The sequence below is a fragment of the Carya illinoinensis genome, chromosome 1 (genome assembly GCF_018687715.1).
Source record: "Carya illinoinensis cultivar Pawnee chromosome 1, C.illinoinensisPawnee_v1, whole genome shotgun sequence".
Lineage (NCBI taxonomy): Eukaryota > Viridiplantae > Streptophyta > Magnoliopsida > Fagales > Juglandaceae > Carya > Carya illinoinensis.
The window spans coordinates 48595782-48667003 of record NC_056752.1 but is presented as its reverse complement, the minus strand read 5'-3'; the positions used below and the strand labels follow the sequence as shown (position 1 = coordinate 48667003).

The 71222-nt window shown below is 33.0% G+C and overlaps 7 protein-coding genes, 1 long non-coding RNA gene and 1 pseudogene across 10 annotated transcripts; 1 reads left to right on the top strand and 8 right to left on the bottom strand.

Moving 5' to 3' along the window:
- Positions 1 to 5418: 5418 nt before the first annotated feature.
- LOC122279956 (GDSL esterase/lipase 1-like) lies at positions 5419 to 8100 on the bottom strand. Its single transcript, XM_043090875.1, has 5 exons — positions 7731 to 8100; positions 7425 to 7546; positions 6294 to 6518; positions 5932 to 6187; positions 5419 to 5837 (listed from the first exon to the last, which is right to left on the bottom strand). Exons 1-5 carry the CDS (start codon positions 7981 to 7983, stop codon positions 5599 to 5601), a joined length of 1095 nt encoding a protein of 364 aa, XP_042946809.1. The 5' UTR covers positions 7984 to 8100; the 3' UTR covers positions 5419 to 5598.
- Positions 8101 to 21399: 13299 nt separating this feature from the next.
- Positions 21400 to 23650, bottom strand: LOC122279910 (GDSL esterase/lipase 2-like). Its single transcript, XM_043090818.1, has 5 exons — positions 23264 to 23650; positions 23039 to 23160; positions 22226 to 22456; positions 21864 to 22110; positions 21400 to 21782 (listed from the first exon to the last, which is right to left on the bottom strand). The coding sequence occupies exons 1-5, from the start codon at positions 23544 to 23546 to the stop codon at positions 21544 to 21546; spliced, it is 1122 nt and encodes a 373-aa protein (XP_042946752.1). The 5' UTR covers positions 23547 to 23650; the 3' UTR covers positions 21400 to 21543.
- Positions 23651 to 25992: 2342 nt separating this feature from the next.
- LOC122279945 lies at positions 25993 to 27817 on the bottom strand (annotated as a pseudogene).
- A 5160-nt stretch (positions 27818 to 32977) lies between these two features.
- LOC122279903 (GDSL esterase/lipase 1-like) lies at positions 32978 to 35398 on the bottom strand. Its single transcript, XM_043090808.1, has 5 exons — positions 34894 to 35398; positions 34672 to 34793; positions 33861 to 34091; positions 33499 to 33745; positions 32978 to 33417 (listed from the first exon to the last, which is right to left on the bottom strand). The coding sequence occupies exons 1-5, from the start codon at positions 35177 to 35179 to the stop codon at positions 33179 to 33181; spliced, it is 1125 nt and encodes a 374-aa protein (XP_042946742.1). The 5' UTR covers positions 35180 to 35398; the 3' UTR covers positions 32978 to 33178.
- Positions 35399 to 37313: 1915 nt separating this feature from the next.
- LOC122279950 lies at positions 37314 to 39180 on the top strand. The gene is made up of 2 exons (XR_006229695.1): positions 37314 to 37453; positions 38855 to 39180. It is a non-coding gene; the product is annotated as an uncharacterized LOC122279950 (long non-coding RNA).
- On the bottom strand, positions 37382 to 40547 carry LOC122279878 (GDSL esterase/lipase 1-like). Of its 3 annotated transcripts, none has more exons than XM_043090775.1 (6): positions 40181 to 40547; positions 39959 to 40095; positions 39171 to 39398; positions 38779 to 39025; positions 37589 to 38661; positions 37382 to 37472 (listed from the first exon to the last, which is right to left on the bottom strand). In XM_043090775.1, exons 1-5 carry the CDS (start codon positions 40464 to 40466, stop codon positions 38414 to 38416), a joined length of 1146 nt encoding a protein of 381 aa, XP_042946709.1. In that variant the 5' UTR covers positions 40467 to 40547; the 3' UTR covers positions 37382 to 37472; positions 37589 to 38413. The 3 variants fall into 3 exon arrangements, with proteins under 3 accessions (XP_042946709.1, XP_042946700.1, XP_042946716.1); XM_043090766.1 differs by having other exon boundaries at positions 37382 to 37448; XM_043090782.1 differs by having other exon boundaries at positions 37382 to 37448; positions 39959 to 40080; positions 40181 to 40541.
- Positions 40548 to 48813: 8266 nt separating this feature from the next.
- Positions 48814 to 50812, bottom strand: LOC122279921 (GDSL esterase/lipase 2-like). Its single transcript, XM_043090829.1, has 5 exons — positions 50521 to 50812; positions 50295 to 50416; positions 49713 to 49943; positions 49347 to 49593; positions 48814 to 49228 (listed from the first exon to the last, which is right to left on the bottom strand). The coding sequence occupies exons 1-5, from the start codon at positions 50792 to 50794 to the stop codon at positions 48981 to 48983; spliced, it is 1122 nt and encodes a 373-aa protein (XP_042946763.1). The 5' UTR covers positions 50795 to 50812; the 3' UTR covers positions 48814 to 48980.
- Positions 50813 to 58731: 7919 nt separating this feature from the next.
- LOC122279895 (GDSL esterase/lipase 1-like) lies at positions 58732 to 61129 on the bottom strand. The gene is made up of 5 exons (XM_043090794.1): positions 60793 to 61129; positions 60571 to 60692; positions 59792 to 60019; positions 59431 to 59677; positions 58732 to 59313 (listed from the first exon to the last, which is right to left on the bottom strand). The coding sequence occupies exons 1-5, from the start codon at positions 61082 to 61084 to the stop codon at positions 59066 to 59068; spliced, it is 1137 nt and encodes a 378-aa protein (XP_042946728.1). The 5' UTR covers positions 61085 to 61129; the 3' UTR covers positions 58732 to 59065.
- Positions 61130 to 65144: 4015 nt separating this feature from the next.
- LOC122279929 (GDSL esterase/lipase 2-like) lies at positions 65145 to 67202 on the bottom strand. The gene is made up of 5 exons (XM_043090841.1): positions 66876 to 67202; positions 66650 to 66771; positions 66093 to 66323; positions 65725 to 65971; positions 65145 to 65602 (listed from the first exon to the last, which is right to left on the bottom strand). Exons 1-5 carry the CDS (start codon positions 67147 to 67149, stop codon positions 65355 to 65357), a joined length of 1122 nt encoding a protein of 373 aa, XP_042946775.1. The 5' UTR covers positions 67150 to 67202; the 3' UTR covers positions 65145 to 65354.
- Positions 67203 to 71222: the final 4020 nt, after the last annotated feature.

The following is a 71222-nucleotide window of genomic DNA, read 5'->3' as shown; positions in this document are numbered from 1 at the left end:
AAATGCATAATCAAATTCATAAGTAATTAAAGTATAACTTAGCGTACAACATAGCATAATTGACATAGCTTAAATTGAATCATGAACTGAACTTGACTTGACATGAACTTGATCTGAAACTTGACTTAGCATGAACTTGCTCTGAAACTTGAATTAACATGAAAAATACATACTCCACAGTTGTTGTGGCCCCATGTATTCTACACAAACTTGACTTAACATTAAAAATACATACTCCACAGTTGTTGTGGCCCCATGTATTCGACATAAACTTGACTTAATATGAAAAATACATACTCCACAGTTGTTGTGGCCCCATGTATTCTACGTGTAAATACATACTCCACAGTTGTTGTGGCCCCATTTATTCTACACAAACTTGACTTAACATGAAAAATACATACTCCACAGTTGTTGTGGCCCCATGTATTCTACGTGTAAATACATACTCCACAGTTGTTGTGGCCCCATGTATTCTACACAAACTTGACTTAACATGAAAAATACATACTCCACAGTTGTTGTGGCCCCATGTATTCTACGTGTAAATACATACTCCACAGTTGTTGTGGTCCCATGCATTCTACACAAACTTGACTTAACATGAAAAATACATACTCCACAGTTGTTGTGGCCCCATGTATTCTACGCATCACAATTGTAGTAAAATACATACTCCACAGTTGTTGTGGCCCCATGTATTCTACACAAATATAATGTACTCAAGATGAAACGTGACTTGAACATAACTTGAAATACATGACCAACTTGAGATAGAAACATTTCGTAACATGGCATAACATATAATAGACAACATATTTAACATGACATACTTGCAACAGTGAATATTACATGACTTGACATACATGTAATAGATGGCATACTTAGCATGACGTACTTGTAATGTACAGTAATACATAACAGAATATATTATGTAACAGATAAAAATTGATGACAGAATAAATTCTGTATAATAAACAATTACGTGATAACTTGGCGTGGCATGACATATATGATAACACACATACATACACTATAGTTCTTTTACTTAGCACACATACACAGTAGACTGCTAGTAAGTTAAAAGCTAACTTACCTCGATCTCCGCGTTTCTTATAAAACCTCAAGCGCGATCACGAGGAAAACAGCTTCGAAATGGGCATGCAAAAGAACTCCTAAAAGCTGTCCGAGAGAGAATGTTTGATATTCTTTTAAAGAAACGTGTAAATGAAGATAAGTTCGTGGGTGATGGCTGGAGATGCTTATGGAAGAGATAAGGGAGATGATAAGGCTGGAGTTGAGAGTTGAGTGTGGTTTTCTCCTACCCAAAATATCTATAAAATATTATCTCAAAATATTCTATCCAATAATATCTATAAAAATCAGCTCAATATATTTTCCAAATGTGGAGTAGACTTGGAAGAGTAAGGTGGCTAAAATCTTTCTACGTGTATTTTAAATCTCTATTCTTAAGATATTTTCCAAATGTGTATTTTGCTTAGGTGTCATGATCTCACACCTTGATTTCCTTCACAATTCCATCTAATGGTTTCTCTTTGTGCCAAGTATCTAATACTATTCATTATGTGTGGTTAAGATCTTGCCAAGTGTCCAAATAAAATATCGCTATCCTAATTTGGACATTTCACACTATGATTTTGAAAACACTGCGCTCAGTACATTTACCGAGGTTACTATTCACTCCAAAAATAAACGTAATAAACTTAGTACTGAAAAATTCTAAATATTTAATTAAGCCTAGTGGTGTAGACTATAATGTATTCTGACACTTTTAACTATCTCAAATAATTAAAATCGCATTTCTAGCACCATAGTGAGTGATAACACTAACTATGTTGACAGGCTAAAATTTATGCGATTAGTCGATTCGTGTAAACTTACAGAGTTTTCACGAGGTTCCTAAAGTCAATAGAAATTCCTTAATTGAATTTCTAGCGGGCTGTTACATGTAGAATGAGCGTAGTTTGGAGTGGAGAGTTTTCGGTTCTATTTCCAGGTAGCTGCGTTTGTATCTATCTTCTTGAGGAGATAAGGACAGGGCTATGTTGTTCATTTTGGCCATGACTGTAGGCTCAAGGGCGCAAGTTTTGGAACAAATTTCCTTAATTCCTCCAAATTTATATGCTCTCTGAAAAATTAGTAGCAGGAAATCATGTCGATTTAATTGTTTATACCGATATCACTATTTTCATAATCGATCGGACCAATTCTAAACAAATATACAGAATTGGCTAGAAATTTCATGACTTCTGCATAACCTAGCTGCAGCTTTAACTTATTCTCAAAATAGCTTACTAGCAACTTAATTAAGGGTTATCTGGAGAAACACAAGAAAGACAACGTACGAATGAAAATGAACTGCAGGGACGTGATAGATTGAGTGGGTGTATCGGAAATTTGGATGTATTAACAATTGTCATTGTTTTGGATCAATGCCTGATTTATTTTGCCCAACGAAACATGGGCCCACTTCAAAGTAGCCCAAACCAAATGAATATTGTTTAAAATTATTGACAATTTACTTTTATTTTAAATTCTCAAGAATATTAAATACCTAACAAATAACGGTTGACAATCACATCTTAGTAGAATAAAAATAAGATGTGATTGGTGTATAAAATTATTCATTTTTTTAATGATTTTGTGGATTTTTATTTGTAAATATTTAAAGGTATAAAAAAATATATTAAAACAAATAAAAAAACTAAAAAAAGCCAAAGTGAATTTCTTTTTTCAGACCACACCCTCAGATCTCGGTGCCGTGGGTATAGCACGCTTCATTTGCATATGTTACAATAACGCATCAATACATAAAAAAAAAAATACGTAGAAATGATTACAAATAAAATTTTTCATGCGTGAAAATGGAGCGGTGAAAGGGTTTGCAAATATCGCTACTCTTATGAAAAATACAGACATACGGCACAGGACCACCATGTGCTCTCGTCACTCACTACTCTAATACGAAGAGTTATTTGCACCACGTGATGGATGTATCATGTGAATATTTGATTTATTATTTTATCATTATTACGATTACTGTGTTTTTACGAGTTCGCTTAAGCAGGATTGCTTGCTAAATCCTTTTGTAATTCTCGATATAAATAATCTTCTCTTGAAGTCGGGGCAAGCAAAATGGTAGTGCTTGAGAATTCTGATGTAACGAAGTGCAAAGTTTCCCACAATTTTCTTCTTCCCTTCCATTACTATATTTTTGGAGAGAATTATGTGTCAATAAATGCAACTTGTCACAAAATTTAAATTGATGCAAAGAAGTACATTTAATTATTTGTATTTATTTTTTATCACTTTCTCTCGCGTATGCCTTGTATAGGTCATGTTTTCTCTTAATAAATGAGCTAAATATTTGAAATAGATATTTAATTATGAGGTAAAATGTAGAGTTATAATTCACACTTAAAAACCTCTATTACATGTTATGAAATTGTTGCCCAGATGACTAATACAAGAGGGGGGTGAATTGAGTTGTATTAAAAAAAATAACAATTATAAATCAAATATATAATATAAAATATAAACAAAATATGAAATAACAATAAATATAAAGAGTAAGGGTAAGAGAGAAACAAACTCAGTATGTTAACGAGGTTTGGCCCCACTGCCTACGTCCTCGCCTCAAGCTACCCCTTGAGAATTTCTAAATTCACTATTCAACTTCCTTCAGGTGGAGATAGAAACCTATTACACCTTTGAACAACACCGCTACAAAGGATCTGTGTAGAACACCCTCTACACTTGCAATCACCTTACACGTGGTGATTCAACTATTCCCCGTGTAGAATACTTTCTACACACACAAGGGTTATACACACCCTTTTTCTGATACAAAAACTGATAGTGGGTAGGTTATCAGAAAACATTCCTCAATGAGTGAAATAAGAACAATACAGCATAAACTATATCTCTCAAAATGAATAAGGATTAAAGCTTAATGCTTAGAAAAGAGAGAATGAAAGCTTTGAATGAATGTTGTATGCTCTTGGTGTTGTAAATGTGAAGCTCTCAAATGATCTATTTATAGGCATATGAGACTTCATATTCAAATTTAAAAAGATTCACATGTCAAAGACAACATCATTCACTTTTTCAAAAAATTCAAATAAAAGGTTCTTCTTTTTCAATTGTCAAAGACAACATCATTCACTTTTTCAAAAAAATTAAACCTAATCTTTTACTTTTGGCATATGACAAAATGAGCACACTTTCCTTTTCAAAAAATTCAAACCTAATCTTTTACTTTTTGTATATGACAAAATGAGCACACTTTACTTTTCAAATTTTTCAAACAAAATCATCTACCTTTTGTATAAGTCTAAAAAAGCATCAATCACTTTTGAAAATATTTAAATAAAACATGCACATGTGAAAGATGACAATCAATCATCTTTAATATTTTCAAAGTTCAACCCTTTAATCAAGGCATGCACATGCAAAAGATGACAATCAATCATCTTTCAAAATTTTCAAATTTAATTTTCAAAAATATTCATGCACATGTGGAAAAAGTATTTTAATGCTTTATGATAAAATATTAATTTTGAGCATTAATCCTAATTTTGAATTTTGAAGAGATTTACAACATTACTCTATAATTTTAATGTGAACTTGTTTCCTTCTTGTTCATGCTTGTTTTCTTGATGTGCTTGACTCCATTGTGTAGACAACTTGAGCTTGAGATTTCTTTATTCTTTGAATTCATTTGTTATCATCAAAATCAATGTGTAAATATATAATTACACAAAACTTGAAATCTTGGGTTCAACAGAAATTATCTAAAAATCTAAATTGATGAGAAAAATAAATTTAATCATTTATATTTAATTAAACATATATTTGCTACCAGTGACATAACTAAGATTAGCCACAAACTTATCAACCAAAATTTAGGGCTGTACAAAAACTAATGGAATTGGCAGCTGAAGGCTAGAATCGACAAAGAGCTAGTTGGTTGGTAGTAGGAAATTGATTAAATCGACGTCGGCCGATTCAGTTGCAATTTCAAACTACAACTAAAGAGGCCAATAATATATATATTTTAGATAAAATGATACCATTTAGAAAAAATATTAGAATGAAATTACACCATTTGATTTAATACGCCGGACGACGTTGTTTGGATTTAGGGTTTAATACCCCCTCCTATTTCTTCTCCCGATTCTCATTTATCTCTCTCTCTCTCTCTCTCTCTCTCTCTCTCATCACGACGCACCACCATTATCTCTCATCGTGATGACGCAACCTCTATTTTCTCAATACAATCTCTCATCGCACCACCGAATGGACACCAATGAACCAACCAAAATCATGCTAAAATTGAGCATGCTGGTTTTCTCCTCCTTAACCAGCCGGTTTTAAACATGTATAAAACAGGTTCGGTTTGCATCTGTTGGTTTTCACCCCTACTCAAATTCATAATCTGATGAAAGCATCAGTAAGGTTAAGGCAAAATACAGATCTTTTTTAAGTTTGGTTCACAGTGACAGGCCCTATGACTGCAACCTCCTTAAACATCATAAGAAAGGTAAGTATGACAACTGTTGACAATTTAGTACTTTCTCATGGATGCTCGAATAGCTGTTTCACATTGTACGGCCCTGTGAAACGTGGTCCTCCACTCCATATCAGCTCTGCTAACTGTCGGTTAGCTCTTTCAGTGGTATGGCCACCATCAAACCACACATACTCGCTAGGATTGCTGCATAATTCGTATGGTTCTGTTCCATTTCTTCCTCCTCCACAATTCTGTCCCCTGTACGCTCCACTGCCACAACACGCAGCCTTTCCATTCTTGAATCCTGAAAAACAATGGTAAGAGTTGCAAAAAAGATTAGGGTAAATGTAGCTCTATAGGCACAAGCATATAGATCAGGGATGGTGCTCAAAGCCTACCATATTTTGAAGGGTTTTGCACCCTGTCTCCAAGGGCACTGTAGTAATCAAATATTGAATATTTGAATCCCGGTAATTTGTTCTCTAGCTTTTTAAGAACATTGGCTAGAGCTCTGTTGTGCAGCCTCGCTAGAGCCAAGGGTTCTTCAGCACATTCACTACCAAGTTGGGGATCCCTAGCCTTCATGGCTGGTAGGCAACCCAAAGGCCCTGCATTCTGAAATGCGATTTTTCTTCCTCCTAAACCATATATTTCCTGCTCAAAGAAAATTTTTATAAATTAACATAGACCAAATTGTTAAATGATGTCTCCGCAGTAAAATACCAGCACAAATTTAATTTCTCAAAAGTGAACTTCTTACTTTGAGAACACTAGTCAGGTTGCCGATCACCATACCCACATATTGTCTTCGATACGGCTGAGTAGCATTTGGGTACTGTGTGTAAAAGCTAAAGTAATCGTTCCCTCCAATGCTAAACAAGTATACAGCTTTCATCAGCAACTTCTTGGCTTCTACATCACCCAGTTTTTGCCTCAATGACTTCACCACAGCCTTGAAATAGCTTAGCTGCATTGGGAGACTTATCTGAAATAAAGAAGGTCAATTAATCTGCTAAAAAGTAAAATCTCATTTCGCCCAAGTGCTTCATTATTGGATCAAAAGATAGTTGTTGGGAAAAAGTATAGCAAAAACGAAATCGATCACACACGATACACAAGATTTATATGGCTTGGCAACGTGCCCACGTCCACATATCTGCATAGGATTTTATTTCAAATGATAGTCCAATATACAGTGCGGCCGTACGGGAATAGTGGTTATATATATATAGGAAATTCTAATTAGCATTTGTACAAGGCTTTAATATAATATATGGTAAACCCCAATCAACTAGTCGGGTTGGTTCAAGAGCCTATCGGCCCAAACTTGTGCTTCATAGCTCAAGCCTCATTGAAAATTGTCCAAAACACCGCAAAGAATTCTTGTCGGGTCAGTCATCAAATTGGGCCGCACACAAACAGAATCAGTCTGTACACAAACAAGCCCAAAAATAATGACAAACTTCAAACAGAGCATTCGAGAGAGAAGTCCTCAACAAGCAGATGACAACAAGAAAGTTAAGATTTATCTAACTACAAAATAGAAAGAGGTATAGCAATTCAATTTGTATAATTTTTATCCATGAAATGTGTAGTCAACACTTATAAGTCGCAAAGCGTGAGAGTGAGTTTTCATTCAGAGGTGTGTTTAGCTTCTTATCAAACATTTAGAGTGCTTACCTTTACATTCATTTCATAGTTTTAATAAGTAGCAAAAAGTTTCAAGCATCTACGAAGCCAAAATTTCTTTCGAGGAAACATGCCATGAGAAAAAGATTTGCCTTTCAGTAATTTTTCATTTCGACCTTGACGCATTCCCCCCTTATTTCTAGGAGCACCATTCTAAGTCTTAATCCAAAAACAAGTCTTACTTTGGAAAATGAACACCTACCGTTCCAGGGTGGGTTTGAACGAGAACACCTCCTCCAGCTGAAGCAAAGTTGGCCCCATCCGTGAATCGATGTGTGATTGGTTGCAGGTACGGTGGAAGTATAGGCAACTTCGCGAACTGAGCTGCAGCCATTTCCCGTATTAGAGAGTTACAATCAAGGTCTATCACTTAAAGCCCTATCTAGGATTTTCAAACAAACAAACCAACTTATAGATTACGTTGAAATCCACACGCATGTCACAGATACGGTTTGAATCCCCTGCAATTAGAGCATTTGTGAGAGAGAGTGAGATACGTGGTCGTTACCAACGAAATCGGGAACTAGACGGCCATCGGAGAGTCTCCCAGTGGAATGGCCGAAATAGGTTTCCCCATATGGCCATGGAAGTGCTCCCCCTTCTACGCTATCATTGAGGTACTGGTTGTTGCCTGGATCAAAAAGGGAGTCTCCCAACACAAACAACGTCTTGTGCTCTCCCTGTGCTTTGGGCTGACCATTGCAGCTGACTGGGTGGAGAAGGCTCACTAAAACGCAGAAAAGGTGGCCCAGATCCGCCATGAGCCAATATTTCTTAGCTTTCACCTCGTCTCTTCTTGCGCTGGCGCCCTGCTTGGATTCCACTTCAAGGGAGATACTATTTCTGCAGTAGTCCCTATGCAACAGGGGTGGGGTAATGTCAGAGCACTCACATGGGTTTATCTATGGCTGTCAACCGGGCCGGATTTTATCCGGACCGGCCCGGAATTATACCGGTTCTGGTTTTTCACCCATGTCAAATCCGGGTTTGCATATAGATTTAAAAAAGTCGATTAATTCGATCAGAGTACTGAATTTTAAATCTGGATCTGAGTTTAAAATGCGATACGAACTCCTTCGCCTCCCTCCTCTAGTTTCCTCTCTCTCTCTCTCTCATCCTTTCAAGCGCTAGCGCTTTTGTCTTGTCCAGAACCCAAATTTGATCGCGCGGCTCACCGAACAGTAGAAGTGCTTTCGGATCCAAGGGATTAGAATGTATTTCCGTTTGGGTATGTTTTCTTTCTTCCCTATGTTGTGTTCTCTATTTGTTGATTTTGGGGGTTTTTTTATTGTTGCCCAGATGACTAACACAAGAGGGGGGGTGAATTGAGTTGTATTAAAAAAATTAACAATTATAAATCAAATATATAATATAAAATATAAACAAAATATGAAATAACAATAAATATAAGGAGTAAGGGTAAGAGAGAAGCAAACTCAGTATGTTAACGAGGTTCGGCCCCACTGCCTACGTCCTCGCCTCAAGCTACCCCTTGAGGATTCCCAAATTCACTATTCAACCTCCTTCAGGTGGAGATAGAAACCTATTACACCTTTGAACAACACCGCTACAAAGGATCCGTGTAGAACACCCTCTACACTTGCAATCACCTTACACGTGGTGATTCAACTATTCCCTGTGTAGAATACTTTCTACACACACAAGGGTTATACACACCCTTTTTCTGATACAAAAGCTGATAGTGGGTAGGTTATCAGAAAACACTCCTCAACGAGTGAAATAAAAACAATACAGCGCAAGCTATATCTCTCAAAATGAACAAGGATTAAGGCTCAATGTTTAGAGAAGAGAGAATGAAAGCTTTGAATGAATGTTGTATGCTCTTGGTGTTGTAAATGTGAAGCTCTCAAATGATCTATTTATAGGCATATGAGACTTCATATTCAAATTTAAAAAGATTCACATGTCAAAGACAACATCATTCACTTTTTCAAAAAATTCAAATAAAAGGTTCTTCTTTTTCAATTGTCAAAGACAACATCATTCACTTTTTCAAAGAATTCAAATAAAAGGTTCTTCTTTCTCAATTGTCAAAGACAACATCATTCACTTTTTCAAAGAATTCAAATAAAAGGTTCTTCTTTCTCAATTGTCAAAGACAACATCATTCACTTTTTCAAAAAAATCAAACCTAATCTTTTACTTTTGGCATATGACAAAATGAGCACACTTTCATTTTCAAAAAATTCAAACCTAATCTTTTACTTTTTGTATAAGTCTAAAAAAGCATCAATCACTTTTGAAAATATTCAAATAAAACATGCACATGTGAAAGATGACAATCAATCATCTTTAATATTTTCAAAGTTCAACCCTTTAATCAAGGCATGCACATGCAAAAGATGACAATCAATCATCTTTCAAAATTTTCAAATTTAATTTTCAAAAATATTCATGCACATGTGGAAAATGTATTTTAATGCTTTATGATAAAATATTAATTTTGAGCATTAATCCTAATTTCGAATTTTGAAGAGATTTACAACATTACTCTATAATTTTAATGTGAACTTGTTCCCTTCTTGCTCATGCTTGTTTCCTTGATGTGCTTGACTCCATTGTGTGGACAACTTGAGCTTGAGACTTCTTTATTCTTTGAATTCATTTGTTATCATCAAAATCCATGTGTAGATTTATAATCACATGAAACTTGAAATCTTGAGTTCAACAATCTCCCCCTTTTTGATGATGACAAATATTTGATAGAACTTGAAACCTATATTAATACTTAAGCTCCCCCTGAAAATATGCGTTAGTTTTTCAAGCAAAAGTATAAATATAATTCCAAGCATATATAACAAGTTTAGCAATTTAAACAATGTTAATGTTCTAGTCTAACACTTCTCCCCCTTTTGGCATCATTAAAAAGGATCCGCAACAAGAAAATGGACTGAAGAAAACGATGCGTTTAATAGTCACTGTAGATAGTTGAAAAATGGAGCCGTCCGTGACCCGACAAGTGCTGCAAAGCCTCGAGGCCTAACTCTATGAATTTAATACGGCTGAAGATTTAAACAATCGCCTAATGTTGTTGACAAACGGGATTGAAGGCTCCGAGTTTCTATAAAAAAATGATCATTTTCATCTATCGGATGCCAAAAAAATAATCACTTCTTGACCTGAGTTCTGTTTTTCCACAACGATAGAATGGCTGAGCAATTCTCTTCCACTAATGTTCCAGACTTGAATCAGGAACCCTTGACGCATCAATCATCAATCTTCTCTCCTGAGGCCGTCAATACCATGATAGGAGCAGTGAACCGTTTTTCTAGTAAGGCTGATTCTGAGATTATTGCAGAATCAAGAATGCTCAGTAATCAATATGCTGCCTCTGTTACGATCATGTCTCGAAGGTTAATGGCGAGGGTGAGTGAGATTGATCATCTTAACATGCAAATATCTGAGTTACGACAGAAGCTTGCTAATAAGGATAGTGAGAATAAAAGGCTAAAGCAAGAAAACCAAGAGTTGAAAAAATTTGCAGATTGGTATGCTCATGATCTGCAACCACGAATAGAAGAGCTGGAACGAGAAAGGGTTCAGATACAAGGTCAACATCGGCAGATAACAGCAGAGGTTCATCGTTTACTAGAAAAATAGGGACAATCTACTGTTAATCTCGCTGGCTTAGTAAGAAAACTTTTGACAATGTGTGTCCAGCATATCTTGTATTTCTTTTGACTAAATAAGATTTGAAGAGAAAATAGTTTGTCTTATTCTTTATGCTATCTCTATAAAATCAGTCCTGAAGTTCATCTAATCCGCATCAAGTTTTCATCTCATCTCTATAACTCATCTGCATTCCTTCAGCATTCTCGTTTTAAGCCTTCTATTCTTTTCTCAATGGCTCATTCTTCTAACATTTCTCTAGATCCATCCATGAGGCATTCTGCATCTCAACCTCCTGTTCTTTCTGCAGCTACCATTGGTGCCATGTTGCAGCAAGAAAATAATAATCTGACTAATAAGTCAGATTCTGATGCTATTTATGACTTGGTGAGTCTTGGGACTCGCTACTCTTCCTCTATTGTGGCTTTTTCTCAGCGGCTACAAGCCAAAAATCACGAAGTTGAAAAGCTCAAAGAACAAATTGTTGTACTTCAACAAATTGTTCAAGAGTCTCACACAAGGGAAGGAATCATTCGGCAGAAGAATAAACAGTTGAAATCTTTATTAGATTCTTCATTCCGCTTGCCGGTTCCCATGAATAAGAATGACATGATATTGTATGAAGAGAATGAGCGTCTCAAACATGAGGCTAAGAATCTCAAATTTATGTAAAAGTATTAAAAAAAATCTATCTCTATTTTTATTGACTCTGGTCTATCTTTTAAGAGATATTCATAGCATGCATCATACCTATTTCTCTTCTGATCATACATAATCTATCTTCTGGTAAAGGTTTTGTGAAAATATCTGCTAACTGATCGTGTGTGTTTGTGAACTCTAACATTATATCACCTTTTTGCACATGATCTCGAAGAAAATGATACCTTATTTCAATATGCTTAGTTCTAGAATGTTGTATTGGGTTCTTTGAAAGATTTATAGCACTTGTATTATCACATTTGATTGGAATGTGATTATACATGAGTTTAAAATCTTCAAGTTGTTGCTTCATGTAGAGAACTTGAGCACAACAACTACCCGCAGCAACATATTCTGCCTCAGCAGTAGATAGTGCAACAGAATTTTGTTTTTTACTAAACCAGGAAACTAATGCATGACCTAAGAAATGGCATGCTCCACTAGTGCTTTTTCGATCTATTTTACAGCCAGCATAATCTGCATCTGTGTAGCTGATTAAATCGAAAGATGTGTGCTTAGGGTACCATAACCCTAGGTTAATTGTACCACTAAGATATCTAAGAATGCGCTTAACTGCAATTAAATGTGATTCTTTTGGAAATGATTGAAAACGTGCACATAAGCACACACTAAACATAATATCTGGTCTACTGGCTGTTAAATATAATAAGCTACCAATCATACCTCGATATATCTTCGAGTCAACTGGCTTACCGGATTCATCTTTATCAAGTTTAGTTGATGGGCTCATTGGTGTTCCAATTTCCTTAGCATTTTCCATCCCAAACTTCTTCAGTAATTCCTTAATATATTTTGATTGATTGATGAATGTCCCACTTTTTGCTTGCTTAATTTGCAATCCGAGAAAGAATGTAAGTTCACCCATCATGCTCATCTCAAATTCTTCCTGCATAGTCTTAGCAAAAACTTGACACATATTTTCATTAGTAGCACCGAATATTATATCATCAACATAAATCTGAATCAAAAGAATATCATCATTTTCATATTTAATGAAAAGAGTTGTGTCGATTTTTCCTCTTGAAAAACCTTTTTCAATCAAGAAACCACTGAATCTCTCGTACCAAGCTCTAGGAGCTTGTTTAAGTCCATATAGTGCTTTTGTGAGTTTGAAAACATGATTTGGGGAAATATGATTTTCAAAACCTGGAGGTTGCTCAACATATACCTCTTCATTTATAAAACCATTTAAGAAAGCACTTTTAACATCCATTTGAAAAAGTTTGAAATCTTTATAACAAGCATATGCAAGTAGCATTCGAATAGCTTCTAATCTTGCGACAGGTGCATATGTCTCATCATAATCGATTCCTTCTTCTTGATTAAAACCTTGGGCTACAAGTCGAGCCTTATTTCTAGTAATGACTCCAGACTCATCTTTCTTGTTTCTAAAAACCCATTTTGTTCCAATAATAGTATAATTTTTGGGTCTAGGAACAAGTGTCCAAACATCATTTCTTTCAAATTGATTCAACTCTTCTTGCATAGCTAGAATCCAAGATTCATCAAGAAGTGCGTCATCAATATTTTTGGGTTCAATTTGAGATAGAAAAGCAGTATGATTACAAATATTTCTAAGAGATGATCGAGTACTTACACCTTGTGAAGGTTCTCCCAAAATTTGTTCCACTGGATGATCTTTCACAAATTTCCACTGTTTGGTTGCATCTTGTATTAAATTTTGATGATCTTTCCTGATGGCTCCATGTTGAACTTCCTCTATTGCTTTCTCTTTGTTGAGATTGAGACTTTCTGTGTTATTTATACCTTCTATTTCTTCATCAATAGATTTCTTGGAGAGTGGAGAATTAGATTCATCAAATACTACATGCATAGATTCTTGTACAGTTAAAGTCTTTTTGTTGAATACTCTATAAGCTTTACTATTAGTAGAATACCCGAGAAAAATACCTTCATCAGATTTTGCATCAAACTTGCCTAAATTATCTCTGTCATTCAAAATAAAACATTTGCATCCAAATACATGAAAGTAACCAATGTTGGGCTTTTTCTCATTCCAAAGCTCATAGGGGGTTTTATCTAATTTAGACCTTAACATAACTCTATTTATAACATAACATGCAGTACTTACCGCTTCGGCCCAAAAATAACTAGGCAAGTTGTTCTCATTGAGCATTGTTCTTGCCATCTCTTGAAGAGATCTATTTTTCCTCTCTACTACCCCATTTTGTTGAGGAGTTCGAGGAGCAGAAAAATTATGAATAAAACCGTTTTCATCACAAAATGTTTCAATATTTTTATTAACAAATTCTTTTCCCCTATCACTTCGGATACTTGAAATAGTATAGCCCTTTTCATTTTGAATTCTCTTGCATAACTTGGTAAAGGCATTATGTGCCTCATCTTTATGAGCAAGAAAGATGACCCAAGTATATCTAGAGAAATCATCAACAATAACAAATGCATAATATTTTCCTCCTAGACTTGCAACTCTATTTGGTCCAAAAAGATCCATGTGTATCAGTTGCAATGGTCTAGTAGTGGAAATATGTTTCTTAGTTTTAAAAGAAGTTTTTGTTTGTTTACCAAATTGACATGCATCACAAATTTTGTCTTTAAGAAAATATGTTTTTGGTAAACCTCTCACAAGATCATTTTTTGAAAGTTTGGAAATAAGTTCCATGTTGGCATGACCTAATCTTCTATGCCATAACCAACTAGTTTCATTTTGAGCTGACAAGCAAATAGCATCTTGTGAGGTAATTTCTTCAAAATCAATTGTATAAACATTATTGTTTCTAAAAGCAATAAAACAAATATTACAATCATGATCATTCAAAATAATGCATTTATCCATTTTAAAAGTAACTGTAAATCCTTTATCACATAATTGACTTATGCTCAAAAGATTATGTTTTAAACCTTCAACAAGTAGAACATCTTCAATTATGAGAGAAGATTCATTACCAATTTTACCTATTCCCACGATCTTCCCTTTCGAGTTGTCTCCAAATGTCACGTGTCCTTCTTCTTTAGATCTAAGATCAAAGAACTTAGTCTTGTCTCCCGTCATGTGTCTTGAACATCCACTATCTAAAAACCACTTATTTTTGCTTGTGGATGACTTCATGCATACCTATAAAAACAATTAAAATGATTTTTCTTGGTACCCAAGTTCTTTGGGTCCTTTATTTATTAGTATTAGAAGAAACAAGATTTTTAGGTACCCATATGGCCCTAATAGTCATTGTATGATTTCTTCTAATAGGACAAGTATGATAATTATGACCATTTCTATTACAAAAATTACAAATAGCATGTGACATATATGAAAAACTTGAATGATTATAATAATATCCTTTTTTGACAAAATTATTTTTATGAAAAGAATTTTGAATATTAGTCTTTGAGGTAGAATGATTATCAAAGAAATTTTTATAAGGTTTGTATTTTTGTTTTGGCATATATCCCAAACCTGCCTTGTCAAAAACACATCTTTGACTACCAAGAAGTTTTTCAAAATTTCTTTTTCCATTCGTAAAGTTTTCAACAATATTTTCTAAATCGGTTTTCTTCTTATTCAATTCAAGATTTTCATCTTTCAAAATGATACTTTCTTTTCTTAAAATTTCAATTTCGTTTGTTAAAGAAGAATTTTTCTTTTTCAAAGCAGTATACTTGATACCCAATTTTTCAAATTCCTCATAAATCTCTTCTAAAACATTTTGCAATTCTTCATATGAAGGATTTTCAATATTATCAAGATTTGTTACCTCAATGTCATCTTTAGCCATAAGACAAAAATTTGCTGATTCTTCATTGCTTGCTTCACTATCTGAGCTACTTGAATCATCATCCCATGTAGCTTTCATTGCTTTCTTGCCCTTGTTTCGATCTTTCTTTAGCAGAGGACAATCTGGCTTGATATGACCAGGTTTATTGCATTTATAACAAATTAAAGTGTCGTTTTTACCTGAATCTTTCTTGGAAAACTTTTTGAAAGATTTCCTCGGAGGAGTTCTATTTTTCTTCAAGAACCTCTGAATTCTTCTTGTTATCATCGCAACTTCTTCATCTTTATCGTCATTTTTCTCATCTTCATCACTTTCACTTTCATGAGGAACAGTTTTAAGTGCTAAACTCTTCTTTGGCTTTCCTTCTTCTTCTCCTCTTTTCAATGTGTACTCATGGGTGATAAGTGACCCGATGAGTTCATTGACTTCGAGCTTCTTGAGGTCTCTAGCTTCAAGAATCGCTGTAACTTTTGATTCCCAACGTTTTGGTAAAGAGTTGAGAATTTTTCTTACTATCTCTACCTTGGAATAAACTTTGCCAAGAGCTGTCAAGCTGTTTATGATGTTAGTAAAACGAGTGTGCATACTAGAAATAGATTCATCATCATTCATCTTAAACATTTCATATTCATGAGTAAGAATATAAATTTTTGATTCCTTGACTTGCGAAGTTCCTTCATAAGTTACTTCCAAGTTATCCCAAATTTCCTTTGCCGTAGCGCAATTCATTATTCTATTAAACTCATTTCCATTAAGAGCATTATATAATAAATTCATAGCAGTTAAATTTAAAGTATAAAGTCTATCGTCTTCACGATCAAACTCTTCTTCTTCCTTTTTGACCTTTACTCCACCAACCACTTTTGTTGGAATATAAGGTCCATTTACAATACATTTCCATATTTCTCTACCTTGAGCTTGAAGAAATATTCTCATTCTAACTTTCCAGAATGAGTAATTATCTCCACAAAAGAGTGGAGGCCGACTACTAGATTGACCTTCACCAAATGAAGCTGCAATGTTAGCCATAAGATCTTAACTCAAAAGATAGTTAATCTTATAATAGAGCTCTTAGCTCTGATACCAATTGTTGCCCAGATGACTAACACAAGAGGGGGGGTGAATTGAGTTGTATTAAAAAAATTAACAATTATAAATCAAATATATAATATAAAATATAAACAAAATATGAAATAACAATAAATATAAGGAGTAAGGGTAAGAGAGAAGCAAACTCAGTATGTTAACGAGGTTCGGCCCCACTGCCTACGTCCTCGCCTCAAGCTACCCCTTGAGGATTCCCAAATTCACTATTCAACCTCCTTCAGGTGGAGATAGAAACCTATTACACCTTTGAACAACACCGCTACAAAGGATCCGTGTAGAACACCCTCTACACTTGCAATCACCTTACACGTGGTGATTCAACTATTCCCTGTGTAGAATACTTTCTACACACACAAGGGTTATACACACCCTTTTTCTGATACAAAAGCTGATAGTGGGTAGGTTATCAGAAAACACTCCTCAACGAGTGAAATAAAAACAATACAGCGCAAGCTATATCTCTCAAAATGAACAAGGATTAAGGCTCAATGTTTAGAGAAGAGAGAATGAAAGCTTTGAATGAATGTTGTATGCTCTTGGTGTTGTAAATGTGAAGCTCTCAAATGATCTATTTATAGGCATATGAGACTTCATATTCAAATTTAAAAAGATTCACATGTCAAAGACAACATCATTCACTTTTTCAAAAAATTCAAATAAAAGGTTCTTCTTTTTCAATTGTCAAAGACAACATCATTCACTTTTTCAAAGAATTCAAATAAAAGGTTCTTCTTTCTCAATTGTCAAAGACAACATCATTCACTTTTTCAAAGAATTCAAATAAAAGGTTCTTCTTTCTCAATTGTCAAAGACAACATCATTCACTTTTTCAAAAAAATCAAACCTAATCTTTTACTTTTGGCATATGACAAAATGAGCACACTTTCATTTTCAAAAAATTCAAACCTAATCTTTTACTTTTTGTATAAGTCTAAAAAAGCATCAATCACTTTTGAAAATATTCAAATAAAACATGCACATGTGAAAGATGACAATCAATCATCTTTAATATTTTCAAAGTTCAACCCTTTAATCAAGGCATGCACATGCAAAAGATGATAATCAATCATCTTTCAAAATTTTCAAATTTAATTTTCAAAAATATTCATGCACATGTGGAAAATGTATTTTAATGCTTTATGATAAAATATTAATTTTGAGCATTAATCCTAATTTCGAATTTTGAAGAGATTTACAACATTACTCTATAATTTTAATGTGAACTTGTTCCCTTCTTGCTCATGCTTGTTTCCTTGATGTGCTTGACTCCATTGTGTAGACAACTTGAGTTTGAGACTTCTTTATTCTTTGAATTCATTTGTTATCATCAAAATCCATGTGTAGATTTATAATCACATGAAACTTGAAATCTTGAGTTCAACAATTTTTTATTTTTTTATTTTTATAAAATGTTTGAATGTTTGAGTATTTTTATGTAGATTTGTTTGAATGTTTGAGGAGTATTCTGTTAGCTGCAAAATGCTAGAGCGCCCGTGGGTAATGGGTTTAGATCTAAAGACTGAGTTTGTTGCTATGTACATAAAAGAGCCTAATAGAAACTGGAGACACATGGCTACCAAGTAAAACTCTAGAAACAATGAGAAATAGAGATCACGAAATTTCACAACAAACCCATGTGAAGAGAGCTAGGGTTTTTGTTAGTTGTACTAAATCCATCAAGAATAAGAGTAAACTTGATTCTCTATTGCATTTATGACTTCCTGTGCTAGTTAGCTTTTGTTTATTGCTAAATACAAGAATTTGAACAGAAGGCATATTAGGCATTCTCATCCTACCCTTTCAACTAAAATTTGAACAGAAGGCATATCAGGCATCCTCATCCTACCCTAGTGTTGTGGTCCAAGCATTGCAATATCAGAAGCATGATTTAATTTGGGCACTATAATTTTATATCCTAATTTATGTACAAGACAAATTATATAAGTTTGGATCATAGAGGGGGATGAATTATCTTTTTTTCTGTTTGTATTTTGTTAAAAATTCAAACTGAGGTGGCCATGTCTAATTGAAACTGATTGTTGTATGAGTCTCTTTCAGTTTCAGTATGATTCTCTAAAGAGAGAATCATGTTGCGCTTTAATGCTATGTGGAATTTGGTTTTACTTGGTCTGCTTGAGTATTTTGGTTATCTGTGAGTGTGAATATTTATTAATTTGTCAATTTTTGGTCTTTTTTGGGTTAGGATGTGTTGCTATGTGGAGTTTACGCACGAAGAGAGGTTGTTTATGGGAATATTGATCATGCGAGACAAGTCTTTGACATGGCCCTGGCATTAATTGAAGGGCTTCTAGTGGTATGGTCTCTGTGTTTGTGGCAGAAAGCAAATTCTAGTCTACTGTGCTACTACAAAAGCTGAATTGTTCTGCCAAAAAATGATTTTTCTTTTTTGGGTTAATAGAATAATTAGATTATTTTTCTGATCTTTGTAGCATACATTTATCAATAGCAAACTAAGTCTGGTTTTGGACAAGTTGTACTTGCCAGTCTTGCCTACTACTATAGAGGTTTGGGATACAGCAGGTCAAGAGAGATATCATAGCTTGGCTCCTATGTACTATAGAGGAGCTGCTGCTGCAATAATCGTGTATGATATTACAAACCAAGTAAGTGCATAATGAGAAATGAAATTTGATTGTAAAGAACATGTACCACCTCTGATTCTTTCTCTTTGCAATATTATACAATTTATTAAGTTAATGATGAGAGGATAGATTCAACTACACATGGGGAGTGGCCTAGGATTTTATACAATTACGACCAATTTATAGTTTTGGATTTTATTTTTATATCTGTGAATTCTTATAAAATCTTGGGAATAAAATCTCTTATTACTTATCAAAACAAATTCTTATAAAATATTTTTTATATTTGTGAAAAAGTCAGTTTGCCTTATTTTGATATTTCTCGATATAGATGTAGGTAGTGATGTACATTCCTAAAGTATGTATGCAATTATGTAAAAAAAATTCTATGATCTGCATTAGAAATGATTGAACAAAAAACTAAATTAAGGGGTAATAAGTCTGGAAAATAATGCTTTTCATTTCATATGAAAGTAGAATTGATATTCCCTTAGAAAGGAGTATTGAGAGAAAGGGAAGTCATTAGAACATTTTGCTTTGAAACTGGGCTGGTGCATGAGAAGATTAGGACTGTTCTTTCTGTTCAAGAGTAAGTTTGCCATTTACTTTCCTTTTCTCCTAGTGAAACTGATAATTTTGTTGAGTTTTTCTAAGTATTCAAAATTTTTGTTTTTTGCAGGCTCTCTTTCAATCATATCACTTGAAGTAGCTACTTGGTGATTAAATCATTGATAGAAGACCATGCTAATGATTTTGTAATTCATATCTTGTAATTTTGTATTTTGTAATGCAATGTGTAAATAACAAAATAATGTAATATATAGTTAGTTTGCATGCATTTTATTTTTTCATTTTTATATATTTTTATTATTTTGGAAAATGTTAGTATTATGCTTTTTAATGATTTAGAAAGGCTTTTCACATAATATAGGCTTTTATAAATATGATTCACATAAAAAAAATATGATTCAATACATTTTCTTAATTTTAAAAATAAATATAGGAGAATTATGCTTTGCAATATTTTTGAAAAAAAAAAAGCCTCAAAAATGGATTTTTTTTTTTTTTTTTTTAAATTCGGGTACAACCCGGTACCCGGATTTTTGGGTTTTTGAAACTTGGATTCACTCGAGTTTGGCCCGGATCCAAAACCGGGTATATTCGGGCCGAAATCCGGCCTGGATTTGAGACCCGAGTTCTGGGCCTGGTATACCCGGATTCCCGGTCCGGAACCCGAATGAACAGTCCTAGGTTTATCTATCCTATTCTTTAAAATACATCACTAAAACTTATTTTTTTTATTTTACATACTGACTTTTACAATATACTATATATTAGCTTATTTATTTTTTCTTCATATCATTTAAATGTTATATTATTTAATAATTTGTTTGGAAAAAAGTACTAAGAGAGAGAAACTATTGTGAGAAACAAAATACATGAAAAGAGAAAAAATAAATAATTTTTTTTTTTTTACATTTGTGTACAGTTCATGCTACATGTAGCTGAACACTGTACCAAAATGGCTACACGTGCCATATTAGCGGTTTTATCTCTTCGAAATCTTTCACATTTAGGCCATCCCGTCTCCTTCCCATTAGTGCGCGGCTGTCACGCATCATCACAAGAGCGCGGGAATGTAGATGATCATTGGCAGTATATCAATTTATCCGATGCTGTGTTTTCTACTATATTATTATTTTTCCTAATTGGTAATATCGAAGAATGGACTATGGATCTCTCCAAAAATTATCTCAAGACAACTAACAATAGTATACCTACCACTCTCATCGCTTTCAGCGTAGGTTCTACCGCCACCAGCAGTGGTTCCATTATTTGCAAATTTTTATGAATAACTTATTACTGTCTTTTAAGATGGCGTCTTCTTTGTAGGACATGGGTAAATATCAAGAAATTGGTTGTAAAAACTCAATTTTTTTTTTATTTTTTATTTTTTATATTTACTACTCTATTATAATTGTTCTGGAGTATTTGTTGGGAACCCCACTCTCTCTTCATATATCATTTTTTCTAATGAAGTTTACTTGCTTACTTAGAAAGAAAAAAAAAAATGTAGCGTTTTAACTGTTTAACCATACAAAGAAGTCAACATTTTTCTCGACTTATGCAAAATCCTGCGTATTTAATCAAACTTGCTCTTGTCAACGGAGAATGAGGCTGGCAGAGAACTAGGAATTAGAAATGGGCGAAGCAACTTCAAAAGAAAGAGGAAAATTCTCAGGGCTCATTCTAATGGCAGAGAATTAGGAATTTATCCAAAAACCCATTGGTCTGATGGCCCTTCTCTATTTGATGTGCCTTCCCTGATCTCTCTATCAGGAAATAGTAAGAAAATGAAACAGAGCAAGAACAATTCAATCTTATTACTTCAATTCAACTTCAAAAACTCTGAGAATATCTAGAAAGAAGAAATAGCAAACTCTTTTATTTGGTGAACGATGTGAGTTTGGCAAATTGAAAATGATGGCTAGAGAAAATCTTCATTTCATCTCTGCTCAACTAGTGCTTTTACATTGTAAGGCCATGTGACACTTTGGTTTCCACTCCACATCGACTTGGCTATTAGCAAGCTGGCCCTTTCAGTAGGATGGGCAGTGTCAAAGAACACATAGTCACTGGCTTTTTCACATAATTCATACACTCTGACGGATCTCATCCCTCCACAACTGTTAATTCCTCTGTATGGACCCGATCCACAGCATGCCGCCTCCCCTTCCTTGAAACCTTCACAAAATAAAATCAGAATTGGTAAATAATAAATTGCACCCTGCAGTACTATGGAATTGAATAGCCATCATGACATACCATATTTTATAGGGTTATTCATTGTTTCATTGACTATACTGTAAAAATCTGTAATTGAATATTTGAATCCTTTCAGCTGGCTCTCTAGCTCCTGGAGGACATGGGAAAGTGCTTTGTTGTGCAGTTTTGCCAGTGCTGTAATTTTCTCCACGCATTTACCTGCGTTTATTGCCTTTAAAAATGGTAAGCAACCGAATGGCGCCATGTTTACAAACGCAAATTTCCTTCCTCCTTCCTTGTGTATTCCCTATATAAGACATCATCAAAGTATGTTTGTGCCTGAGTTAACAACCGAAAAAGAGAGAGAATAATGTAAAACAATTTTTATTTCAAATATTGGGTAAGAATGTAAGTGTTATTACTTTGATCACAGTTGTCAAGTTGCCAATAACCATATCTACATACTCTTCTGGAGAGTAGGATTGAAACAAGCTTGAGTTTGCAGTATAAGGGGATACGTAATCGTTGCTTCCGACGCTGGTTATGTAAACAGCTCTCGACACCAATGTCTTGGCTTCTGCTTCACCTATTTCTTTCTTCAATAGCATCTTCATTCTCTTGAAATTACTGACTTGTGTGTGCAGGTCTATCACCTATTAATTAGAAGGGATGGGGAAAAGGGAAAAGGAAGAAGAACAAAACGCAAATAAATCTCAGTAATGTCATCGTATAAGGTTGTGTTTATGTCATAGGAACGCAATCTATTTCAAGAGAGGATAATCATACATCTTACAACTCTTTTACAACCTATTCTATAATTAATGACTACGAACTTGGCTACTTCATCATAAATAACTCAATTTTAGAAAATTACCTTTTATTTAGTTGTAAAAAGAGTTATAAGAGAGTAACAAGTTAATAACTTCCTTTCAGAAAATAAGATGGGATGATAAGAAGAGATAGCTTATATTTTGTGAGCTTATACATATCTAAGAATAAACAAAACAATAGCATACGAGGGCTATAACGATCTTTTGAAAGAGTTTGTAAATTGTAATGCAACAAAATTGAAAGAGAAAGAAAACATGAAAGATAACGAGACAAAAAAGAATTTTCTAGTGGTTCGATCGGTACGTACATGACTACTTGCCATCTATGCTAGAGTTAGTTGCATTTCAGTTGCATACCGAGAAGCCTAATATTGAAATTCAATGATCAGGTAGAAGCATATATACCGATCCTAGATGAGTTCCGACAAGAGCACCAGCTCCGGCAGATGCAAAGTTAGCCCCATCTGCATATCGCTTATAGCCAGGATGTAGATACGCCGGAATCGATGGCAACTTTGCAAACTCAGCTGCAACGTCAGTAAATGATTTCAAAACTTAGCCGACAGAAATAATATTCAGGCTCTAAAGAAAAGAAAACAATGACATGAAGAGCGGGCGTGCATATCTTACCTATGAAATCTGGAATTATACGGCCATCAGAAAATCTCCCAGTTGGGTAGTTAAAGAAGGTTTCCCCATAGGGATAAACATTGGCCCGGTACTGGTACGTGGTATTGATGTAGTTATTGTTTCCTGCATCAAAAAGAGAATCTCCGAAGATGAATAGGGCAACATGGTCATCCGGCAGGCATATGTGACTGTGGCCAAGGCTTGTGGTTGGTATAATGGTAAGGCTCGCACACATGAAAACCAAGAAACAGATACGAATCCTCGAACTCATCATCATGTTCATTAATATTTTGTTGATCACCTTGTGTTTTGTTAACCTGTTTAATTAGTCTCAGTTTTGATTTATTTATAGGGTGCTTTGTTTGGATGAAGGAGATGCATGGTCTGCCTTTGTTCTGTTGAACTTCAAGACGTTTCGTTTTTTTTTTAATCTCAAAAAAAAAAAAAGAGACGTTTCGGTTTTTAACATCTTTTTCAGACCTCGGACCGACGATTATTCAAACAATTGGACCAAATCAAGTATTATTATTATTATGGACCAAATCAATTGGACCGGGGTGAGGTAGGCAATTTTTCTTTCTTTCTAAATTATCAATTACTTGGGCAGCAATATGTTATTTTGATATTTATCTTATTTTGAATATTCCTGGCTGCTGAGCAGATGCTTGTTATTTTTTTGAAGTGTACTAATTCTCATCGTCTTTATATAAAATTATAAATTACTCGAAGTACCTTATCCCCATTCGATGCAGACTTAGCGTGACATTTCAACACCATCCCCTTCATGTGTGGACATGAAGATATTTATAATGGGAAAGAGATTGCATAAAAATAAATTTATAAAATGATCTGATGTATTAAATTATAAAATTATTTTTATCTTAAAGTAAATATAATGTATCATATGAAATCATATCAATTTATGAATTTATTTTTATAGAATTTTTTTATAACTATAATACTTCTCATTAATCCTTTCGAGTAATTCTACATATATACAACCGTGAAGTATATAAATATTCTGTAATCGTTTTGAAAAAAAGTGTAATCAATTATTAAAAAATTAATTTTTTTATGTAGATTCCATATTTTATTCAAGAGTAATAATACATACAGTCGTGGAATTGTAAACGCCGTGCAATTGCTTTGAAAAAAAGTGGAGTTCACGATTAAAAAGTTAATTTTTTTCATGTAGATCCCATATTAATTCATTTTTTTAAAGCGACTGCACGCCGTTTGCACAACCACGACTGTAAATATCATTTCTCTTTTATTCACTGTTTTTTAGAACGATTACGCAACTGTTACATAATTTACGATTATAAATATCTTTTCTTTTCTTTTCTCGTATATTTAACTCCCTCTATCGATTTTCTGTCAATTTCACTAACGGCAAGGTTATTTATTTTTATATTTTTAAATTAAATTATTTATGTAATATCGAAAGAAAGTTACTTTTATCCATTTATTTAAAAAAAAAAAAAAGAGAAAAAGGTCAAAGACATTTCAAGAATAGAAGGGAATCCACATTATCTTAAAAAGGCGGTTGAGATCATGGGATTCCAAATTTCGTTGTCAGTCAAATATATTGATCTATACCGTGAGAAGGGCAATAACGTCATACCATATTTTAAAAGAAAAGTCCGTAAGTTGAACAGACTTACGGAAAAGCCTGTCTTCTAACATCGGCAAAAAAAATATGTTCAATTGTCTCGAGGAAAAGTCTACATCCACAAAAGATTTCTCTTCTGTTAAGAAAGTATTTTTAAAAGAATATGTGATTTTTTTTTTAATTTTTAAAAAATGTCTAAGTAGTTTTAAAATATTTTTGAAAGAAAGTAAAATCTTTTTATTTTTTTATTTATTGATCGGTGAGGATTCTCATTGTTCTGTAGATGTAGCAATGCTCTATACGTAAACTCAATACTGTACTGTACTACTTATTATTGTAATAACAGAAATTACAGTTTCCTCTTTGGAGGAGTTCTTGAACTTTCGGGGGAATTGGATCGTCCAAGATTAGTTTTCCTACACTAACGACTTACATGTCTCTGCAGATAATTGAATTATACTTGTTGCTGTTTTATGACATTTTGAGATATTATTAGTTTAACTTAAAAGCTTAAAACCTTTGCGTTAAAATTACTTCATGGGAGATTCGTTTTCTGCAGTAATCCCAATGCAACAGGGGCGGGAATCCACCATTGTGAAAACTGAAAAGCATTTGTATGAACATGATTTTAATGGTCAACACGATCTGCCCATTAACGTGGTGGGCGTTGGAGAATGGAGATTCATGCAAATGGAGTACGAGGAGAGTTCGGGCCGTGCAGCTGACGCATGAGGCGAGAAGGGTAGATAATGTTGACTTTTAGAGCATTCACATTGGCTTGATCAAAGTCATCTTCAAAATTTGATGAAAAATACAAATTTTTTATAATTCTAAAATCTTCCTATCCATAATTTCACATTGGATTAGCCATTGGATTCATCAAAATAATAATATAATAATATTTTTTAATAATATTTTTCTTTTCATATTTTGCAATTAAACCTCCTATATGTACATTAATAATTTAATTTGATATTTAAATTATTGATTTCTAACTAATTTTTTTCCTCAACCTAATTACCAACAAACACATTTTGCCAACCCTTCTTCTACCTAACAATCAAATATATAATAATTTAAGGAACAACAAACACATATACAATTTGTTCATCCAAGGTAAAATATTATGTTTGAAACTAACTACATAAACCATAATAGAACACATAGTAGCACATTTAAAGTTAAATAAACCACAATAGAACACATAAACCATACTACCACACAAACATAACATTCCAACTCTACAGCTTTGAAGCAGCATCCTTGTCCAAAAACCAAGTCAACTTCCCTTCAGGTGAAACCATTGAACAGGAAGTTTAACTGAAATTTGACTCTTTCCTAAAGCTGTTTGCACTGCTCCAGCTTCACCAGCACCAGTTATCACAAGGGCAATGTATGTAGAAGAGTTGATCATTGGAAATGTAAAAGTAATTCTCTTTGGAGGCGGTTTTGGAGAGTCCTTAATGAAGGTTACCCATTTCTCATTTTCTTTGAGCAGAGGATGGCCTGGGAATAAAGAAGCCACATGTCCATCTGGACCCATACCCAAGAGCATGAGATTGAACTTTGGGAATCCACTAGCTTCAGATAAAGCTATCACGTTTCTATTGACCAAGCTTTTTAGACAAGCCTCATAATCATCTGCTGCACCCTCAGCTGATAGCTTATCATTGATTGCATAGACATTATCAGGGAGAATTGGTACCTGTCAAGAAAATAACAGGGTTAAATTCACTAAAAGACCATCACAAGAGGAATAACCATGGACGGCAAAATAAAAATTGATAATAATAATTCAATTAAAGAATGAAACTACCTTCTACCTACACGTGACCCAAAATATGTTTTGATACAGATCAATGATAAGCATCTGGAATTAGAATTTATAAATTATTCAGAAAATAGGCAAGAAATCTCTTGCCATTCAACAACACCCAAATCTTGTTTTTTCCTGCACCTAAACTAATCATAATTCAACTCAACAAATTCATAAACAAACTATGCTCTCCTAAATTTGTTTTGTAAGATAATTATGTCTTTCTAACCATTCGGAACCCATGTTCTCTTTTGACTTTACTATTGTCCTTGCAATCCCTTCTACCAAGTGGTGCTGCCATTAGTCTTAAACCAATACTTTCACAAGCTCTAACATAGTGAAACGATTTCCAAATAAACCGAGGGTTCAACATAAGATACTAAGATATCACAAACAGTAGCATAATCAAAATATGCCAGCAAGTCTTAGTAAAAATGAAATCAGAACATATTCCACAATCGTACCTTAGAAAAAAACCCATCATTAGCAAGCTTATAATTACTGTCTTCATGATCCTTTGGTACTACTCTTTCATCTAGCCAAAAGACATGCCATTTCGACCATTCGATTGAATCAATATATGGGGGTTCCAATAGCTTCCTGAAAATCTCATTGTCAAGCAATTATTGTCTCTGGCCATGTACTTAGCCAGATAAACAGCTTGATCCTCCTCCGTATCAAACACCTCAACGTTCTTCTTGTCAGTTGATGGCATCGCCATTAACGTCTTCGATTGAAAGCAACCTAGGTTTTTCTTCTTGCCAACCAGAGAAGCTCCCTTCTGATCTGAAAGCGTGGCGGGGAAGTATTTTTGTGGAGCTGCATTACGGATGCTTGGATTGCCATGCGCACGCGGGGATTTTTCTACCGCACGAATCTGATCTGAGCTTGCGGTAGAAAAAACCCCCGAATGATTCTACTCCAAGAATCCAAGGAAGGAAGAATAAAAAATAGCTTGAAAACGAGAGAAAGGGAGAAAGGGAGAGAGAAAGCATACTAGTTGCCTTTGGAGAAGAAGCGTGACGCCCCCAAATTCCGTTTGGGATCGGATGGACATTTGAAGCGTCGAGACATGCAACACAAGGTTACCTGCCCCCGTTCATGACATATAAGATGCAATGTTCCTAACATGCATCTAACATTATGCAATATTCGCAGCGGATAATTTTTTTCTTTAGCAATACTATGCACCAAATTGAAAATATCCCAAATGCTTAAAACATACTTCATACATAAAGACCCATTGAGTAGATCACAACACTAGTCCAAAATGGTTATGATCCAAAAAATACTAAAGATGCAACTCCATTGTACAAGTAGTAATTTACGTTAACTACTATATTAACATTGACGTCGCACCATCGCTTAGTCAACTGTGTCTAGTTGATCAGCTCCTGATTCTCCTTCAGGTCCTGTAACAAGATCTACCATTCGGGGAGAATGGTAGTTGGGACTACCAAAGTGAGATTTGATTACAAATCTCAGTAAGTTAACAAAAAACTTCCACACAAGCTAATGATGCATGCATGACAGTAAAAGCATAAATGCATAATTAAATTCATAAGTAATTAAAGCATAACTTGGTATACAACATAGCATAATTGACATAACTTAAATTGAAACATGAACTGAACTTGACTTGACATGAACTTGATCTGAAACTTGACTTAACATGAAAAATACATACTCCACAGTTGTTGTGGCCCCATGTATTCTACGTGTAAATACATACTCCACAGTTGTTGTGGCCCCATGTATTCTACACAAACTTGACTTAACATGAAAAATACATACTCCACAGTTGTTGTGGCCCCATGTATTCTACGTGTAAATACATACTCCACAGTTGTTGTGGCCCCATGTATTCTACGTGTAAATACATACTTCACAGTTGTTGTGGCCCCATGTATTCTACACATACTGAATGTACTCCAGATGAAACGTGACTGGAAAACGAAAGGACTGGAGCCCTGACGTAACATAACGTGATTTAAACATAACTTGAAATACATGACCAACTTGAGATAGAAACATTTCGTAACATGGCATAACATATAATAGACAACATATTTAACATGACATACTTGTAATGTACAGTAATACATGACAGAATATATTATGTAACAGATAAAAATTGATGACAGAATAAATTCTGTATAATAGACAATTACGTGATAACTTGGCATGGTATGACATATATGATAACATACATACATACATTGTAGTTCCTTTACTTAGCACACATACACAGTAGATTGCTAGTAAATTAAAAGCTAACTTACCTCGATCTCCGCGTTTCTTATAAAACTTCAAGTGCGACCACGAGGAACTGTAATTAATGATTCTAAAAGTTAGAACTAAATCACTAAATATTTGAAATATGGAAAATACTAACTTAGAGAGTAAAATTTTTCATTTTACTCTCTACATGTGGAAAAATGACCGTTTTACCCATAACTTAAGGATTTTGCATACTAACTCCAAAAGTTTCTAAAATTTACATTCCTCTTGTAAATTTTGTCCTAAACTTAAATATCAACTCAGAAAAATTTAAAACAAAACACAACTATGAAGAACACACTATGGTCGAAACATCCATAGGCCATTTCCCTTTATTTTTGTTGCAATTCCTTCCAACTTCAAAACTCATGCTTAAACCAAAATTTTGCAACAAACATCTTCCAATCCTAAGTTCAAAACCATACTTAAAACATCCATTTAGAAAAAGCTAATAATCAACACCAAAATTTTTTGTAAAAAGATCCAAGCACTTGAATCACAAGTTTTGACCTTAAATCAAAACATCTCTAAGAATTTCAAAAATCAAATCTTACTTCTAACATATTCATAATATCATCCTAACATCAACCATGCTTTAAATCATCAAACTAAAGTCACCAAAACCACAAAATAACATTTGGATTTTTTGGTTTTACACTTAGTCCAAAAACAGAAACTTTTTCCTCAACTAGTTTTGATAAATCTCTTGATCTATGACTTATAAATATATGATCTTCAAACCAAACCATTACATGGTTTAAAAAGATGTCCTAAAACATATACAAGCTTCTAATTCAAGATCACATGGTAAGAAATTAACCAAAACATAAATTTAGCCAAAAATATCCACACTTTGGCTTATCTGAATATCTTTGCATAAAATTTCATATCTTTGAAACTAAGATCAAATATCTTCAAAATAATAATATAACATGTATATAAGATGTTTAGGATCCTCCAATAAAATTATCAAAGTCATTAGAATAGGTTTAGACCACCAAAGAGTTAAACTTTCTCAAAACAGAAACTGTTTTTCCTCTTCCAGTTTCTAAGTTTCTAAATCTAAGTACATCTTTCATCAAAACCTTTAATCATGCAAAAATCCTCAACCAATAGTCATATATACATGTTAACAATACTCCATAAAAATTTCGGACCAATATCTATCCATTAGCTTGGTCAAAAACTCCAAACTATAACATATTCTCCAGTTTACCTCCCAGAATGACCTTTCTATAGTTTATACAATATTTGACTGACCAAATGATCTTCAAATGAGGCAAATAAGATATCCATGTAAACTAGACTCAAAAAGGAACAACTTATATGAAGTAGACTTTATGATAAAACACTTACAACAGTTTCGAAATTGGCGTGCAAAATACCTCCTAAAAGCTGTCTGAGAGAGAGTGTTTGATATTCTTTCAATGAAAAGTGTAAATGAAGATAATTTCGTGGGGAGAGGTGGATGGAGATAATTATGGATGAGATATGGAAGAGATGAGGCTGGAGTTGAGAGTTGAGTGTAGTTTTCTCCTACCCAAAATATCTATAAAAGATTATCTCATAATATTCTATCCAATAGTATCTACAAAAAATCAACTTAAGATATTTTTATCTAATAATATCTATAAAAATCAATTCAAAATATTTTTACCCAATAATATTCATGAAAATTATCTCAAGATATTTCTTTTTATCCAATAATATCTACAGTTTTGAACAGACGTTTTGTCCGAAAATATGAAAAAAAAAGTTATTGCGCCATAAGACTTTAAATAACCCTCCGAGTCTAATGGCACAAACCATAATACATTTTGACACTTCTAACTATCTCCAATAATCAAAAATACACTTCTGATACCATAGGAAATAATAACACTAACTATATAGTTAGACAAAAACCTATACGATTAATGGATTCGTGAAAACTTATGGGGTTTTCACGAGGTTCCTAAAGTTAATAGAAATTTCACAATTGAATTTCTAGCGGGCTGTTACAAGAAGCTCGTGTGAAAATCTTGGGTTCAAATTAGAGTGTTCTGTGTGAAGAATCAAAGTGTAGTTTCGATGGATTGCTAGAAATGAAAAAGAGAAAAAGGGGGAGAGAAAAAGCGGAGAGGAAAAATTGAGATAGGAAAAATAAAATAGACTGGTAGATGAAATAAAATAGAGTAAACTATTGAAAAGATGAGTGTATATAAGCACTTCAAATATGAAGAAAACGTTATAAATACTGTAGATCAAAGTTATCCATTTATTAGTTTGACTAATTCAATGCAGCTTTTTTTTACATATTCATTATTTTATGTATTTGACTAGACTTTTGATGAAATCAATGCCAATAATTTTTACCATACAAAGAAGTCAACATTTTTCTCGATTTGTTCAAGAGGGTGTGGGCCGTTGTGCAGGCCTAAAACAATAATTTACCTATTGTCTTTTTTAGCTATGATATTTCTAACTCACGTACAATTTTTGTTTTCCCACAACAATTTACCCTTCATGATATTTCTAAATCACCAACGATTTTCTTGGGAAAAATAAAATCGTAAGCTGATTTTTAGACAATATGTTGGCATCTTTATGTCTCTACAAATGGTGTGGAGAGGGGGCAGGGAGTCCCTACTTGTCGTTTTCAACGAGCATTTGTAACACGTTTTTAAGGGAATCTGACATCATTCTTGAATTGAATACAAAATTAATAGATTTAAATTTGATATAAATATATTTAGGTTAAAATAGATTGATCTGTTAAGACTAAATGGATCAATAACTGGTTAATCCATTTAATCCAAAATCAACCCACAATAATTTGTTTAGATTTTATTTCAAAGTTATAATTTTATTATTGTTTAATTATAATATTAGTATTTCTTAACATGCTTATATTTTTATTGTTAGAATTGTAATTTTGAACCGATGCTCATTTTGTTATTATTGGGTTAGTAATATTAGTTTTATTATAGATTAAAATAAAGAAAGTTGATATTTTTTGTTAGTAGGTAGTCTTATTTTTTTTAGATTACTGTAGCTACTAATAAATTTATATTTTAATTTTTATGTGATATTATATTAATCAAGTTAAATAGGTTACAGGGTTAGTTCAATCTATTTACATTAGACATATTGAAATAACTCATGTCATGTCAAGCTCTTTTTAATTAATTACTAAACAAGTTAAAACGAGTGATACGACATGATCTATTATCTAAATAAGTCATGTTACGATTTAAAGATCTGACTGTTTATTATTTTAACAGATTAGATTCGAGTTAACCTAAATAGTTGAGTGTATAGGACTTGACACGTCCCGCAAACACTAATTGTCACCCATAATTTTTTGACTTCAAATATATGTCTGATTTGACTATTTCATAGGTTGTCTAGTAGTTTCTTTGTTTTGACTGAAAGTTTCACTTGAATTATATTATTTACAAGTTTAATGTATAATGGGACTCACTATATTTATAAAAAATTAAAGTACCAATTATTCGTATGTAAGCTGATGTTTAAGTTTGCTGCATAGTGATGTGTTTAGTGTGTTGATAAAGATACTTGAAAATAGATTTATTCATTTCAACTAACCATATCCCATAAGAGTCACTTAAAACTGCTATATTTCATAGACTGCTGTTTAGGTGGTGCTTGCAAAGTAACGATACTAAAATCTGTGTATTTTCTCAAACTTGCTCTGCCAACTTAGAATGAAGTTGGCAGAGAATTAGGAATTAGAAATGGGTGAAGCAATTTCAAATGAAAGAGGAAAACTCTCAGGGCTCATTCTAATGGTAGAGAATTAGGAATTGATCCAAAAACCCTTTGGTCCGATAGTCCTCCTATATTTGATATGCCTTCCCTGATCTCTCTATCAAATCCATTAGAAACACCCTTGCTTTAAATTTTTCAGAGAGTGAAAACTTAAATAGATATCAATACTGCTTCTTGCATCAACAAAACTTGAAGCATTTCCCCAGAATGCGGGTAATAGTAAGAAAATGAAACAGAGCAAGAACGACTCAACCTTATTACTTCAATTCAACTTCGAAACTCCTGAGCATATGTAGATTATTCCAAAAAGAAACTCCTGAGCATATGTAGATTATTCCAAAAACTAACATCTAGAAAGAAGAAATAGCAAACTCTTTTATTTGGTGAACGATGTGAGTTTGGCTAATTGAACAAATGGCTGGAGAAAATCTTCATTTCATCTCTGCTCAACTAGTGCTTTTACATTGTAAGGCCATGTGACACTTTGGTTTCCACTCCACATCGACTTGGCTAATAGCAAGCTGGCCCTTTCAGTAGGATGACCAGAGTCAAAGAACACATAGTCACTGGCTTTTTCACATAATTCATACACTTTGACGGATCCCATCCCTCCACAACTGTTAATTCCTCTGTATCGACCCGATCCACAGCATGCCGCCTCCCCTTCCTTGAAACCTTCACAAAACAAAATCAGAATTGGTAAATAATAAATTGCACCCTGCAGTACTATGAAATTGAATAGCCATCATTACATACCATATTTTATAGGGTTATTCATTGTTTCATTGACTATACTGTAAAAATCTGTAATTGAATATTTGAATCCTTTCAGCTGGCTCCCTAGCTCCTGGAGGACATGGGAAAGTGCTCTGTTGTGCAGTTTTAGCAGTGTTGTAATTTCCTCCACGCATTTACCCGCGTTTATTACTCTTAAAAATGGTGAGCAACCCAATGGCGCCATGTTTACAAACGCAAATTTCCTTCCTCCTTCCTCGTATATTCCCTATATAAGACATCATCAAAGTATGTTTGTGGCCGAGTTAACAATTGAAAAAAAGAGAGAATAATGTAAAACAATTTTTATTTCTAATATTGGGTAAGAATGTAAGTGTTGTTACTTTGATAACAGTTGTCAAGTTGCCAATAACCATATCTACATACTCTTCTGGAGAGTAGGATTGAAACAAGCTTGAGTTTGCAGTATAAGGGGCTACGTAATCGTTGCTTCCGACGCTGGTTATGTAAACAGCTCTCGACACCAATGTCTTGGCTTCTACTTCACCTATTTCTTTCTTCAATGGCGTCTTCATTCTCTTGAAATTACTGAGTTGTGTGTGCAGATCTATCACCTATGAATTAGAAGGGAGAGAAAAAGAAGAAGAACAAAACGCAAATAAATCTCAACAATGTCATCGTATTAGGCTGTGTTTATGTCATAAGAACGCAATCTATTTCAAGAAAGGATAATCATACATTTTACGACTCTTTTACAACCTATTTTATAATTAATGTCTACGAGCACCTACTTGGCTACTTCATCAAAAATAAATTCCAATTTTAGAAAATTACCTTTGATTTAGTTGTAAAAAAGTTATAAGAGAGTAACAAGTTAATAATTTCCTTTCGGAAAATAAGATGGGATGATAAGAAGAGACGGTTTATATTTCGTGAGCTACATATTTAATAATGAACAAAACAATAGCGTACGAGGACTATAACGATCTTTTGAAAGAGTTTGTAAATTGTAATGCAACAAAATTGAAAGAGAAAGAAAACATGAAAGATAATGAGACAGAAAAGAATTTTCTAGTGGTTCGATCGGTACGTACAAGAGTACTACATGCCATCTATGCTATAGTTAGTTGCATTTCAATTGCATACCGAGAAGCCTAATATTGAAATTCAATGATCAGGTAGAACCATATATACCGATCCTAGATTAGTTCCGACAAGAGCACCAGCTCCAGCAGATGCAAAGTTAGCCCCATCTGCATATCGCTTATAACCAGGATGTAGATACGCCGGAATCAATGGCAACTTTGCAAACTCAGCTGCAACAGTACATGCTTTCAAAACTTAGCCGACAGAAACGGTATTAAGGTTCTAAATAAAAGAAAACATTGGCATGATGAGTGTGCGTGAATATCTTACCTATGAAATCTGGAATTATACGGCCATCAGAAAATCTCCCAGTTGGGTATTTAAAGAAGTTTTCTCCATAGGGATAAAAATTTGCCCGGTACTGGTACGTGGTGTTGATGTAGTTATTGTTTCCTGCATCAAAAAGAGAATCTCCGAAGATGAATAAGGCAACATGGTCATCCGGCAGGCATATGTGACTGTGACCAAGGCTTGCGGTTGGTATAATAATACTAAGGCTCGCACACATGAAAACCAAGAAACAGATATGAATCCTCGAACTCGTCATCACGTTCATCGATATCTTGTTCACTTTGTATTTTGTTAACTTCTTTGATTAGTCTCAGTTTTGATTTATTTATAGGGTCTTTTGTTTGGGTGAAGGAGGTGCATTGTCTGCATTTCTTCTGTTGAACTTCAAGTCGGACCGACGATTAATATTCAAACTATTCAAATTAAGTATTTTCAGGGCCGGGGTTAGGTAGGCAACGTTTCTTTCTTTCCTTCCTTCTAAATTATCAATTAATAATTGGGTTGACGCTTGGGCAGCAAGATGTTATTTTAATAATCTTGAAAAATACAAGGTCATATTATATTTATCTTATTTTGAATAATCCTGGCTGTTGAGCAGGTGCTTGTTATTTTTTTGAGGTGTACTAATGCTTATCATCTTCATATCAATTACTCAGAAGTATCTTATCCCCATTCGATGTAGCCTTCAGCGTGACATTCAACACCACCCCTCACATAGATATTTATCATGAGAAATGTTTTAACAATAAATAAATTACATAAAAATAAACTTATGAAAAGATGTGTTTTGATGTGATATGTTAAATTATAGAATTAATTATTTTTATTATAAAGTAGATATAGTGTATCATATGAAATTATGTCAATTTATAAATTTATTTTCGTAGATTTTTTTGTGACTATAACACTTCTCATTTATCAATCCTGCTTGCATCAACCAAAATTGAAAAACTTGAAATACATTTCCACCTATCTAGTGCAGATGTACTAAGGGGAGGTTTGGATACAAAAAAACCTTTTAACTCATTTTATTTCATCTCATTTAATCATTAAAACTTTTTTAAATTCTTATACAAAATATAATAAATAATTCAATATTTTCAAACCTTATAATAATAATAATATTAAAAAAATAATATTATTAGCTTATGTAGGATACGTTTGGATAGTAAAATGATCTCAAATAATTTATAAATAATAGTAAAAAAAATAATAATAAATAATAATAAATAAAAAAATAAAAAAATAATAAAATATTAAATAATAACATAGAAACTCCACTACCCAAACACAACCTCAGCTACATTTTGAAATGTGAACACTTAAAAGGCGTATGGTTCCTTCGGCACCTATATTTCTAGAAATGTGTTTCTCGAGTAGGTTAATTTCTACAAATTCTGCAGAAATTATTTGCTCTTCCAAAAATACCTTTATATATATTTTTTTATTAATTACAAAACTATTTCTTGAGTTTTCATGAATTAGCAAAAAGTACATTACGTTTCTAATTTTAGCAATTAACCCCGTTGTCTTTTTGGTTTTCATTGATGTGTTGTCTTTTTATTTTCTCTAAGTAAAGCTTTAATTAAAAAACTTTATAGTTGAAAGAAAAGTCCGTGAGTTAAACAGATTGACGTTTTTTAACATCGGAAGAAATATCTTCAATTGTCTAAATATTTGTCCCTTTAACTTTGTGCCTAGGGGTGAAAAGCTTTGAAATTTTTTATATGAATAATGATACACGCAAATCTTTTTTATAATTTTTTATATAGTTATATTTTAAAATAAGAGTATTTATATAAAAAATAATGTTATATATAGTTGTAGAGTGTACAAACGTCACATAATTATTTTGAAAAAGATTGAAGTTCACAATTAAAATATTAATTTTTTTTATGTAGATTTTATATTAATTTATTTTTTTTAAAATACTGCACGATGCTTGTATAATTATAATTATAAATATTATTTTTTAAAATAAAATTAATTTTTTAATTAATTCTGCTATGATCAACTGGGGATTTGGGAAAACGTAACGGAAAATACTAGTCTTATAGCTAGTTTCCACGTTAGATTCTACAGCTATGTTTTTTTTGTTTTTTAATTATTATTATTTTTTACTTAATGATTAATGATTAAGTAAGTATTTTTTAATAATATTATGATTTTTTATTTTTTTAAAAATATTTAAATGTATTAAAAAAATACTTGTAAATAAATTAAAAAAAAAATTCTAAACCAGGAGCTCCTGCGGTGAGTGTAGCACCGCCCGAAGCGTAACTGTGGGATAACCCACTGACGTGGCAGTTGCATCATTTGACAGTATTTAAAAAAATAATAATAAAATAAAATATAATAAGAAGAAGAAGAAAGGGCGAAGAAAGTGGAGGAGACGAATTAAACAGAACTCTAGAAAACGCAGAAGAGGAGATCTGAGTGGGAGAAGAGACATATGAGAAGAGACAAACCCATTTCGGCTGGAACTGGAGCATTTCGGCTGGAGCGTTTCCTATGGACCATTTTGAATGGAAAATCTGAGGTAAAACACGAGATACCATCTGTAAACCATCAGAAATATTATAGCTAGTTTCTAGGTTGGTAAAATTTCTGAGATTGAATCCGTAAAGCATTTTCCAAAAAGATACACCGCAACAAAATTTTTGAGCTAATTTACCGTGTATCCAACAACTCTCGTTAGGGAGGCATTTTCATGGATGGTGGTTCCTGATATGATGCTTCTGTAAATCTTTTGATCTTTCTTGGAGCCATTCATTTTCTCAAACTTGCTGTCAACTTAGAATATTGCTGGCTGAGAATTAGGAATTAGAAATGGGTGAAGCAATTTCAAACAAAGGAGGAAAATTTGCAGGGGTGATTCTAATGGCAGAGAATTAGGAATTGATCCAAAAACCCCCTCGTCTGATGATCCTTCCTTATTTGATGTCCTTTCCCTGATCTCTCTATTAAATCCATTCCAAACCCTTGCTGTAACTTTTTCAGGAAGTGAAAACATTTTTTTCAAGAGAAATATAATTTTTTTGACGAAAATTTGTCACTTATGGCGAAGGAAAATCATGTTGAAACATCATACACATTTGACAAGAACAAGGTATTAAGTAAGACTATACAATCTATCTATGGACTATCTACACATAAGGAACCTCTTTTGAGTCGAAGAACTGACAGGTCAAATTTGTCTATTCTCAACATGCCTACCAAAACTCGTGGTAGGTTAGGAAGTGAAAACTTAAATAGAAATCAGTACTGCTTCTTACATCAACAAAACTTGAAGCATTTCCCCATAATGCAGATAATAGTAAGAAAATGAAATAGAGCAAGAACAATTCAACCTTATTACTTCAATTCAACTTCGAGACTTCTGAGCATATGTAGATTATTCCAAACACTAACATCTAGAAAGAAGAAATAGCAAACTCGTTTATTTGGTGAACGATGTGAGCTTGGAAAATTGAACAAATGGTTTGAGAAAATCTTCATTTCAACTCTGTTCAACAAGTGCTTTTATATTGTAAGGCCATGTGACACTTTGGTTTCCATTCCACATTGCCTTGGCATATAGCAAGTTGGTCCTTTCAGTGGGATGGCTAGTGTCAAAGGTCACATATTCATTGGGATTTTCACATAATTCATACCCTTGGACGGATCCATTCACTCCAGTGACTCCACAAGTGCGAAGTCCTCTGTAAGGACCAGATCCACAGCATGCCGCCTTCCCTTCCTTGAAACCTTAACAAAATAAAATCACAATAGGTAAATTGCAATATATGTGGGTTTAGCCTACGATTAGAACAAATATACTTGCTCCCTGCAGTACTACGAAAGTGAATAGCCATCATGACATACCATATTTTAAAGGGTTATTCATTATTTGAGAGCCTATACTGTATATATCTGTAATTGAATATTTGAATCCTTTCAGCTGGCTCTCTAGCTTCTGGAGGACTTGGAAAAGTGCTTTGTTGTGCAGTTTTACCAGTGCTGTAATTTCCTCATCGCATTCACCAGCGTTTATTGCCCTAGCCGCTGGTCTGCAACCCAATGGCCCCAAGTATAAAAATGCAAATTTTCTTCCTCCTTCCTTGTGCATTCCCTGAGACATCATATCATCAAAGTATGTTTGTGGCCGAGTTAAAAATCGAGAAGAGAGAGAGAGAGAGAGAGAGAGAGAGAGAGAGAGAGAATAATATAAAACAATTTTTGTTTCAAATAGTCGGTACGAATGCAAGTGTTGTTACTTTGATCACAGTTGTCAAGTTGCCAATAACCATATCTACATACTCTTCTGGAGAGTAGGATTGAAACAAGCTAGAGTTTGCAGTATAAATGGCGTAATCGTTGCCTCCGATGCTGGTCATATAAACAGCTCTCGACACCAATGTCTTGGCTTCTGCTTCAACTATTTCTTGCTTCAATAGCGTCTTCATTCTCTTGAAATTACTGAGTTGTGTGTGCAGGTCTATCACCTATGAATTAGAAGGGAGAAGAAAAAGAAGAAGAACAACGACAACAAAACGCAAAAAAAAACTCAACCATGTCATCATATAAGGCTCTGTTTATGTCATAGAAACACAATCTATTTAAGAAAAGAGTAATGATACAGTTACGCTCACAATTAATGACTACAAGCATGCGACTTCATCAAAAATAAATTTAATTTAAAAAAAATGCATTTTTTTTTTGGTTACAAAAGAGTCATAAGAGAGTAACACGTTGATAATTTTCCTTCGAAAAATAGGACTGAATGATAAGAAGTGACGGCTTATATTCCGTAAATTACATGTCCAAGAATGAACAAAACAGTGGCGTACAAGGAGTATAACGGTCTTTCTGAGAGAGTTTGTAAATTGTAATGCAACAAAATTGAAAGAGAAGGAAAACATGAAAGGTAATGAGACATAATTTTATAGTGTTTCGGTACGTTCTAGACTACGTGCCGTCTATGCTAGCTATACTTTAGTTGCATTTCAATTGCATGCCGAGAAGCCTAATATGGAAATCCAATGATTTGGAAGAAGCGCCATACCGATCCTTGACGAGTTTCGACAAGAGCACCAGCTCCGGCAGATGCAAAGTTTGCCCCATCTGCATATCGCTTATAACCAGGATGTAGATAGGCCGGAATCAACGGTAATTTTGCAAACTCAGCTGCAACAGTACATGCTTTCAAAACTTAGCCGATAAAAACAGTATTAAGGTTCTAAAGAAAAGAAAACAATGGAATGATGAGTGCGCGTGCATATCTTACCAATGAAATCTGGAATTATACGGCCATCAGAAAATCTCCCAGTTGGGTAGTTAAAGAAGGTTTCCCCATAGGGATAATAATTTGCCCGGAACGTGGTGTTGATGTAGTTATTGTTTCCTGCATCAAAAAAAGAATCTCCGAAGATGAATAGGGCAACATGGTCATCGGACAGGCATATGTGACTGTGACCAAGGCTTGAGGTTGGTATAATAGTAAGGCTCGCATACAAGAAAACGGCCAAGAAACAGATATGAATCCTTGAGCTCATCATCATCATCTTGTTCATTAATATCTTGTTCAGTACCTTCTGTTTGTTAACTTCTTTAAATAGTCGCCAATTTTGATTTATTTATAGGCTGCTTTGCGCTTGAGGTGAGGAATTAAGAAGGAAATATGTTTACTTTTCCTCTGTTCATGAATCTTCAGGACCTTTCAATTTTTAACATCTTTTTCAGATCACGGACCGACAATTATTCCAAGTGTTGGACCAAATTATGGATTTCTATGGCCACATATTCAATCCTTGATCTTCGACTAAAACAATTTGTTCAGTGGTTAGGTAGACAACGTTTCTTTCTTTCTTTATTTTTATCCTTTTAAATTGGATGAATCATAATCTTGAAAAATATAAATCATTGACTCCAAATCAAATGTTTCAAACTAGACATAGCAGCGGTTCTGTTCCACAAATCAGATAACATGAAGAAGACGAAGAATTTATCATCCAAAATTGAAAAACTCGATGAAGCATTTCGACGTACAGATGTAGTACTGCATATTTATTAAGAATATAAAGCAGCGGGGTGGTTCTGAATTAATTCCCATTACTACTTGAATGCTTAATTATTCGAAGATTCTGATCATATTTACTGTTCATTCTGAGTGCAAACACTTGCAAGGCCAGTGTTTTGTTTGCGGAATCTAACATTCCTTTAGACATTTTATATATTTTTAAGAATACTAGTAGTTGGGCAGGTGTATAGAAATATTATTGTTAAGAATTAGTATTGTTTTTATTGAGAAAAAATTTTGATTAATAATGTAATGCTTTTATAAAAAAAAGATAATTTCTAACATCAAATAATAAGATAGACTTAAATCGATTTTAAAGCATTTAGAACTAAAATGTTATTATTTACTACTGCATGTACTACTGGATACGGCTGGAAACAACAAATATGTGAAAAAAAAAAAAACCTTGAACAAAAACTGTATAGCGCATGAGACAAACTGTTAACATTAAAGTAATATGTGGAGCACATTTTCTTAATTTAATAAAACGATTATTTTAAAAAGTCATATAATTTTTATAAAGAAATAAAATATTAAGATTTTTATAAGATATTATTATTTGATTTTAATGTTTCGTAATGAATTTAAATTGATAGATAAATAATATTTTATTGAAATAATTGTATTCGTAAATGTAGTTAGTAAATAGATTTAAATTTAATTATTTTACATTTCTTTTTGTTTATATAAGGAATGAATAGAAATTTTAAATTACATATATAAATATAAATTTATATATAAATTATAATTTATATAAAATATCATATAGATAATAAAATATAGAATATATATCTAATATATCTCTTAAATAAATAATCATCAATATATGAGTTCCAGGATCGATGCATGCTACATGAATTTTGATAACTATGAATTTATTCATAAGTGATTAGGAATAGAGAAATTAAAAAAATAAGAATTTTTAAGAAGAGAGGGGAGTAGGTATGTGATTACCGAAATCATGCAAAAAAGTAATTAATTTTATTATGATTTATGCAACTAATAGCGTTAATTTTAACGATAAAATAATAAAAATTGTTAAACCAATAAAATTTTGTTAAATAATCACTTTATATATATAAAGATATATGTGTGTATGATGACTGGGAACATCATGAATTTCTTTGAATGTGACTAATCTCATGCTTGCAAATGAGTGGGATTATGATGAGATTCCGAATAATATCAGGAGATGCCTGTGTTTGGTTAATTCCCAGAAATCTTGCAGAATTATTTTCTCTTCCCAAAATACCTTTATATTTTTGGTTAATTGCAAACTAGTTCCTGAGTTTTCATGAATTAGGAAAAATTTCATTAGGTTTCTAATTTTATAAATTAACTCATTGACTTTATGATTTTTTACAATTAACTCCTTCCATCCATCTGCTTATTTTCACAGTTTATTTATTTTTATTAAGAATTAAATTATTTATGTAGTATAACAAGAGCTTAAATAAGTTATTTTTGTCTGTTCATATATATATATATATATTTGAAATTTAAATTAAAAAAAAAAAATCATTTCAAAAAAGAAGTAGCCGAGAACATAGATTCCCACCTATTTAGTTAGAAGGGAATCCACGTCACCTTAAAAAATGGGTTAGATGGAAATCCAATATTTTCCGACGTCTGAATTCCCTCGCCTTAATTCTATTCAAATGGAGCAATCAAATATATTCAATACCGTGAGAAGTGACATGAAATGCCATATTTCAAAGGGTCCATTCTTTTCATGACAAAGCTGCAGAAATTGGCATCTTTTTAACATTTGAGTCCTTTAAGCTGGCTCGCAAGCATGTAAAGGACACGAGAAAGTGCTTTAGTACTGTGCAGTTTTACCAGTGCTGTAATTTCCTCCGTGCACGCCCGTGTTCCAGTTCCCCTGGTACAGTGCTTTCATCATCGGTAAATAACACATGAATGGCTCCAAGCTTAGAAACCCAAATTTCCTACCTCCTTTCTTGTGTATTTCCTGACACATTAACGTGTAATTCTAACCAACTCAAAAAATGAAAAACATGAATGTTGTAACTGGAAAGAAAAGTACAACAGCCACGAAAAGAATTCACAAAATAATGTAATTTAATTTTTATATTATATTATATTATAAAAATATTTTTATTATAAAATAGATATAATATATCACATTAAATTATGTTAATTTATAAATTTAATTTTATGAAATCGCGCAAATCATTTTTCATGTTTTAAATACCGGATACAACATCTCTAGACGTGATCATTGCTTTTAACTTGCTTGTAAATGTTCGGCCATCGCGGTCAACCTTGATCACTTTCAGTCAACTTGTCATTATAACCTGCGTTCTTCACTTATAGGGTGCTTTCGTTGGAAGGCTACTGGGTATTCTCGAGATCAATGAATGAGCTTTTTAACTAGGTCAAAGATAAGTGGAGATAAGTTGAAATAAATTAAATTAAATATTATTAAAATATATTATTTTTTATTAAAATTTAAAAAAATTACATTATTTATTTTATTTTTTATAAGAATTTAAAAAAATTATAATAATTAAGATGAAATGAGATGAAAGTTTTGTGAAAGTGAATAAGATTAAAATTGAAAATTTCATCTCATTTCATCTTAACTCATTATTATAATTTTTTTAAATTTTTATATAAAATATAATAAATAATTTAATTTTTTAAAATTATAATATAAAATTAATATTAAAAAATTATATTATAATAATATTTTATTTATTATTATTCAAAATACCTCATCTCATCTCATTTTATATGTATAACTAAACAGAAGTGGCCTTTTAATTTCTGACTGTTGCATTTTTTGTTTCTCATCCCTGTGTCTTTTTATTTTCTAAGTAAAGCTTTAATTAAAAGACTTTATATTCATCAAGTGCTTTAAAAGAGAGTCTGTACGTTACATCTTATATAGCTACCAAGTCATTTTAATGCTAACGTGCTTTACATGTATCTGAAAGGGATGAATGGAGATCAGCTCTGATCGGCAGATGATTGAGATAATTGAATTATATATACTTGTTGCTGTTGTATTAAATTTTGAGATATTATTAGTTTAACTTAAAAGTTAAAACCTTTATGTTAAAATTACTTCTTATTGAATATCAAATATTACAAATTCATTTTCTTTCTATTATATATCCCATATCATGAACTCTCGAGTTTTACTACATACAAGTACAGTTACGTATTAATTTGTGTACTAATACTGATTTATTCATACTTAAAATTTAAATTAACACTGTTTTCAATAAAATCTACTTTTTAACCAATCACATCATATTGGTGCACAGATTAGTGCACAATTGTGCTTGCAACTATATTTTTCCTGAACTCTCTAACGGCGGGCCTAACTTATGTGGCCCCGTCACCGTCAAAGTTTTAAAAAAATTTAAAATATATTTTATTTTTTATTTTTAATTTTATAAATGAGTTCTGCTATATACAAACACAATCGCGTACTAATCTGTGTACCAATACTGATTCATTCATACTTAAAATTTAAATTAACACTGTTTTCAATAAAATTTACTTTTTAACCAATCACATCACATTAGTGAATAATTGTACTTGTAACTATACTTTTCCTTTATAAATAGAGCAAATGACCCTCTCAAAAATATTTACACTCCCCGGCCATATGTTTTTTAAAATGTCAATATATTTAAAAATGTCTTTCACAAATTTTTTTTCTATAGTTTTAAAATTTTGTATAATTTCTATATATTATTTATCTTTAAGGATGTGACCTCACCAAAATTAAATTTAAAAAAAAAATAATAAACTTATTAGTTTAGATCTCTAAGTTTTTTTTTTTGTTATACAATGTTAGACTTCTTAATATGAAATCTAAAGTGAAAATAGAAGAAAAATCATTAAAGATCAATAATTTAAATGAAAAATAGTTAAGGGATTTTATCATCTAGATTTCATTAAGTAAACGAAATTATTTAAAGTCTCAATTATAACATTATATGCTTAATGTGACACGAAAGTATCTAAATTTTGCATGAAACTTGATAAACTAACTTACAAACTAGAATTAAAGATGACATATTAAAATATTATTTGATAGTTTCTATGAAGAGAATAAATTTTAAATATTTCATTATAAAAATATAATGCATAAATATTATTATATGAAACATTATCGGAAATTTGAAACATATATTCAGTTATGTTTTTTAGAATTTTATTTTTATATATATAGCAAATTATTAAGATCTAATTTTATATATAGTTATATTTTATGATTTTTTTAATTTCTTTTTATTTTATATAAACGGATGATATAAGAGAAAAATTGGCTCGCCTCGTAAAACTTCCTGGCTCACCACTGCGCATATGCACACTTGATGTCCCAACAATATTTAACCACGTATGAATCATTACAATCAATCATCTTCGGAAAATGTTGGGAAAGTATGTTCCTAATTTCTTTCCAAAAGCATCAACCTTTTGAGTATCTCATGTTTTCTCCCACGCCTAATCCATTTCCTCCTCAAAGGTTAGCTCATAGCTCTGATATCCCAAGCTCCCAACAATATTTCTATGTTTTTTTGAAGTATTTTTGGTGCAAATCTCTGACAGGGGACTTGTTAAAAGAGATTAAATCGAATTACCTCAAAGAGCGAAATTTTTGCAAGGTCGGATCTTTGCTCGTCTTACGGCCCACGTCATTATGTCGTTTGCACTTCTACGTCACTTAGGAGGCTACTAGAGTCTCCTAAATAATTCCACGCTTCAAGATCAAGAGATCTAGATGGTTTCGATCAAGAGATTTATATGGTTTATCTAGGAAAATGTAGAGATAGAGGACAATTTTTCTTAGACTTTTTTCACACACTATAAAATGTCCATACACTCTCTTTTTAAAAGAGTTTTCACATTTAAAAGTTAATTAACTTTCCTGCAAATGAGAAAGTTAAATAACTTCCCTTAAAGTTATGATAGTGGTAAGGAGTTAACAAATAACTTTCCATCTATGTGAGTAGTGGACACAACTTGATAATGAGTTTTTATTACCAACAGGACTAATTTGATCGTGTTATTAAAACCATAGAGAGTAAAAAGTTCAATTAAAAAAGACAGAATTAAAAGGTGACCCAGATTCGTCACGAGCCAATATTTCTTAAGCTTTCACCTCTTCTCTTCTTGCACCGGCGCCCTGCCTGGATTCCACTTCACGGGAGATTCGTTTTCTGCAGTAGTCCCAATGCAACAGGGGTGGGAATCCTCCATTGTGAAACTGAAAAGCATTTGTATGAACATGATTTTAACGGTCAACACGGTCTAACCATTAACGTGGTCGGCGTTGGAGAATGGAGATTCAAGCACATGGAGTACGGTGTGGGCTGCGGAGTTGCTTAGTGCTTCCTGCTACCAGACGCATCAGGCTAGAAGGGCAGATAATGTTGACTTTTTAGAGTATCAATGGTTTATGTATATCACATGTAAAATCATATTTTTTAGAGATTCAATTTGCCATACAAGTAAAATTTTCTTATTGACTTATATAAATTTGAGACAAAATAATAATAAAATATTATCATTTTATTATTTTTTTATTTTTTTAATAGGATTTAATCTTCAAATATGTAAAATATTTGAGTAAAATATTTTTTAGAGAATGAATAAGCAAAATATATAGTAAAATATATAAAGGTAAAATATGTAGAAAGAGAGTGGAATGAGAGAAAAAGAATGAATAAAATATATTTTGGAGAGTAAATAGTAGATCTTCAAACATGTCAAGGTACTGTTCATAGCTATGCAAATATTTGAAGATGCATAATTCAATATAGATAAATTTAAACTCATATTATGCAAATATGACTTTGCATATGCATATGCATAGACCAATATGAATACTCTGAGTAGCATTTTAACCGTTTAACCATACAAAGAAGTCAACATTTTTCTCTACTGTTTCAAGAGGGCCTGGGCTGTGGGCCGTTGTGCAGGCCCAAAAAAATAATTTACCTATCGTCTTTTTTAGCTATGATATTTTTAAGGAATGATATTTCTAAAGAAAAATGCTACTTTGATATCTCATTTTGATACCTATTGTATTTTTTTATTTTATTTTTTACTTAATAGTTAATGAAGTGATTGTTAGTGTATTTATATATTTTTATATTTTTTAAAATGATAAAAAAATATAAATAAAAAAAGTTTAAAAATATGAGAGAATGATTTTGGCCCAACAATAAGAGTAATCGGTTGATGGGAGGCGGCAAAGTAGCTTGGATCATTTCTAAAAACTAATGATTTTCTTTGAAAAATTAAAATCGTAAATGGGGTTTTAGACAATATGCTGGCATCTTTACGTCTCTACAAATGGTTTGGAGACGGAGCAAGGACTCCCTACTCGTTCTTTTTAACGAGCATGTGGAACACTTTTTATTTTATTTTATGATATGTGATATGACTCTTAAACCGAACATAAAATTAGTAGATTTGAATTTGATATAAATAGATTTAAGTTAAAATAGATTGACTTGTTAAAACATGATTAATAAATAGATCAATAACTGGTTAACTCACTTAATCCAAAATCAACCAATAATAACCCGTTTAGATTTTATTTTAAAATTACGATTTTATTATTATTGGGTTGTAATATTAATATTTATTAATATGCTGATGTTTTTATTGTTGAGATTATAATTCTGAATTGATGCTCATTTTATTATTGTCGAGTTTGTAATTTTAGTTTTATTATAGATTAAAATAAAAAAATATTAATATCTTTTGTTAGTAGGTAATCTTAATTTTTTTTAAGATTACTGTGGCTACTAATGAATTTATATTTTAAATTTTATGTGAAATTATATTAATCAAGTTAAATGTGTTATAGGATTAGTTCAACCCGTTTACATAAAACAGATTAAAATGACTCATGTTATGTCAATTCATTTCTAATTAATTACTGAACGAGTGATACATGTCCGTTATTTAAATTGATCATGCTGAGGTTGAAATGTTTGACCTATTTATTTTAACGGATCGGATTCGATATATCATATAATCTATATAGTCACGTACATGATTTGACACAACCAGCAAATACTAATTGTTACCCCTAATTGTTTTGAATAAAAATATGTCTGATTTGACTATTTCACAGGTTGTCTAGCAGTTTCTTTCTTTTGACAGAAAAGTTCAATTGAATTATATTATTTACGAGTTTAATGTATAATACGACTCACTATATTTATAAAATAAAAATTTTATGTGTAGTTATTTTTGTGTATTTTTTTGTGCACTCCAATGATATAATTGGTTGGATATTAAAAAAAAATTAATCCAGCCAATCATATCAATAGAGTGTACAGAAAATACGCAAAAGTGACTATATGTAACATTGCTCTTTATAAAAAAAATTTAAAGTACTAATTATTCGTATGTAAGCTGATGTTTAAGTTTGCTGCATGGGCTATGTATTTAGTGTGTTGATAAAGATACTTAAAAAATAGATTTATTCATTTCAACTAACCATATCCCATAAGTAGTCACTCAAAACTGCTGTATTCCATAGACTAATGTTTAGGTGGTGCTTGCAAAATAATGATACCAAAAATTGCGTATTTTCTCAAACTTGCTCTGTCAACTTTGAATGACGCTGGCAGAGAATTAGGAATTGATCCAAAAACCCCTTGGTCTGATAGTCCTTCTCTATTTGATATGCCTTCACTAATCTCTCTATCAAATCCATTAGAAACCCTTGCTTTAAATTTTTTCAGAAAGTGAAAACGTAAATAGATATCAGTACTGCTTCTTGCATCGACAAAACTTGAAGCATTTCCCCATAATGCAGATAATAGTAAGAAAATGAAACAGAGCAAGAACGATTCAACCTTATTACTTCAATTCAACTTCGAAACTTCAAAGCATATGTAGACTATTCCAAACACTAACATCTAGAAAGAAGAAATAGCAAACTCGTTTATTTGGTGAACGATGTGAGTTTGGCAAATTGAAAAAATGGCTAGAGAAAATCTTCATTTCACTTCTGCTCAACAAGTGCTTTTACATTGTAAGGCCGTGTGACACTTTGGTTTCCATTCCACATGGCCTTGGCGTATAGCAAATTGGCCCTTTCAGTAGGATGGCTTGAGTCAAAGGTCACATAGTCATTGGGATTTTCACATAATTCATACCCTTGGACGGATCCATTCACTCCAGTGACTCCACAAGTGCTATTTCCTCTGTAAGGACCGGATCCACAGCATGCCGTCGCGCCTTCCTTGAAACCTTCACGAAATAAAATCGGAATGGGTAAAAATGCAATATATGTGAGTTTGGCCTACGATTAGAACAAATATAATTGCAACCTGCAGTACTATGAATTTGAATAGCCATCATGACATACCATATTTTAAAGGATTATTTACTGCTTCATTGACTAAACTGTATAGATCTGTAATTGAATGTTTGAATCCTTTCAGCTGGCTCTCTAGCTCCTGGAGGACATGTGAAAGTGCTTTGTTGTGCAGTTTTACCAATGTTGTAATTTCCTCCTCGCATTCACCTGCGTTTATTGCCTTAAACAATGGTATGCAACCCAATGGTGCCAAGTTTAGGAATGCAAATTTTCTTCCTCCTTCCTTGTGTATTCCCTATATAAGAAAGACTTCATCAAAGTATGTTTGTGGCCAAGTTAAAATCCGAAAAAAAGAGAGAATAATATAAAACAATTTTTGTTTCAAATATTGGGTACGAATGTAAGTGTTGTTACTTTGATCACAGTTGTCAAGTTGCCAATAACCATATCCACATACTCTTCTGGAGAGTAGGATTGAAACACGCTAGAGTTTGCAAAATAAGCGGATACGTAATCGTTGCTTCCAATGGCGGTTATGTAAACAGCTCTCGACACCAATGTCTTGGCTTCTGCTTCCCCTATTTCTTTCTTCAATAGCGTCTTCATTCTCTTGAAATTACTGAGTTGTGTGTGCAGGTCTATCACCTATTGATTAGAAGGGAGGGGGAAAAGAAAGAACAAAACACAAAATCTTAACCATGTCAGCATATATGACTGTTTGTAAAAGAGTAATGATACATTTACGATTCTTTTACAATCTGTTTCACGATTAATGACGGTAAGCATGCTACTTTATCAAAGATAAATTTCAATTTTACAAAACTATTAATTATTTAGTTGTAAAAGAGTTGTAATAGAGTAATAAATTGTAATGCAACAATTCGATTGTAATGCAACAAAATTGAAAGATAACGAAACAGTTATAGTTAGTTGCATTTCAATTGCATGCCCAGAAGCCTAATATTGAATTAATCCAATGATCAGGTAGAAGCTTACGTATCCTGGATAAGTTCCGACAAGAGCACCAGCTCCGGCAGATGCAAAGTTTGCCCCATCTGCATATCGCTTATAACCAGGATGTAGATAGGCCGGAATCAATGGCAACTTTGCAAACTCAGCTGCAACGTCAGTACATGCTTTCAAAACTTTTGTAAACAGAAACAGTATTCAGGCTCCAAAGAAAAGAAAACAATGACATAATGAGTGTGCGTGCATATCTTACCTATGAAATCTGGAATTATACGGCCATCGGAATATCTCCCAGTTGGGTAGTTAAAGAAGGTTTCCCCATAGGGATAAAAATTTGCCGGGATCGTAGTGTTGAAGTACTTATTGTTTCCTGCATCAAAAAGAGAATCTCCGAAGATGAATAGGGCAACATGGTCACCCGGCAGGCATATGTGACTGTGACCAAGGCTCGGGGTCGGAATAATACTAAGGCTCGCACACAAAACCAAGAAACAGATATGAATGCTTGAACTCATGATCATGTTCATTAATATATTGTTTACTTTCTGTCTGTTAACTTCCTTAATTAATCGCAGTTTTGATTTATTTATAGGCCGCTTCGTGCTTTGGGTGACGGAAATGCATTTCTTCTAGACGTAGGCCGTGTCGGTTTTTACATAATTTTTCAGATCACGGACCGACGATTATTCAAACTATTTGACCAAATTAAGGATTTTTACTGCCACGTATTCAATCATTCTTCGCGTAAAACAATTTGGTCAGAGGTTAAGGCCGTAAGCAACGTTGCTTTCTTTCTTGCTTCCTTTCTTTTTTAACTTATCAATTACTAATTGGGCTGAATCCTGACCCTTGGGCAGCAAGATGTTATTTCGACCTTTAATATTTGATAAATGATAAACTTGAAAAATAGGAGGTCATATATATCTTATTTTGAATATTCCTGGGTGCTGAGAATTAGATTCTTCTAATTATTTTTTCGAGGTCACCATGTACTAATGTTCATCTATATATCAATTACTCAGCAAGTGCTCTCCGATCCATGCTAGAGGCTCACCAACCAAGCTTGACTTTTCAAGTATCTTATCCCCATTCGATGTAGACTTCTTGCATAACGTTAATTAAATACAGTGATGTGTTATGAAACTATCATACTTATATTTATTTTAAAAATGAATAAGATTTATTATTAAAAATTAATTTTTTTTAATGTAAATGTCATATTTACTTGCTTGTTTAAAAAAAAAAATACTTGAATTGAAAACTCTATAATTATAAATACCATTTCTCTTCTCCAACACTATCCCCCAGGCCCCATGCCCACGTGACTTTGGACTTACGAATAAGTCCATGCTTATCCCCCCAAAGGTCTTTGTTGTAACAAAACATATCATGAATTCACACTTCACTCCTTTTCCTGTGGGACTTAATTTCACCATGCGTCATCCATGGGATCCATATGCCCATCCATGCAATCAGGGACTCCAAATCAAATTGAAAAACGTGATGAATTTATCATTACAGCTTGTATCAACCAAAATTGAAAAACTTTAAGCATTTCCACAGATGTAGTGCAGATCGATGTACTAAGAATATAAACCAGGCTTCTCAATTAATCCGTATTACTACTTGAATGCTTATTCGAAGATTCTAAACATTTTTAGTCGAGTGCAAACACTTAAAAGGTGTTCCCCTGGTATTAGTGCTTTCATCATTGATAAACAACCTAATGGCCCCAAGCTTATAGCATTTCCATCCCAATCTCCATAAAATTTCATATAATTTAACTAAAAACTACATTTCCTAAAAATTTTTCTTAAAATTTATTCATCTTTCAAAAACCTTCTGTATATCATTCCCTATCATTTCTCTATTCTATTAAAATGATATTTTTCTATTATTTCTTTATTACTTTTTTTTTTCTCACTTCCATTTACAAACTTAACTACTTACTCTTTTATCCTATGCTCTTCTTTTTAAATATCACATTCTATTCTATTAATGTTATAAATACTTATACGATTTTCGGCCATAAAAATCTTCTAAAATCTGCTACTCAAAATCCTTATGCCCTTATCCTCTGCTCACATCGCCTGCCATGTAGTGCCCAAACAATGCACCAACAAACTATCAATTTCCTCTTAACCACCTCCAATTCCCCCTCTACTTCCTCTTCTTGCCATCCAAAATCCAGTTTCCATTCTCCCCATTATGACTTTGCCTCACTTCCTCGACCAAGAAACCACTTCCCAATTTTTTGTTTCAATGCAGCTCTCTCTCTTCCTCTTAAACTCTCTCATATCGCCTCCCATTTGACCAGTTCCCCATCAACCCAACTTTTTCCGTTCATAATTTAGAGAGAAAATGCTCTACCTCGAGTCCATTGGCCTCGATTTTCTCTCCCTTATCAACCATCCATTACCCACTGAAAACTAAAGCTGCTAATGGTAGAACTAGGTTGACATGAGACTGGCGATGACAGATTTGAGTTGACTCAGCTTCAATTCTTGGTGGATCTGGCGATTTACTGAGTTTCATACGATGGCATGCTTTGTTTTCGAACGGTTGGAATAGAGGAGAATTGTTGGGCACCCAACCATCGAGAGAAAAGAAATGCGGGACGAGAATAAAAAATAAGATTTTTGGATGTACAGTAAATCCTTAAATATGGAAAATCCATAACTTTCATCTCCATTTTAGGAATTGGGATGGAGGAAAGTTTTTGTTCAAAATCCTAAAATTTTCTATAAATTATATGAAACAAAGAATATATACGGTACCCAATTTGAATGCTCTTAACCATACAAAGAAGTCAACATTTTTCTCGACTTATTTAAGAGGGCCTAGGCCATGGAGGCCCAAAACAATAATTTACCTATCGTCATTTTTAGCTATGATATTTCTTAAGGGATGATATTTCTCAATAACCAACAATTTTCTTTGGAAAAATAAAATCGTAAGTGTTATAAACTATCTTGAATTGTATGACCATATTTATCTAGTCGTCAAATGCATAGTGCATAGTGCTAGCATAGTGAGCTAGCATAGTCCCCTTTGTACGCCTATATATATCGTTGAATTCTTTAAGAAATTCATAAGTTTCATAACTTCTCTGAGTTCTATCTCTCTCTCTCTCCTTTTAGAAAGTTTTATAATAAATCTATCTCTCTCTTTCCTTTTCGATAGTTCTATAACACGTTATCAGCACGAGAGTTCTGACGATCTTGAAGCTAATAGTCCTCTACTTCAAGTTATGATTATTGAGGCGCTGGATAAGTTAGACTTTTCTTGAAAGTTTTTGAGTAAAATGTGGAGTTGATGACACACGCAGTTTTCACATGATAAAGTCTAGAGACAGCTGCACGAGATTATGTTGGAAACAAATTATGAACTTCAAGTAAGTTTTTAATATATTATTTATAATTACTGAGGTGAATATTTATGATTATATTCATTATTATTATTTGATAAATTCTATGTTTATTTACATAGTTTAGATACAAGTTTTATTTATTGATGATATGATTTATCTGAGAATAGAAATAGAGCATCCCTGAAGGATCGCCCTAAATAAATAACAGCTTTTGAGTATCTCATAATTTAAATGATTGATACTTGTACTAAAAGCTCATTATGATTTATGCACTTGAAGTTGCATAATTGAAATGGTGGAAAGAATATATATTTGAATGAACATTTCGAATGTGCTCCTGAAGTAGTAATATCGAGTATGCTCCTGAAGTAGTAATATAAAATGCAAACGTTCACAATATATTTATATCTAGTCTTTCAGTGACTGAGTAAAATAATGAGCTTTTGATAAGAATCATTAGTCACGTCTTACTAGATCTATATCATTCCCTGAAGTGAATGATAATGAATTTATATCATTCTATTCCCTGAAGTGAAAAGAATGATGCGTTTCATTCAAAGAAACTAAGAGATTGAACGTGATAATGAATATCTTTTCGGGCCAGAAGCTCGTATTGGAAAAGTTGTAAGCTTTCTATTTGAGATAATATTATACAAATTATTAAATCAAATATTATGATGCATCAAAAGGTAATATGATTCAAAATATTTGTATCTTTTAATGGTTATCTTGATCATCCAAAATCAATTACGATAAGTCGAATGATTTTCATATGGATGTCCATAAAAGAACCAGAAGATTCTTTTACTATAAAGTCTTACCACCAGAAGTGGAAAGAAAAATTTGCTTGAAGCAAATAAGATGAAATTATTCAACGTTATCTTGATTATCATATGTGAACCAGAAGTTCAGATGATAATTAAATTTTGGATGCAATAAGATAAAAATGTCTCATATTCTAGCTGCTAAAATCCCAGCGAGGATTGAAGTCCCTGTAGGACAATTAAGAAATTCAGCAGTCTAAAAACATGTATAAAGGCATGTGAGACTTATCGATACAAAAGATAGAGTATCTCAAAAGAGAAAGGCACAAATAATTTGGGGCTCCTGAAGAAGCCATACCCACAAAACAAGCAATAAAGTACATCCAAATTCTCTGTATAAAATTCTCCTATATAAACTCTTGAAGAGTGCCTCCTGAAGAGGTTTTTCATGAAAATGTCTTCCCTTGAAGAGGGACAGGTACCTGAAAATAACGAGATCTCGTTACATTTCATGAATAATGGAGAAATTATAGATAGAAATAAAATCGTTGTCAACAACGTATTTCCATATGAGATGGCAATTGACATTACCAGAAGTAATGTAGCAAGTGAATCAAGAACCGTCAAAGAATACTGACGTAAAATATTGGCCAATATTTGAAAGAAACAATTCCTGCAGAATTGATTCACTAGTAAAATATGATGCATCGGGACTTATACTCCAAACACCTAAAGAGGTGATGCTTGTTGAATGTCAGTGGGTATTTATAGAAAGGAAATAAAAATGTGATATACAAATCACGAGTCAGTTTCTCAATTCCTGCAGAATTGATATGCAGAATTGATATCACTAAGTAAAATGTGATAAATATTGACTTGAAGTCCAAATATCTAAAGAGGTGATTTTTGTTAAATATCAGTAGATATTTATATACATGATATAAAAAGCCTGAAACTTTTAATATGAAAATGTGATATAGAGATCACAAGTTAGTTTCTCGAAGAAACAATATTGATATGTTTTTAAAGTGGTTGAAATCATATTGAGATTTTTATTAGCTTGAAAGTTACCGAGAGTTTGAATATGCATGATTAACTGCATATTTATATGGATCATTGGATCATGATATATATATATATGAAAATCCCTGAAGGATAGAAAATGTCTGAAACTTCTAATATGAATACATCTGGAAATATGTATTCTATCAAGTTTCAAAGATCCTTATATGATCTAAAGCAATCCAAACGCAAATGAAAACAAGCTATTATTGCAGTTTATATATATGATTTAAATGTCATTGAAACTCCAGAAGAGCTCATAAAAACTGCACATATTTGAAATATAAATCTGAAACCCTTGCGGCTTCAAGGGGAAGATGGATGATGTTATCAGTCATGAAATGCCATCTTTTAATAACAATTAGTATTTCAGATTCATATTATGGGTTTGATATGAAATGTGCATTATTAAAGAAGAAATAAAGCACACAGAACATTTACCAAAAGATAGAAACACAAATATAAATATTTGTGAAATATTATTTTATTATCTTGAAACAAGAATTACAGAAATTTAAGGCACTTTGCCTCATTCTTCAAATGCTCTTGTTCTTCAAGAATCTGCATGGCATCCCTATCTAAAGCGGTGGGCAATCGAAAAGAAGATTTAAGCAAGGATTTTAAATTCCTATTCTCTTGCTTTATTGATTCTATTTTCATGTTGGACTCCAGAAGAAGTCGCTGAAGTATAGCAATATTCTCGTGGAGATCGTCAACTCCACAAGTTCTGGATTGCAGTCGCTGAGAAAATGCGACAATGGATGATGAGTATCGGGTACCGAGACTCACAAGCTCATAGATAGCTTCATTATCTGCCCTACGAGTCAGATCATTATATTGCATGATAGCACCTGTGGTAGAAGTAGGAACAGCTGATGAACGAGGTGCAGAGTACCTCATATATTGGCCATGAGAAGATCGCTGAGCCATTGCAGAGTAAAAATGTAGAAAGAGATTGCAGAGTAAAAATGCAGTATGATTACAGAAAAGTGAAGAAGATGAGATGTGAATGAAGATGAGCTGAATATCTCTTTTATAGAGAAAATTATGATACAACATCTCTCGTGAAGCAAGAGAAAAGAGACGAAATATAGCTTCATAGCTCTGCGGCGCCAGACAGCACGCCTGACAGCTGAGGCGCCTAACAGCACGCCTGACAGCTGCAGCACCTAACAGCACGCCTGACACCTACAGAGGAGTTGAAAATCTGCGGTGCTTGTCTGATCTCAAAAGGCTGGCCACCGTTTTTATTAAAAATGAGGTTAGCAGTTTAATGTTGATGAATTCTCCACTAACTGTGTTATTTACAAGAACTCCAGAAGAGTACAACTCCAGAAGAGTAGTGATCAGCAGAAAGATCCAGTTGTGATTATTTTATCAACATGGATCAAGTCCACAGTTAGTTGGATGTACAAATGCGAGTTATCTTTCAGATACACACAAGAAGATCATTGCAATTCATGAGAAGAAAGTTGAAATTGATATCAAGAAGGTACGGTCAAGTAAAAAAATCTGGCAGATTTATTCACTAAAGCATTACCAACTGCAACATTTAAGAAGATTATGCAGAACATTGGAATGCGGAGGTTTGAAGACCTGTTATCATGCACTTTTCAGGGAAAGTAATGTCTTGAAGACTTGTGCTGATTGTACTCTTTTTCCTTCGCTAAGGTTTTATCCCACTGGGTTTTCCTTTGCAAAGTTTTAATGAGGCAATCCTAAAGCACTCGGCGATACATATGAATACTGTACTCTTTTTCCTTCGCCATTGGTTTTTTCCCACAGGGTTTTTCCTTGGCAAGGTTTTAACGAGGCATATTCTTTAAATATGGTCATCCAAATGGGAAGTGTTATAAACTATCTTGAATTGTATGACCATATTTATCTAGTTGTCAAATGCATAGTGCATAGTGCTAGCATAGTCCCCTTTGTACGCCTATATATATCGTTGAATTCTTTAAGAAATTCATAAATTTCATAACTTCTCTGAGTTCTATCTCTCTCTCCTTTTAGAAAGTTTTATAATAAATCTATCTCTCTCTTTCCTTTTCGATAGTTCTATAACAGTAAGATGGTTTTTAGACAATACGTTGGCATCTTTACGTCTCTACAAATGATTTGGAGACGGGGAAGGGAGTCCCAACTTGTCCTTTTCAACGAGCATGTGGAACACTTTTATTTTTATGATATGTGACATGACTCTTAAATTGAATATTAAATTTGCAGATTTGATTATAATATAAATGGGGTCAGGTTAAAATGGATTTGCCTATTAAAATATGATTAATAAATGAGTCAATAACTGATTAATCCACTTAATCCAAAATCAATCAGCAATAACCCGTTTAGATTTTTTTAAAAATTACAATTTTATTAATATTAGATTGTAATATTAATATTTTTTAATATGATTATGTTTTGATTGTTGGGATTTTAATTCTGAACCGATGCTCATTTTGTTATTGTTGAGTTTGTAATTTTAATTTTATTATAGATTAAAATAAAAAAATATTAATATCTTTTGTTAGTAGGCAATCTTATTTTTTTTAGATTACTGTAGCTACTAATGAATTTATATTTTAAATTTTATGTTAAATTATATTAATCAGGTCAAATGGGTTATAAGTTCAACTCATTTACACGAAACAAATTAAAATGACTCATGTCGTGTCAACTTATTTCTAATTAATTACTGAATGAGTGATATAACATAGCCTGTTATTTAAATGAGTCATGTTAGGGTTGAAAAGTCTGACCTATTTATTTTAACGGATCTGATTCGATATATCATATAACCTATATAGTCGACTGTATATGACTTAACACTAATTGTTACCCCTAATTTTCTTTGAATAAAAATATGTCTGATTTGACTATTTCACAGGTTGTCTAGTAGTTTCTTCCTTTTGACTGAAGATTTCAATTGAATTATATTATTTACAAGTTTAATGTATAATGGGACTCACTATATTTATAAAAAGAATTTAAAGTACTAAATATTATTCGTATGTAAGCTGATGTTTAAGTTTGCTGCATGGGCAATGTATTTAGTGTGTTGATAAAGATGCTTAAAAATAGATTTATTCATTTCAACTAACCATATCCCATAAGTAGTCACTTAAAACTGCTCGATTCCAATTTTATTGACAAAAATTCCTCACTTATGGCGAAGGAAAATCATATTGAAACATCATGCACATTTGACAAGAACAGGGTATTAAGTAAGACTACAATTTATCTATGGACTATCTACACATAAGGAACCTCGTTTGAGTCGAAGAACTGATAGGCCAAATTTGTCTATTCTCAACATGCCTACCAAAACTCGTGGTAGATTAGGAAGTGAAAACTTAAATAGAAATCAGTACTGCTTCTTACATCAACAAAACTTGAAGCATTTCCCCATAATGCAGATAATAGTAAGAAAATGAAATAGAGCAAGAACAATTCAACCTTATTACTTCAATTCAACTTCGAGACTTCTGAGCATATGTAGATTATTCCAAACACTAACATCTAGAAAGAAGAAATAGCAAACTCGTTTATTTGGTGAACAATGTGAGCTTGGAAAATTGAACAGATGGCTTGAGAAAATCTTCATTTCAACTCTGTTCAACAAGTGCTTTTATATTGTAAGGCCATGTGATACTTTGGTTTCCATTCCACATTGCCTTGGCGTATAGCAAGTTGGTCCTTTCAGTGGGATGGCTAGTGTCAAAGGTCACATATTCATTGGGATTTTCACATAATTCATACCCTTGGACGGATCCATTCACTCCAGTGACTCCACAAGAGCGAATTCCTCTGTAAGGACCCGATCCACAGCATGCCGACTTCCCTTCCTTGAAACCTTCACAAAATAAAATCACAATAGGTAAATTGCAATATATGTTGGTTTAGCCTACGGTTAGAACAAATATACTTGCTCCCTGCAGTACTACGAAATTGAATAGCCATCATGACATACCATATTTTAAGGGGTTATTCATTATTTCACTGCCTATACTGTATATATCTGTAATTGAATATTTGAATCCTTTCAGCTGGCCCTCTAGCTTATGGAGGACGTGGAAAATTGCTTTGTTGTGCAGTTTTACCAGTGCTGTAATTTCCTCATTGCATTCACCAGCGTTTATTGCCCTAGCTGCTGGTCTGCAACCCAATGGCCCCAAGTATAAAAATGCAAATTTTCTTCCTCCTTCCTTGTGCATTCCCTAAGACATCATCAAAGTATGTTTGTGGTCGAGTTAAAAATCGAGAAGAGAGAGAGAGAGAGATAAAACAATTTTTATTTCGAATAGTCGCGGTACGAATGCAAGTGTTGTTACTTTGATCACTGTTGTCAAGTTGCCCATAACCATATCTACGTACTCTTCTGGAGAGTAGGATTGAAACAAGCTAGAGTTTGCAGTATAAAGGGCGTAATCGCTGCCTCCGATGCTGGTCATGTAAACAGCTCTCGAAACCAATGTCTTGGTTTCTGCTTCACCTATTTCTTGCTTCAGTAGCATCTTCATTCTCTTGAAATTACTGAGTTGTGTGTGCAGGTCTATCACCTATTAATCAGAAGGGAGGAAAAGAATAAGAAGAACAACAAAATGCAAAAAAATATCAACCATGTCATCATATAAGGCTATGTTTATGTCATTGGAATACAATCTATTTCAGGAAAGAGTAATGATACACTTACGCTCACAATTAATGACTACAAGCATGCAACTTCATCAAAAATAAATTTCCTCTTAAAAAACTACTTTTTTTTTTTTTGTTACAAAAGAGTCGTAAGAGAGTAACAAGTTGATAATTTTCATTCGAAAAATAGGACTGAATAATAAGAAGTGACGGCTTATATTTCGTAAGTTACATGTCTAAGAATAAACAAAACAATAGCATACGAGGAGTATAACGGTCTTTCTAAGAGAGTTTGTAAATTGTAATGCAACAAAATTGAAAGAGAAGGAAAACATGAAAGATAATGAGAGAGAATTTTCTAGTGTTTCGGAACGTACTAGACTACGTGCCATCTATGCTAGCTATAGTTTAGTTGCATTTCAATTGCATGCCGAGAAGCCTAATATGGAAACCCAATGATCTGGAAGAAGAATACCCATCCTTGACGAGTTCCGACAAGTGCACCAGCTCCGACAGATGCAAAGTTAGCCCCATCTACATATCGCTTATAACCAGGATGTAGATACGCCGGAATCAACGGTAATTTTGCAAACTCAGCTGCAACAGTAAATGCTTTCAAAACTTAGCCGACAGAAACAGTATTAAGGTTCTAAAGAAAAGAAAACAATGGAATGATGAGTGTGCGTGCATATCTTACCTATAAAATCTGGAATTATACGGCCATCAGAAGATCTTCCAGTTGGATAGTTAAAGAAGGTTTCCCCATAGGGATAATAATTTGCCCGGAACGTGGTGTTGATGTAGTTATTGTTTCCTGCATCAAAAAAAGAATCTCCGAAGATGAATAGGGCAACATGGTCATCGGACAGGCATATGTGACTGTGACCAAGGCTTGAGGTTGGTATAATAGCAAGGCTCGCACACATGAAAACGGCCAAGAAACATATATGAATGCTTGAGCTCATCATCATCATCATCATCTTGTTCATTAATATCTTGTTCAGTACCTTCCGTTTGTTAACTTCTTTAAATAGTCGCAATTTTGATTTATTTATAGGCTGCTTTGCGCTTTAGGTGAGGAATTAATAAGGAAATTAATATATTTACGTTTCTTCTGTTCATGAATCTGCAAGAACTTTCAATTTTTAACATCTTTTTCAGATCACGGACCGACAATTATTCAAAATGTTGGACCAAATTATGGATTTATATGGCCACATATTCAATCCTTCTTCGACTAAAACAATTTGTTCAGGGGTTAGGTAGACAACGTTTCTTTCTTGATTTTTATCCTTTTAAATTGGATAAATCATAGTCTTGAAAAATACAATTTGTTCACACTTCACTTCTTTTCCTACGGGCGGGCCTTACTTTCACCATGCATCATTTATGCATGGGATCCATGCATATGCTCATCCATGCAATCATGGACTCCAAATCAAATGTTTCAAACTAGACATAGGCAGCGGTTCTGTTCCACAAATCAAATAACATGAAGAACATGAAGAATTTATCATCCAAAATTGAAAAACTTCATGAAGCATTTCCACGTACAGATGTAGTACTGCAGACTTATTAAGAATATAAAGCAGCAGGGTAGTTCTCAATTAATTCTTATTACTACTTGAATGCTTAATTATTAATCGAAGATTCTGACCATATTTAGTCTGAGTGCAAACACTTACAAGGACAGTGTTTTGTTTGCGGAATCTAACATTCCTTTGGACATCTTATATATTTTTAAGAATATATGTGTGTGCGCGATGACTGGGAACATCATGAATTTCTATTAATGTGACTAATCTCATGTTTGCAAATTATGATAGTGGGATTATGATGAGATTTCGAATATCATTAGATCCCTGTGTTTGGTTAATTCCCAGATATCTTGCAGAATTATTTTATCTTCCCAAAATACCCTTATATTTTTGGTTAATTGCAAACTATTTCCTGAGTTTTCATGAATTAGGAAAAACTTCATTAATAGGTTTCTAATTTTATCAATTAACTCATTGACTTTATGATTTTTTACAATTAACTCCTTCCATCCATCTTCTGTCATTTTCACAGGTTATTTATTTTTATATAAAAATTAAATTATTTATGCAGTAACAAGAGCTTAAATAAGTTATTTTTGTCTTATATATATATATATATATAAAACATTCCAATAGAGAAGTGGCCGGGAACATGGATTCGATCCCACCTATTTAGTTAGAACTTAGAAGGGAATCCACATCACCTTCAAAAATGGGTTGAGATGGAAATCCAATATTTTCGGACATCTGACATCTGAATTCCCTCTCCTTAATTCTATTCAAATGGAGCAATCAAATATATTCAATACCGTGAGAAGTGACATGAAATGCCATACTTCAAAGGGTCTATTCTTTTCATGATAAAGCTGCGGAAGTTGGCATCTTAATATTTGAATCCTTTCAGCTGGCTCGCAAGCATGTAGAAGACATGAGAAAGTGCTTTAGTACTATGCAGTTTTACCATGCTGTAATTTCCTCCATGCATGCCCCTGGTATAGTGCTTTCATCATCGGTAAACAACACAATGGCTCCAAGCTTAGAAACCCAAATTTCCTACCTCCTTTCTTGTGTATTTTCTGACACATTAATCATGTGTAATTCTAACTAATTAAAAAAATGAAAAACATGAATGTTGTATGAATCATTACAATCAATAATCTTTGGGAAATGCTGGGAAAGTATATGTTCCTTGCATTCCAAAAGCATCAACCTTTTGAGCATCTCATGTTTTCTCCCACGTCTAAACCATTTCCTCCTCAAGGTTAGCTCATAGATCTGATATCTCAAGTTCCCAACAATATTTTTACGTTTTTTTTTGAAGTATTTTTTGTTCAAATCTCTGACAGGGGACTAATTTGATCGTGTTATTAAAACCATAGAGTAAAAAGTTCAATAAAAAAACACAGAATTAAAAGGTGACCCAGATTCGTCATGAGCCAATATTTCTTAAGGTTTCACCTCTTCTCTTCTTGCAGTGGCACCCTGCTTGGATTTCACTTCACGGGAGATTCGTTTTCTGCAGGAGTCCCAATGCAACGGGGGTGGGAATCCGCCATTGTAAAAAATTTGTATGAACATGATTTTAACAGTCAACACGGTCTGCCCATTAACGTGGTGGGCGTTGGAGAATGGAGATTCAAGCGAATGGAGATTCAAGCAAATGGAGTGCGAGGAGAGTGTGGGCCGTGGAGCTGCTTCCAGCTGCTACCAGCTGACGCATGAGGCCGATAGAGGGGCAGATAGTGTTGAGTTTTAAGTAGGGGTTTACCTAGGGTTGCAAATTAACAAAATAGTTTGTGCATTTCGAGCTTGGCTCGTGCATACATATTCGAATTTAGTTTTATTTAATAAATTAGATATTTATAAACACTAATATATGTTTAAATATTAAACAAATAAAATTTATATGAGTTTGGCTTGGCTCATTTGAGTTTGTTTTAAAACTTCTAATATATTATATACATATATATTATATATTACACGTTAGTTATATTTTATATATTTAATTATATATTATTAATTTAGTTATAGTTTACCTTATTTAATATTAATATGTTATGTTTCTAAAATGCAATAATTTGTATAATAATATATCATACGGTACAATTATTGATTTATTATATTATTTGTATGTATTAATTAAATAGTTTAGTTTATTAAATTTATCTTGCGTATTCTTCTTTTAATTTATAACTATAACTTATTTTTATAAAAAGAGTTATACTATAAAATCTTTGAATCAAAATTATTTGGTTGAATAGTTAAACGGTTTTGAATTTTTTTATTTTTTTTTTTCCTTGTAAAATTTTAAATTTTTTATTAATCAACATTTTTCTGGACTTGTTCAAGAGGGTGTGGGCCGTTGTGCAGGCCTAAAACAATAATTTACCTATTGTCTTTTTTAGCTACGATATTACTAACTCACGTACAATTTTTGTTTTCCCACAACAATTTACCCATCATAATATTTCTACATCATCAACGATTTTCTTTGAAAAAAAAAAATCGGAAGCTTGTTTTTAGACGATATGTTGGCATCTTTACGTCTCTACAAATGGTTTGGGGGAGTCCCTACTTGTCCTTTTCAACGAGCATGCGGAACACTTTTTTCTTTTTTAAAGATATGTGACGTGACTCTTGAACCGAATATAAAATTAATAAATTTGAATCTAATATAAATAGATTTAAGTTAAAATAGATTGACTTGTTAAGAAGATTAATAAATTGATCAATAACTGATTAATCTATTTAATCTAAAATCAACTAGCAATAACCTGTTTAGATTTTATTTCAAAATTATAATTTTATTATTGTTAGGTTCTAATATTATTATTTTTTAATATTCTTATGTTTTAATTGTTGGGATTGTAATTATCAACCGATACTCATTTTGTTATTATTGGGTTTGTAATATTAGTTTTATTATAGATTAAAATTAATATCTTTTGTTAGTAGGTAATCTTTTTTTTTTTTTTTTAGATTATTGTGGCTACTAATAAATTTATATTTTAACTTTTAAGTGAAATTATATTAATCAGGTTAAATAGGTTATAGGGTTAGTTCAACCCATTTACACAAAATGGATTAAAATGACTCATATCGTGTCAACCCATTTCTAATTAATTACTAAACGAGTGATACGACATGACCCATTATTTAAATTGGTCATGTTAGGGTTGAAAGGTCTGACTTATTTATCTTAACAAATAGGATTCGATATATCATATAATCTATATAATCGAGTATACATAACTTGAAAGAACCAGCAAACACTAATTGTCACCCCTATTTTTTATTTTTTATTTTTTTGAATAAAAATATGTCTGATTTGACTATTTCACTGGTTGTCTAGCAGTTTCTTTATTTTGACAGAAAATTTCAATTGAATTATATTATTTACAAGTTTAATGTATAATGGGACTCACTATATTTATAAAAAGAATTTAAAGTACTAATTATTCGTATGTAAGCTGATGTTTAAGTTTGCTGCATGGGCTATGTATTTAGTATGTTGATAAAGATACTTAAAAATAGATTTATTCATTTCAACTAACCATATCCCATAAGTTTGCTGCAGAGTCTTGGTTGGTGCCTAATACAACAAAAGAGAGAACAGTGCTATATTAGATGGTGTTGAACAAATGGACTGGTTTCACACACACTTAGGTTGGTTTTCAACAAGTTTGGCAAATTGAAAAAATGGCTAGAGAAAATCTTCATTTCACTTCTGCTCAACAAGTGCTTTTACATTGTAAGGCCGTGTGACACTTTGGTTTCCATTCCACATGGCCTTGGCGTATAGCAAATTGGCCCTTTCAGTAGGATGGATAGAGTCAAAGTTCACATAATCATTGGGATTTTCACACAATTCATACCCTTGGATGGATCCATTCACTCCAGTGCCTCCACAAGTTCTATTTCCTCCGTAAGGACCAGATCCACAGCATGCCGTCTCCCCTTCCTTGAAACCTTAACAAAATAAAATCAGAATTGGTAAAAATGCAATATATGTGAGTTTAGCCTACGTACGATTAGAACAAATATAATTGCAACCTGCAGTACCATGAAATTGAATAGCCATCATGACATACCATATTTTAAAGGATTATTTACTGCTTCATTGACTAAACTGTATAAATCTGTAATTGAATGTTTGAATCCTTTCAGTTGGCTCTCTAGCTCCTGGAGGACATGTGAAAGTGCTTTGTTGTGCAGTTTTACCAATGTTGTAATTTTCTCCTCGCATTCACCTGCGTTTATTGCCTTAAACAATGGTGTGCAACCCAATGGCGCCAAGTTTAGGAACGCAAATTTTCTTCCTCCTTCCTTGTGTATTCCCTATATAAGAAAGACATCATCAAAGTATGTTTGTGGCCAAGTTAAAAACTGAAAAAGAGAGACAGAATAATATAAAACAATTTTTGTTTCAAATATTGGGTACGAATGTAAGTGTCGTTACTTTGATCACAGTTGTCAAGTTGCCAATAACCATATCCACATACTCTTCTGGAGAGTAGGATTGAAACACGCTAGAGTTTGCAAAATAAGCGGATACGTAATCGTTGCTTCCAATGGCGGTTATGTAAACAGCTCTCGACACCAATGTCTTGGCTTTTGCTTCACCTATTTCTTTCTTCAATAGCGTCTTCATTCTCTTGAAATTACTGAGTTGTGTGTGCAGGTCTATCACCTATTAATTAGAAGGGAGGGGGAAAAGAAAGAACAAAACACAAAACCATGTCAGCATATATGACTGTTTGTAAAAGAGTAATGATACATTTACGATTCTTTTACCATCTATTTCGCAATTAATGACGGTAAGCATGCTACTTTACCAAAGATAAATTTCAATTTTACAAAACTATTAATTATTTAGTTGTAAAAGAGTTGTAATAGAGTAATAAATTGTAATGCAACAAAATTGAAAGATAATGAAACAGTTATAGTTAGTTGCATTTCAATTGCATGCCGAGAAGCCTAATATTGAATTAATCCAATGATCAGGTAGAAGCTTACGTATCCTGGATAAGTTCCGACAAGTGCACCAGCTCCGGCAGATGCAAAGTTTGCCCCATCTGCATATCGCTTATAACCAGGATGTAGATACGCCGGAATCAATGGCAGCTTTGCAAACTCAGCTGCAACGTCAGTACATGCTTTCAAAACTTTTGTCGACAGAAACAGTATTCAGTCTCTAAAGAAAAGAAAACAATGACATAATGAGTGTGCGCGCATATCTTACCTACGAAATCTGGAATTACACGGCCATCGGAATATCTCCCAGTTGGGTATTTAAAGAAGGTTTCCCCATAGGGGTAAAAATTTGCCGGGATCGTAGTGTTGAAGTACTTATTGTTTCCTGCATCAAAAAGAGAATCTCCGAAGATGAATAGGGCAACATGGTTATCCGGCAGGCATATGTGACTGTGACCAAGGCTCGGGGTCGGTATAATACTAAGGCTGGCACACAAAACCAAGAAACAGATATGAATGCTTGAACTCATCATCATGTTCATTAATATATTGTTTACTTTCTGTTTGTTAACTTCCTTAATTAGTCGCAGTTTTGATTTATTTATAGGCTGCTTTGTGCTTTGGGTGACGGAAATGCATTTCTTCTAGACGTAGGCCGTGTCGGTTTTTACATAATTTTTCAGATCACGGACCGGCGATTATTCAAACTATTTGACCAAATTAAGGATTTTTACTGCCACGTATTCAATCATTCTTCGCGTAAAACAATTTGGTCAGAGGTTAAGGTAAGCAACGTTGCTTTCTTTCTTGCTTCCTTTCTTTTTTAAGTTATCAATTACTAATTGGGCTGAATCCTGACCCTTGGGCAGCAAGATGTTATTTCGACCTTTAATATTTGATAAATGATAAACTTGAAAAATAGGAGGTCATATATATCTTATTTTGAATATTCCTGGGTGCTGAGAATTAGATTCTTCTAATTATTTTTTCGAGGTCACCATGTACTAATGTTCATCTATATATCAATTACTCAGCAAGTGCTCTCCGATCCATGCTAGAGGCTCAACAACCAAGCTTGACTCTTCAAGTATCTTATCCCCATTCGATGCAGACTTCTTGCATAACGTTAATTAAATACAGTGATGTGTTATGAAGCTGTCATACTTATATTTATTTTAAAAATGAATAAGGTTTATTATTAAAAATTAATTTTTTTAATATAAATGTCATATTTACTTGCTTGTTTTTAAAAAAAAAATACTTGAATTGAAAACTCTATAATTATAAATACCATTTCTCTTCTCCAACACTATCCCCCAGGCCCCATGCCCACGTGACTTTGGACTTACGAATAAGTCCATGCTTATCACCCCAAAGGTCTTTGTTGTAACAAAACATATCATGAATTCACACTTCACTCCTTTTCCTATGGGCCTTAATTTCACCATGCATCATCCATGGGATCCATATGCCCATCCATGCAATAATGGACTCCAAATCAAATTGAAAAACGAGATGAATTTATCATTACAGCTTGTATCAACCAAAATTGAAAAACTTGAAGCATTTCCACAGGTGTAGTGCAGATCGATGTACTAAGAATATAAACCAGGCTTCTCAATTAATCCTTATTACTACTTGAATGCTTGTTCGAAGATTCTCAACATTTTTAGTCGAGTGCAAACACTTAAAGGGTGTTCCCCTGGTATTAGTGCTTTCATCATTGATAAACCACCAAAGGGCTCCAAGCTTAGAAACCCAAATTTTCTACCTCCTCCCTTATGTATGTCCTGACACATCAATGTGTAATTCAAACCAACTCAAAAAATGAAAAACATGAATGTTTTAAATGCTGGATACAACATTAGTAGATGTCATTGCTTTTAACTTACTCTTCTTATGAGTAGTAAATGTTCAGCCATCACGATCAACTTGTCCTTATTTTTTGTGTTCTTCATTTATAAGCTGCTTTTGTTGGAAGTTCAGCAAAATCCAAAGTTCGAGGACTATTGGGTATTCTAGAGATCAATTTGTTGTCCAGATGACTAACACAAGAGGGGGGTAAATTAAGTTGTATTAAAAAAAATAACAATTATAAATCAAATATATAATATAAAATATAAACAAAATATGCAATAATAATAAATATAAAGAGTAAGGGTAAGAGAGAAGCAAACTCAGTATGTTAACGAGGTTCGACCCCACTGTCTACGTCCTCGCCTCAAGCTATCCCTTGAGGATTCCCAAATTCACTATTCAACCTCTTTCAGGTGGAGATAGAAACCTATTACACATTTGAACAACACCGCTACAAAGGATCCGTGTAGAACACCCTATACACTTGCAATCACCTTACACGTGGTGATTCAACTATTCCCCGTGTAGAATACTTTCTACACGTACAAGGGTTATACACACCCTTTTTCTAATACAAGAGCTGATAGTGGGTAGGTTATCAGAAAACACTCCTCAATGAGTGAAATAAGAACAATACAGCGCAAACTATATCTCTCAAAATGAACAAGGATTAAGGCTCAATGCTTAGAGAAGAGAGAATGAAAACTTTGAATGAATGTTGTATGCTCTTGGTGTTGTGAATGTGAAGCTCTCAAATAATCTATTTATAGGCATATGAGACTTCATATTCAAATTTAAAAAGATTCACATGTCAAAAACAACATATTCACTTTTTCAAAAAATTCAAATAAAAGGTTTTTCTTTTTCAATTGTCTAAGACAACATCATTCACTTTTTCAAAAAAATCAAACCTAATCTTTTACTTTTGGCATATGACAAAATGAATACACTTTCCTTTTCAAAAAATTCAAACCTAATCTTTTACTTTTTGCATATGACAAAAGGAGCACACTTTCATTTTCAAAAAATTCAAATCTAATCTTTTACTTTTTGTATATGACAAAATGAGCACACTTTACTTTTCAAATTTTTCAAACAAAATCATTTACCTTTTGTATAAGTCTAAAAAGCATAAATCACTTTTACAAAATATTCAAATAAAACATGCACATGTGAAAGATGACAATCAATCATCTTTAATATTTTCAAAGTTCAACCCTTTAATCAAGACATGCACATGTAAAAGATGACAATCAATCATCTTTCAAAATTTTCAAATTTAATTTTCAAAAATATTCATGCACATGTGGAAAATGTATTTTAATGCTTTATGATAAAATATTAATTTTGAGCATTAATCCTAATTTCGAATTTTAAGAGATTTACAACATTACTCTATGACTTTAATGTGAACTTGTTTCCTTCTTGCTCATGCTTGGTTCTTTGATGTGCTTGACTCCATTGTGTGGATAACTTGAGCTTGAAACTCCTTTATTCTTTGAATTCATTTGTTATCATCAAAATCTATGTGTAGATTTATAATCACATGAAACTTGAAACCTTGGGTTCAACACAATTAATAAGGCCTTTTGGTTTAAGAGTGGTATATTAATTTCTGAATGTTATCCTTTTTTTTTTTTTTTTTTTTAAGGCAAGCAAATTCATAGATAAACTAAATGGTTTACAAGATACTAGATTCAATGGGATGGGAGTCTCCAACAATCATTCCAAAATAACCAAATGCAACACAAGTGGAATAATTTTTTTTTTTTTTTTAAAGGGAGATCTAGAGTAAAAATTGGTTCCCACTTATTTTATACTAAGGAGAAGCCTCTTGAAGCAGTTTATAAGATTATGACTAAAAATCATAGTGAATTGATGTATGCTACATCTTGTTTGTTTGAACTGGCTATAGGAGACTTTTACGAGCACTTTGTCTTGATCATTGATTAGGAAAAACGAGAATATAGGAACATAATAACTGAAAGATGATTCAATACGTCAATAGAGGATCCTCATTGTCTGTGGAGGTACAGATGGTTCACATGTCACTCTAGGAAATAAGGTGATAGTCAAATCAAAGAAATTCGAAGCCGTTGATCCTAGTGGTGTCGCAGGCAAACTCTCCCTAGTGCGGCGGCATGTGAAACTCATGCGTGGTATGAGCCTGGTGTAAGACTTACGCGCCACTCTTTTGATTTGTTTTCATTGACTTTCTGATAGATTGGTGGCTAGATAGTCTACTGGTGAAGTGTGTGGCAGTCATAGAAGGTCGGTAAGTAGCAAATCAATGCATCTTGGTATTACGAACGGAAAACTAAAAGAAAAAAATACTAGGAAAAAAATTATAGCCAGCCTCAACGTTAATTAGACAGCATTAGAGAGGGAAGAGCGCAAGCTCCAACCGAGGAGAAGAAATGGAAAGATGGCTGGGGTTGGGGAGAGAGAAAAAATGCCTTGGAAAGAGAAACGCACGAAAAACTAGAAGCCTCTCTGAACGTTATCTTTTGGTTTCTCATTGATGTGTTTTTTATTTTCCAAGTAAAACTTTAATTAGAAGACTTTATAGTAAAGAGTCTGTACTTGTAGATCTTATTCGGCTTTACGGAGCTGATGTACTCCAAATTGTTTCAAGAGTAATAATATCTTTGATTCCCTTCATCTCAATCGTCTTTATCTTTGCCTTCACATGGAAAGATTTACCTCTTCATCTTTGTGAAGGAAAACTTTGAGTTGTTTTTTCTTTTCTTTTTTTTTC

Coding starts and splice junctions, on each gene's coding strand:
- LOC122279956 (XM_043090875.1), bottom strand. CDS start 7,983: ATGGCGGATCTGGGCCACCTTTTCTGCGTTTTAGTGAGCCTTCTCCAC. Junction 6,519..7,424: donor TTCAAACCCACCCTGGAACG/GTAGGTGTTCAT, acceptor TCTTTATTTCAG/ATAAGTCTCCCAATGCAGCT. Junction 6,188..6,293: donor ACCTGACTAGTGTTCTCAAA/GTAAGAAGTTCA, acceptor TTCTTTGAGCAG/GAAATATATGGTTTAGGAGG.
- LOC122279910 (XM_043090818.1), bottom strand. CDS start 23,546: ATGAACATGATGATGAGTTCGAGGATTCGTATCTGTTTCTTGGTTTTC. Junction 22,457..23,038: donor TCGGAACTCATCTAGGATCG/GTATATATGCTT, acceptor TCTAATTAATAG/GTGATAGACCTGCACACACA. Junction 21,783..21,863: donor GAATAACCCTATAAAATATG/GTATGTCATGAT, acceptor TATTTTGTGAAG/GTTTCAAGGAAGGGGAGGCG.
- LOC122279903 (XM_043090808.1), bottom strand. CDS start 35,179: ATGAACGTGATGACGAGTTCGAGGATTCATATCTGTTTCTTGGTTTTC. Junction 34,794..34,893: donor TATAATTCCAGATTTCATAG/GTAAGATATTCA, acceptor GTACTGTTGCAG/CTGAGTTTGCAAAGTTGCCA. Junction 33,746..33,860: donor ACTTGACAACTGTTATCAAA/GTAACAACACTT, acceptor TGTCTTATATAG/GGAATATACGAGGAAGGAGG.
- LOC122279878 (XM_043090775.1), bottom strand. CDS start 40,466: ATGAACAAGATGATGATGATGAGCTCAAGGATTCATATCTGTTTCTTG. Junction 39,026..39,170: donor ACTTGACAACTGTGATCAAA/GTAACAACACTT, acceptor ATGATGTCTCAG/GGAATGCACAAGGAAGGAGG. Junction 38,662..38,778: donor GAATAACCCTTTAAAATATG/GTATGTCATGAT, acceptor TATTTTGTTAAG/GTTTCAAGGAAGGGAAGGCG.
- LOC122279921 (XM_043090829.1), bottom strand. CDS start 50,794: ATGAACATGATCATGAGTTCAAGCATTCATATCTGTTTCTTGGTTTTG. Junction 49,594..49,712: donor ACTTGACAACTGTGATCAAA/GTAACAACACTT, acceptor TTTCTTATATAG/GGAATACACAAGGAAGGAGG. Junction 49,229..49,346: donor AAATAATCCTTTAAAATATG/GTATGTCATGAT, acceptor TATTTCGTGAAG/GTTTCAAGGAAGGCGCGACG.
- LOC122279895 (XM_043090794.1), bottom strand. CDS start 61,084: ATGAACAAGATGATGATGATGATGATGAGCTCAAGCATTCATATATGT. Junction 60,693..60,792: donor TATAATTCCAGATTTTATAG/GTAAGATATGCA, acceptor TTACTGTTGCAG/CTGAGTTTGCAAAATTACCG. Junction 60,020..60,570: donor TCGGAACTCGTCAAGGATGG/GTATTCTTCTTC, acceptor TCTGATTAATAG/GTGATAGACCTGCACACACA.
- LOC122279929 (XM_043090841.1), bottom strand. CDS start 67,149: ATGAACATGATGATGAGTTCAAGCATTCATATCTGTTTCTTGGTTTTG. Junction 66,324..66,649: donor TCGGAACTTATCCAGGATAC/GTAAGCTTCTAC, acceptor TCTAATTAATAG/GTGATAGACCTGCACACACA. Junction 65,603..65,724: donor AAATAATCCTTTAAAATATG/GTATGTCATGAT, acceptor TATTTTGTTAAG/GTTTCAAGGAAGGGGAGACG.